This window comes from Cervus elaphus, chromosome 4, assembly GCF_910594005.1.
Source record: "Cervus elaphus chromosome 4, mCerEla1.1, whole genome shotgun sequence".
Taxonomy (NCBI): domain Eukaryota; kingdom Metazoa; phylum Chordata; class Mammalia; order Artiodactyla; family Cervidae; genus Cervus; species Cervus elaphus.
Window position 1 is genome coordinate 12,402,036 of NC_057818.1, and position 68,539 is coordinate 12,470,574.

Below are 68,539 nucleotides of genomic sequence, written 5' to 3' on the forward strand. Positions count from 1 at the left end.
TCATGAATAATTAAACAGCTGTCTTGTTCGATCCTTAGGGTATATTCCCAGGGACTCCCAGAGCATTTGGGGATGTCAGGATGGGGGTGGTCATTGCCAGGGGTCCCCAAGAGTGGGTCGTCTCTGCCGAGGGTCCCTGAGGAGGGCATTTGCTACAGGGAGCACCTGCGCCCTCTCCCCCCTGACCTGGAGCCCCTACCCCGGCATCCCCCACCCTCTCCTTTCAGCTTTGTTAAAGACTCTTTTGACTTCAGTACAAATAACTAGTGGAGCCATCAGGCTGATCTTTGGAGAAGCTGACATACAAACCATCTCAACCATCCCCAGCTTTTATGTCACAAAAGTCTCATCAACACAAGCTCTGAAAGGTTTCCCACATTCCTTCCAGCACAATGCTGAAACTTCAGGACAAAGACAGGAACCCCATCCACCAGGCGCCCACTGCGGCCCCGGCATCCTCCTAGGTGCTGGGAGGGTAGAAGGGAAGGAGCAGACAGTCCAGGCCTGGACCCCCTGGATGCCATGGAGCACCCCCCACCCTTCCAGCTGAGAGCATCAAAACTGTCTCCAGTCAACCATGTCCTAGAGGGCGAAGCTGCCAGTGGTTGAGAATCATGGGTCTGACCTCAATCAAGGACACCAAAATGAAGTGAAACAAGGTCACAATTCTAGCTATGTGGATAAGTAGCTTAGGGGGTTTAAAAGATGCCCTTTTTTGTGCAAGGGAGGGGGGGAAGGGGGGAGAGAGGGAGGGAGGAAAAGAGAAAGAGAGAGGGAAGGAAGGAGGGAGAGGGGGAGCAATGGAGAGAAAGATATAAGGATGGATTTTGGGCCAACAGACTTGGGTTCAAATGCCAGCCACACCATTTCCTAGCTCTGTGACCTTAGGCAAGTAGCTTACCCTCTCTGAGCCTCAGTTTCCACGTCTGTAAAATGGCTTAATAGTATTGCATCCTGCCTAGATGAGAAGGAGGGAGGCTTGTCACACAGCAGGCCCTCAATTAAAAGGGTCTTCCTTCAAGGGAGGGGTTCTTGCTCCCCACGCCAAATCTACCCTGCCAATTTCTCATCACACAGAGGTTTCAGGCAGTGGGCTCTGCAGGAAGCCGGAGCCAACGCCCTCTCATGTGGAAACGAAACCTGAGATCATAAGTGACAGCAGACCCTGGGGCCTAATGACTAATGTCAAGAAGAGCCTTCTTTTTTTTTTTGGCCATTCCACACAGGGCTTGTGGAATCTCGGTTCCCCAACCAGGAACTGAACCAGGCCCAGCAGGAAAAGTCCTGTATCCTAACCCCTGGGCCAGCAGGGCGCTCCCAATAAGAGCCTTTTAGAAAAACTTGCAAGCAGGAGCCAGGTTCTAAGGCCCCAGCCTAAGGCTGACTCTTAGAGCCAGCATTCCCTGCCCCCACCCCACCCCACCCCCGCTCCCTGACAGCTGGTGTGGCCCCAGCCTGCTCCCAAAGCCGGGGGCTGAGGTTTGCTTTCTTTCAGCCCAGTAACAGCCCCACCCCCAAGGCCATCTCAGCACAATTCAGCAGGCTGGGCAAGCCGGAGCCCTCCCACAGCATCTGCTCAGAAACCCACCCGTACATCCCCATCTGGCAGGCACCCCCTGTCACACGGGGTGGGGTACCTGCCCCGGGAAAGCCCGCTGCCCGCAGACGCTCTGCAGATACTTGGTACTGCTATGGAAACAGCCACAGTCGCAGGGGCAGCTGGAAAGAATGTTCCAGAATCCTTAAAGGGCCTGGCAGCAGGGAGATGAGCCTGGGGCGTCTGTCTGGGGCTTCTCAAGCCTTCCGCAACCTGGGACCGACTGTCCCCACACCCTCTTTTTGGCAGAGGAGTCGCCTGCAGGGTGAGATGGCTCCAGGCTCCCACCGCCCCTGCTTCTCCCAGGTTGTCCAGAACAAGGAGAACTTGCTCTCAGAATGAGACGCCAAGACTTCTTACATAAATATCCAGACCTGGGGCTTCTTTTGAAAAGTCAGAAGATCTGGGAACATGCAACCACACAGCGTGGGTGACGGTGTCCTCTTTACCAGGGCATGGCCTCAGCTGGCAGCCACAGTGCCCACCCCTCCCTGCCGCCTCCCTGGCGAGCCTCCTTTCCCGCCCTCAGCCCCCTGCCTCTGGGGGGCGGTCCAGGTCAGAGGAGGAACTGAAGTGGGCTGGGGGCGGGATAAGATGCAGGAGGCTTTCCCAGGTGGAATCAACAGAACTCAGACAAGGAAGAGAGAGGGACACGCAGGTCTCGAGCTGGGAGGTTGTTGAGGCTGAGATGGAGGTGGATGGAGACGGGGAGCCTGGGGGGGAAGAGGAGGGCAAGGATGTGTCCACTTGGTGTTTTTGAGCCCCGACTGAAACATACAAGCCTGAACTCAAAGAGGAGGCAGTGCGTCAGCCGGTCGTCAAAGCATTTTGAAATCAGCACCCCTATTTGCATATCCGATTGGAAAAAAAGTAAAAAGATTACTAATAAAACAGAAAGCAGTTTAGCGGCTGCCAGGGGGTGGGGGTGGAGATAGGGAACAACTGCTAAACTGGTATGAGGCGTCCTCCGGAGAGACAGAAAGTTCTGGAATGACATAGTGGTGATGGCTGCCCAGTGTTGTGAGTATAATGCCACTTGAATTGTTCACTTTCAAATGGTTAAAATGGTAGATTTTATGTTATGTGCATTTTACCATAATGGAAAAAAAGGCCTAATAGCCAATGATGGTGAGGGGTGTGGGGTCACAGGGCTTCAGGAGAACAGTGTGGTCGTTCATGTCATCATCTAAACGCTTGTACCCAAAAATCTTATAGAAACTCCTGTGACATCAATATACATGTGCGAAGAGGTTCAAGATGGAGCTGTTAACTCAGAACAAGCAGGGACCTCCCCAGTGGTCCAATGGCTCAGACTCTGTGCTCCCAATGCAGGAGGGCCAGGTTTGATCCCTGTTTGGGGAACTAGATCCCGCATGCTGCAACTAAAGATCCCGCATACCGCAACTAAGACTGGGCACAGCTAAAAATATATATATATATTTAATAAATAAATAATAAAAACAAATGAGCACACACCCTGCATTATTGGGCTGGGTTCTCTGATCAAGGTATCAAGGCCAAAATCAAGCTCTCAGCCTCACCTAGAGATCACGGTCCTCTTATAAGCATACTTAGGTTGGTGGCAGAGTTCATTTTCCCCGGGGTTTATAACTGACGCCCCCTTTTCTTGCTGACCGTTGTCCAGGAGTGGCTCTTTCACGTGCCCCCCACCAGAAAGAACCCACTCCTTTTGGGGGCTCACCTGACTAGGTCATGCCCACCAAAAAGAGCCTCCCTTTCCTGAAATCCACAGTACCAACTTCACACACTCTACTCACAGGAGCGACGCCCCATCGTATTTGTAGTTTCCTCCCACACTCACGAGGAGGGTGTGGCGGCCCACTCCAGTACTCTTGCCTGGAGAATCCCGTGGACACAGGAGCCTGGGGTGCTACAGTCCACGGGGTCACAGAGTCGGACACGACTGAGTAACCGCAGTAGCAGTAGCAGCAGACGCTCAAGGAGAGGGAGCCTTTTAAGGGTAGAATCACCGCAGGTCATCGGGGAATTCTGCCTGTCACAGTGTCCATCAGTAGGACACCATGTCAGTAAACCATTGTGACTTCATGATCTCAAAAACTGGAAAGAATTTAAACAAAATGAGAACTATTTATATGCACTCATGGGGAACACCTTCCTTGATGCCCTGTTAAGTGAAAACAGCACATTGAAAAACTATATATATATATTTTTTCTGTCTGTGTGTATATACAAAATTTCTTTTAGATGTGCAATTTTACACATACAGTTTCATTTGATCAAAAACAACTATGTACATCTGTACATATGTGTGTGTTTGTACATGTACAAAGAGAATTCTAGAAGAATACAGATAGTTGAGGGGCTCACCATTCATAGTTTGGTCTCTAAACTTTATTTCATACAGTGTGTATTATTTAGAATTAGTTGCAGTGAGTATCTATTATTTTTGTAGCTTAGAAAGATTAACACATTAATAAGAAAAAGCTCACAATTTAGTCACTAGTTGAATCACTACATTTTAAGGCACAGAAAGGAAAACTGGCCCATGCCTCCCCCTGCCCCCCAGGCTTTTATGATATGACCATGTTGGGAGTAATTTTCAAGCCAGACTCATTTTCTCATTATTTCTTGTTTTGAAATATTTCTTAGTGACTCTTGAAGTTACTCATTGCTAAAGGAGCGCTCCCAGCCATGAGAGTAGTGAGAATTCAGAACCACACCCCTGTACAACGCTGGGGGATGGGAGCAAACGCCTCAGGGCAGGCAGGTTGGAGTTTGAAGTGGGTTGTCTACACTGGAGGTAAGCAGCAGCCCATGAGATCTGAGTCAGGCTTAGAGGCTGCTGATGGAAGGGCGGGGCGGCCACACAGGCCAGGCAGTCAGCAGGATTGGGGTACCGGGAAGAGGGGTGCCGTGAGTCAGGCTCCATGCAGAAAGTAGAAACAATTTGAAGCCTTTCCGGCAGAGAACAGTTTCATAAGACGCGCTGCTGCTAAGTCGCTTCAGTCGTGTCCGACTCTGTGCGACCCCATAGACGGCAGCCCACCAGGCTCCCCCGTCCCTGGGATTCTCCAGGCAAGAACACTGGAGTGGGTTGCCATTTCCTTCTCCAATGCATGAAAGTGAAAAGTGAAAGTGAAGCCGCTCAGTCGTGTCCGACTCTTAGCGACCCCATGGACTGCAGCCTACCAGGCCCCTCCATCCATGGGATTCTCCAGGCAAGAGTACTGGAGTGGGGTGCCATTGCCTTCTCCAACACAACGCACTGGGTGCTTGCAAAGCCAACGGCGGGCTGGAGGAGCAGCCCCAGGCTCCGCTGCGGCCGTGACCCCTCGACACAGCAGAACAGGAGCTGCCACACTCAGGAGGGCTGAGTAGCACAAAGCTGCGAGGGCACTGTTGAGTCGGAAGCACACCTTTAGCACCGTAGTCCAGGAGTGAAAGCCCCCACTGCTGCCCTGCACCTGCGGCTAGACACCCCCAGAACTGGAGACTGGACGCCAGCATCCCCACGACCTTGCTGGTCAAGGGAAAACAGGCCACAGAGACAGCTCCCATCTTCCCATCTTCCACATCTCATGAGAATGCATCAAACTGGCAGGACCAAACTCACACCCAGAACCCGAGCTCCTAGAGAGTTTGGGAAATTCATTTTTAACTTTTCAAAAAGAGTTAGAATGAACACCAAGTACCCAGGGTCATAAAGAGGGAGACTACAGCACAGGAAGGCAAGGATCCTGATGAGGGCCTGGGAGACAGGGCAGAGTCCAGCTCCAGGGACCCACCACACCAGCAAGGCAGCGAGGAGAGCCCTGACACGGCCTCTAGCCATTGCCTGGATGACCCCTGTGGTCCTTAAACAAAGAAATAAGGATCAGGTCTCTCTGTTCTAACCTCAGTGTGGCTGCACAGACCAACTTGGAAGTAACCTACATGCGCATTGACAGATGAATGGATACAGAAATTGTGGTACACATATACAATGGAATATTACTCAGCTATGAAAAAGAATGCATTCGAGTCAGTCCTAATGAGGTAGATGAACATAGAACCTATTACGCAGAGTGAAGTAAGTCAGAAAGAAAAAGACAAATATTGTATATTAACGCATATGTATGGAATCTAGAAAGATGGTATTGATGAGCCAATTCGCAGGGCAACAATGGAAACACAGACATAGAGAACAGACCTGTGGACACAGTGGGGGAAGGAGAGGGTGGGATGAATTGAGACAATAGTATGGAAACATATACGTTACCACATGTAAAGTAGATAGCCAGTGGGGATTTGCTATATGACTCAGAGAACTCAAACTGGGGCTCTGCGACAACCTAGAGGGGTAGGATGGGGTGGGAGATGGGAGGGGGATTCAGGAGGGAGGGGATATATGTATACCTGTGGCTGATTCATGTTGATGTATGGCAGAAACCAATACATATTGTAAAGCAATTATCCTCCAATTAAAAAAAAAAAAAGGAAGCAAGAAGAGAAAAAAAAACTTAATGGCTATTCTGTATCAAGTGGCTGCCATTATTAGCTATGTACAGTGCAGAATGCTTCATGCATTGTCCTGTATCAGATATTTTGCAGCAACCTTGTAAGATGGAGACTGTTATTGCTATTGTTATTGTTAGTTAAGATTTTGTTTTTTATCTTTTTTTTTTTTTTGGCTGTGCTGAGTCTTCATCGGGCTTCCCTGGTGGCTCAGATGGTAAAGAATCTGCCTACAACGCAGGAGACCTGGATCTTCACTGCTGCATGGGGGCTCCTCTCCCGTTGCAGTGCACGGGCTTCTCACTGCAGTGGCTTCTCTTGTTGCAGAGCACAGGCTCTAGGCACATGGGCTTCAGTAGTTGAGGTACACAGGCTCACGTGTTGCGGTTCAAGTGCTCTCAAGCCCAGGCTTCATAGTTGTGCCACACAGGCTAAGTTGCTCTGGAGCCTGCAGGATCATCCCAGTTCGGGGATTGAACCCATGTCTTCTGCGTTGGCAGGCAGATCTTTATCACTGAGCCACCAGGGAAGCCCCTATTGATATTATTTAAAAGGTAATGAAACTGAGACTCAGAGGGGTTTTGTAACTTGGCCAAGGTCACACAGCAAGTGAATGACAGAGCCAGGATGAGAACCCATATATTTAACCACGATATTACATCGGCTACCATGATTCATCTTTGATTTTCTTTTTAAATAGGAAAACAAATCTGTACGTCCTAAGTGCTGTTTGTTTGGAAGAAAACTGTTCCCAAATATGGAATGCATGGGGATGTAAATAATAAAAGGAATCCTTCGTGGGGGAGGAGCTGGAATCTACAGGACTAAATGGTACCTGTGCTCCTTTCAGAGCTAACATTCCATTCTGCAAGCACACCTATTTCCCCCCGTTAAAAAGCCACTGAAACCACAGCCTTGCTGGAAGTGGCTCCCACCAGGTCAGGGTCTGGGGGAAGGAGGGATACTGCTTCTTGGAAGATGCTCTGTGATCATCCCTGAAGCAATCTATAGTACTGTCCCAGTGTTGCTATAGCAACTCCCCATCTGTGTTATTTCAATGAAACAGAAGAAGCATCTTCCATCTCTAGGCTATTGTGGCTTTAAAAAGTGATTCGTTCATTCAACAAGTATTTAAAAGTGTCATCCAGGGGTGGCAAATTCAAATGCTTATAGATCAGACCGATGACATAAAGGAGTTCTTTTAAAAGGCTGGCCAGGGGTTTAATCAGAGAGTAAGGGGCAGTAAAGCCCTGGAGAGCATGCACACATCCCCATCTGTAAGAGCAGCCATTTCAGTCCAGCCCCTCATCTCTCTGCTGGAATGTAATCCCAGTGTTATTGGATCTTCAGATTTGTTGAAAGTTGAGAGTTGGAGTTTTATGTGAAATCCTTCCATTTTGAAACACTGGCAACCAATTCAAGATTTGGAGTTGGGCTTCTGAGTATTGTTGTGCAGGTCCTACACTGCACAACTCTGGGCTCACTAGTCTTATGTAAATTCAGGACAAACTGTGCAGCTATATATATGTGTGATCCCATCACATCAAGGAGCCAAATCTAGCTTGTGGGTCACAGCTTGCCAATTCCAACTCTCTAACCCAGCCTTAGAGGTTTGGCTAAGTTAATGATTGTCCAACTATCCAATATAAGCCACAAAAAAATGATGATGTTAGTAGTATTCGGGAGCTTTCCAGGTGGCTCAGTGGTAAAGAATTCATCTGCCAATGCATGAGACGCAGGTTCGATCCCTGGGTCAGGATGATCCCCTGAAGGAGGAAATGGCAACCCCTTCCAGTATTCCTGCCTGGAGAATCCTAATGGACAGAGAAGCCTGGCAGGCTGCAGTCCACGGGGCTGCAAAGAGTCGGACACGACTGAGTGACTGAGCACACACAGACACATAGACAAGATGGCGAGTAACACTTACACAGTGAAAAAATTTAAGTTCATTTCAAAATTTGTTTTTAAATGGAATCAAAGCTTTTTTCCTAGCAAAAGGGTGGACAGTGGGGTTGTGGTCAAAAACAGGGGTTCCCACACTCAAACTTGTACCGGCATTGACCTAACGGCGTGTTTAAATACAGAGCCCACCCTGGGGGTACTAGGACTCAGTAGGCCAACGACTGGGCTGTGGAGTCCGCCCTTCACCAACTCCCAGGTGACGCTCAAGTTCACAAACTCACACAGGGCCTGGACCACACCCACCAAGAACCAGTGGGAAAGAGCAAGACTAGGCTTTTCTGAAAAGACCTTCTTATCAGGGGATCTAAGAATCCCTCCGTCAACCTGCTAAAAATGCGCATTCTGGGATGATCCTCAAAGACAGTGACTCCTGGGGGGACTGCATTGGGGCCTGGGAATCTGCATTCTAGCAAATATGCTAGATGGTTTTGCTGTGGGTGCCTGGGGACACCCTTGAGAAGCACTGCACCTCTTTGCATTGCCAGCTCATTTGGGTGACACCCATTTACTGGCATTCAGTGGATTCCTGCTGTGTGCCCAGCACTGTGGCAGGAACTGGACTGGACAGACCCGTATGCCACAGCCCTCCTTCCAGGGGCGGCCCTGGGGGCAGGAGGAACAAGCACCCAGTGGAAGGCTTCTAGGAGCTGGGGTGTGGGGAGACAGGAGGCAGGGCCCTGGGCAGGGGTGTCCTGGGTCTAGAGGGAGGCAGCCTGGAGGAGGGCGCTCGGAGCATGTGGGGACATTCTTTCTCATGATCTTTCAAACCAACAATTTGTTCTCGACAGCAACCAGCTTCAGTTAGTGTTTGATTGTCAAACTCAAAATATGTGCCGTTGGAGCACATGAAAAGGTGCTCAGCATTGCTAATTATTAATATTAGAGAAACACAAATAAAAACTACAAGATATCCCCTCACACCAGTCAGACTGGCCATCATCAAAAAGCCTACAAATAACCAATGCTGGAGAGGGTGTGGAGAAAAGGGAACCCTCCCACACTGTTGGCAGGAATGTAAACTAATCCAGCCACCATGGAGAACAGTACAGACGTTCCTCAAAAAACTAAAAATAAAACTACCATGTGATCCAGCAATCTCATTCCTGAGCATATATCTGGAGAAAACCATCTTTGAAAAGATACACGCACCCCTATGTTCATAGTAGCACTATTCGCAATAGCCAAGACATGGAAGCAACCTAAGTGTCCATCAACAGATAAAGAGATACAGAAGATGTGGTACCTGTATGCAATGGAATATTACTCAGCCATAAAAAAGAACAAAATAATGTCGTTTGCAGCGCCATGGGTACAACTAGAGACGATCAGGCTAAGTGAAGTACCTCAGAAGAAGGAAGACGAACACGCTATGATATCGCTTTCACATGGAATCTATAATATGACACAGATGAACTTATCTACAAAGCAGAAACAGACTCACAGACATAGAGAGCAGTCGGTTGCCGAGGGGGAGTGGGGGACGGAAGGAGTGGGAGCTTGGGCTTAGCAGATGCAGACTATTACATACAGAGCGGATAAACAAAGTCCTTCTGTTTGAGCACAGGGAACTATATTTAACACCTGTGTAAACCGTAATGGAAAAGAATATGAAAAAGAATGTATGTATGTGTATAACTAAGTCGCTCCGCTGTACAGAAGAAAAGAATTGTAAATTCTTTGCAAATCAACTATATTTCATTGTAAATTGTAAATCATTGTAAATGATTTATATTGTACATGTAAATTACACTGTAAATTTACAACATTGTAAATCAACTATATTTCAATTAAAAAAAAAAACAACAGATGCTGTTAGGCAGCAGCCTGGCTGTCCGTTCTGGGCAGGGCCTCTGAGAATCTGCTCACGGCTCTCCCCTCAGCTTCCACAGTCCTGTCCCTTCATCATACTTCAAAGCCCACCTGTCCAGGTGAGCCCTCTGCCCCTCCTCTCTGCCCCTGCTTCATGAATTCTTTTGTGTCTTTGTTTTTAAAATGTTTTGAAACTTCTGTACTCCAAACAGACAGGAGATCAGAGAAATCCACCTGATGAATCCCCACCTGCCCATGACACAGGTGCTCCCATTTCGTAATTTTCTTCAGCTCACCAAACAGACACAGTCGGAGCCTCGCTCTGACCCCCGGTTTCCCTGAGCCCCCCCACCCCCCATCCAGCTTACCCCTCATTCTCACAGCATTTGATGTATTTTTGCTCATGGGTGTGTATGCACAACCAACAGATCGTGTTATTTAGCCTGAAAATTTAGCTCTGATGTTAGCACTCTGTACCCTCATTGCTTTGCATGTTGCCTTTCGCACCCACCTTTATGTTTGGAGACTTATCGGAAGGACCAGTCTGTCTTGCCTGTGCATGCTGTCCACGGCTCTGTGTGTCCTCAGCGGTGATGTCAGACACAGGCCTGTGGGGGTGAGCCCAGGGCGTATTAACGTCTGTGCTACTTCTCTTGGCTTTACCAGACATAACCCACAGCAGGCTGTTAGCCCTCGGTTCCCCCCTCATCCCCCCGCTGCCGGGCAGCTCCCCCAAACCAGAGTTGGCTGACGCTGGGCTCCCCTTCCAGATCCCGGGCACACACAGGCAGAACCGCCCCCTCCCCGGGCTCGCAGCGTGGATTTTGAGGGACCTGCAAGTCTCGGAAGGCCGAGTCCTCACCAGAGCTCTGACTCTCTGCTGCAGCTCTCGGCCTTGGGGCCAACCTGCCAGCTCCTGCCCCATCCCAAGGGAGCCATGGGGTCCCCCAGCCGGCTCAGCCCGGGGGCATGCTCCAGCCTCTGTAGCAGCCTCCCAGGGATATCTTTAAAATCTTCCAGAGGCAATGATAAGGGAGAAGCAATCAGGATAAGGGCTTGAGCCCCCAGAGGTGGAGAAGCTGGACAGGTGGGAGGGACCGGTAGACAGGAAGATGAGGTACATACCTGCCCTTCGGCAGAGCCGGAGGTAGGAGCTGGAGGATGGGAGGAAGGCCTTGGGGCCCTTTGCCTGGTTGGGCGTGAGCCAAGTCTGACCCTACTCTGAGCGGGCTCGGGTTCTGTGTGGGGCTTGGAGAGCAGGCAGAGGCGCACTCGCCCCAGGCGAGCCCCACTCACGGATTATTTACTGAGCACCCCCTATGTGTGCAGCGCCAAGGACAGCTCCCTGCCCTTGAGAGCGTCACAGTGAGTGGGGGAGGGGAGGAGTAAATGAGAGCAGAGCTTCCTGAGCCTCCTGGAACAAACGATAACGACTGGGGCTTCAAACAACAGAAATCTAGGCTCTCGCCGTCTGGAGGCCGGAAGTCTGAAATGGAGGTGTCAGCAGGACCAGGCTCCCTCCAGATGTTAGCAGCTCTGGGGGAGTCCTTCCTGCCCCTTTCAGCTCCTGCGGCTCCAGGCGTCCTCGGCCTGTGACTGTCTCCCTCCAGTCTCTGCCTCCATCTTCTCACAGCCTCCCTCTGCTTTCTCTCCTAAGGGACACCTGGCCTTGGCTTCAAGGCCCACACTAAATCCAGGATGGTTCACCTGGAGATCCTTAACTAATTACAGCTCAGTTCAGTCGCTCAGTCATGTCCGACTCTTTGTGACCCCATGGACTGCAGCACGCTCAGGCTTTCCTGTCCATTACCAACTCCCAGAGCCTACTCAAACTCATGTCCATTGCGTCGATGATGCCATCCAACCATCTCATCCTCTGTCATCCCCTTCTCCTCCTGTCTTCAATCTTTCCCAGCATCAGGGTCTTTTCAAATGAGTCCATTCTTCACATCAGGTGGCCAAAGTATTGAGGTTTCAGCTTCAACATCAGTCTTTCCAATAAATATTCAGGACTGATTTCCTTTAGGATTGACTGGTTGAATCTCCTTGCAGTCCAAGAGACTCTCAAGGGTGTTCTCCAACACCATAGCTCAAAAGCATCAATTCTTCAGTGCTCAGCTTTCTTTAGAGTCCAACATTCACATCCATACATGACTACTGGAAAAACCATAGCTTTGACTAGATGGACCTTTGTTGGCAAAGTAATGTCTCTGCTTTTTTATATGCTGTCTAGGTTGGTCATAGCTACACCTTCAATGAGCCTATTTCCAAATAAGTTCCTGCACACAGGTTCTGGGGGCTTCCCAGGTGACTCGAGTGGTAAAGAACCTGCCTGTCACTGCAAGAGATGTAAGAGACACGGGTTCAATCCCTGGGTTGGGAAGATACCCCTGGAGGAGGGCATGACAACCCATTCCAGTATTCTTGCCTGGAGAATCCCAGGGACAGAGGAGCCTGGAGGGCTACAGTCTATGGGGTTGCAAAGAGTCAGACACGACTGAGCGACTTCACACACATGCACAGGTTCTGGGCACAGATGTATTAATATCTTCAGTGGACAACCACTCAACCAACCCCACAGGATATGGGGGACCTTCTTGAAGAAGCAGGTCAGAGCAGGAGCCAGTCTCTCTAGGTGGGGGGGGGGGGGGCGGGGGGGGGGTCGTTCAGACAGAGGAAGAAGGATGCTGGATAGGGATCGGGGCTCTGAGGAGGAAGTGGACAGAGTCCTGAGTGGAGGGACAAGCAGGACTCCTGGTCACCGCCCCCCTACCCCCACCCCGACCACTGGGAAATTTCCTCTGGATCCCAGAGCAGTGAGGCGCTGAGGGGCGGGGATTGGCAAAGGACTAGGGTATAGCTGTAACTGGTGAGTGAAATTCCCTTCTAAGTTTAGGGTGGACTTTTCCGATGGGCCAGACGAGCCATGAGAAGGAAGCTGAGGTGCAGCCCGCCTGGCGGGCCACCTCCGACCCCACTCAGCCTGAGGGCAGAGCTCCCTCCCATCCCGGTCTCTCGCGCGTCACGTCCTGGCAGCCGACCTCTTTTGGCTCTGTGGGCACCTCTCTTCTGTGACTCACTGATACACGGGGAACAGGAAGCAGCAGGGGGATGAGAGCAGGGACAGCCCATCCTGGGGGTGGGGGCGGCACCCGGGGCCTGGCAACCCTCTTGCCAGCCTCAGATAGCCCCCTGGAGAGGAAAGGTCCTTGGGGAGGCTGGCAAAGTTGAGAAGCAGAAGCCTCCCCCCAGGGATCAGTCAGCAAAGAGCAATAACACCCCCACCTCCCACCGCCTCACCACCTCCCTCCCCCCAACCCCCCTGACCCCGGAGGGCACAGCAGCTATCGGCTGGCTTCCACATAGACCTCCTCTGCCCTCCACCAGCCCTGTGCGAGTCCCTAGGGCACGAGGCATGGGCCTAGCACAGTGCCTGGTAACAGCAGACAAGGTGTTTTTTTCAGAAAAGGGGGCACGGGTCTTGGCACTCCTCTAACTGAGAGGTGCGGTCAAGTCCCCTTCTCTTGAATGTGAAGGGTGGTGGGTCAGTGGAAATGCTGCCATGTAACGCTGGAGACTTGGTCAGAAAAGGACACACAGCCTCACCCGGGTCCCCTGGGATGCTCGCTCTGCAGAGTACTGGCTGCCATGCAAGCCCACAGCCCTTAGTGAAGTTAAGGTCCACATGCACAATGAAACGCTACACAGCCATACCAAGGAATGAAATAATGCCATCTGCAGCAACACGGATGGGCCTAGAGGTTATCGTACTAAGTGAAGGGAGCCAGACGGAGAAAGACAACTATCATTACGTGGAATCTAGATTCTGACACCAAAGAACTTATCTATCAAAAAGAAACAGACTCACAGACACAGAGAACAGACTTGTGGTTGCCAAGGGCAGGGGAGGGAGGGATGGAGCGGGAGTCTGGGGTGAGCAGAGGCAAACTATTACTTATAGAATGGATTAAAAATGAGGTCCTGCTTATAGCACAGGGAACTAAATGCAATGTCTTATGTTAAACCATAATGGGAAAGAATATGAAAAAGAAGGTAAGTATATGTGTGACAATCATTTTGCTCTACAGTAGAAATTACCACAACATTGTAAATCTACTATACTTCAATAACATACATTTAAAACATTTTTTAAAAGGTCACAGCCTGATACATTATGGCAGGAGGACGCGCTGGGTGCACTAAGTCACAGGCCAGCCTTGGCTGCCGGCCAGTGGCCGTGTGAGACGGTCGGCTTGAGCATCCAGGCCAGTTGATCCGACCACAACCAAAGGAGAGACCCTGCTAGTGAAAATTACCCTGCTGAACCCCTCCTAAATTCCAGTTCTACAAATTCAAGGGCCAAACAACACAGCGGTTGGTTTCCACCATTCAGTTTGGGGTAACCCGGAACAGCTGCTGAATGTCGTGTGTCAAGTAATTAAGAGTCTGTAAGCAAGGAGGCGCAAGGACCCAGAGCTTCACCCCAGACCCTGAGGGAAGCCAGACTGGGGCGCCCACGCCCTGGGCAGCGTGGGGAGCAGCTGGATGGAATTAGCTCCAGGCAGCACTACCAGACACCTGCTGGATGCCGGTTATAGGGGGCAGGGCGGCAGGGCGGGGGCTTCTCTGGTGGCTCAGACGGCAAAGAATCTGCCTGGGCTGCAGGAAACCCAGTTTCGATCCCTGGATTGGGAAGATCCCCTGGAGAAGAGAATGGCAACCCACTCCAGCATTCTTATCTGGAGAATCCCAAGGACACAGGAGCCTGGTGGCTACACTCCATGGGGTCGCAAAGAGTCAGACACGCCTGAGTGACCAACACTTTCACTCTCAAAAACATAAAGGCAAGGTCTCTCTGCCCTTGAGGACATCAAGATCCCATCAGCCAAGTTCTGAAATCCCAGCAAAGGCCTGAACTGCAGCTGTCGACTAAAACCCCAGCTCCTTGACACATAAACTCAGCTCCACCCTCTCTGCCCTTCTTCTGGGCACACATCCCCCCAGAGCCTTTGTCCCTGGTCCCCTTTTCCCACACCCCTTAGCCGGCTTCCCTCCTCCCCTTCATGTCTCAGGTGTTCCCTCCTCAGAGAAGCCCTCCTTGATGCCCCTAACCAGCCCCAGTGCCTTTGTAATTTTCTTCCTGAGGGGGCTTATCTACATGTGTAATTATCCAAGCTCTCCAACCAGTGCTAAAAGCAAGGAAGCCAGAGACCTACTTTGGCTCCCTCTGTTCTAGGTTTAGGAAAAACTGGGGCACCCAGAGCTGTCAAGACCTAGTGGCAGGCCCGATGGGATGACAACCGAGCCCTGCCAGATATCCTCATAATCTCAGCGCTCCTTAAGGATTTCACAGATGAGGAAGCTGAGGCTCAGAGAAGTTAACTAACCTGCCCAGCCACGAGCAGAGGAGCCTGGCTGAGGACGGGCCCCGGGCCACCTCGGGCTGTGCCCACATCTTGCAGGATTCCTTCCTGGTCTCCCCGCACCCTCCCCGCCCCACTCACAGCTCCTCCAAAGCCAACTGTGCATCTGAAACTCCTCTGGCCTGATTCTGCACTCCCAGCAGGGCTGGCGTGCTGGAAATCTCGTTCTGAAGCTCAACCTCAGAAAGCATGTCATAGCCCAGCTGAGGGGGCGCCTTCTCGCGGTTCTTCCTGAATGCAGAGTGGAGGGGTCTGGCCACACGAGACATGTCACAATCCCGCAGCCTCATCACTCTTTCCGATCCTGGGCCTCCCCCGCTGTTCCTGAGCCACTGAACCAGGGCCACCCGGAGACTCAGGTTCAACTCCCAGCTCTCCCACCTGCCAGCCGGGAGGCCACGGGTGAATCGCTGAGTCTCTCTGAGCCTCGGTTTCCATAAAATGGGGATGCAAACAGCACCTTTTTTTTTTTTGGTCACACCACGTGTGGCACGTGGGGTCTTAGTTCCCCAACCGGAACTCAAACCCATGCCCCCTGCATGGGGAACTCAAGAGTCCTAACCAGTGGACTGCCACGGAAGTCCCAAACAGCACAAATTTCTTACGGTTATTGCTAAAATTAAACAAGCTATGGAATATGAAAAACAACCAGCCCCAAATGCCAATTAAAATCTGATACGACAACCACCTTCGTTTTTCCAGGAAAGAGAGAAGCTTTATAAGACCAATCAGACAGACTTGTTTTTTGAAAAACAAAAAAACTGTTTATTTCTGTAAACCATTTTGAGTGCGGATGCTCTTAACGACCCCAACGCAGCACAGACTTCCCCCAACGAAATGAGCAAGGAAAAGAGAAAAAGAACGCTACCAAACATGCTCATGAACAACCAAGCCAATCACATCTTTCTTTGAAAAAAAGGAAATCCTTTGGCCGCTGTTGTGCCACCAAGGATTAAACCCACAGACTCTCTGGTCCCGCGAGGGCGGGGCTCCCGCTGCACACGCTCTGTCCCCTGCTGTCCTTGCTGACTGGCTGGACCTCAGTTCCCATCCCGCACCCCGGGCCTCTCTCCCTAATGTCCTCATCACTTGGGGAGCCCGGGATGTGACCCCTGAAAGACTCCTCCTATTGAATCTGGACCTAGACCTTTGCCCCCACTCCACGCCATCATGAGATTTCTATCAAGAGGGTGGGAATGGGCCACTTCAGACCGACGGCAAAGCCAGGCAACTTTTAAGGCAAATTTTCTCTCTTCTCTTCTGGTCTGAGTCAGGCCTGCGGTTCTCTCCACCGAGCACCGTCTCGGATGGGCATGGAGCTTAGGCAACTTGGAATGGGGGGGTGGAGGGGGCTCTGGAGCGACTCTCAGGGGTGTGAGCCTGGCCAGCGGGATGTGTGTGTGCTTGTGAAGGCCGCTGTTGAGGGCACGGCTCCCGGCACAGCCGTCGCCTCAGCGGAAGCAGGCAGGCGCCAAGGAAAACCAAGATAGCAGCATGACCCAGGTGCCAGAAGTGACACGAGGTTGGTGGGTGAAGCCGGGCAGGCTGCTTGTGCGTCAGAGAAATATCAGGAAAGGGTCACCATAGGAGGCGCCTCTGATCTGATGATGTGCGTGACCTTGGCATCAAAATGATTTTTCTTTAGAATAAGAAAGAAGGGCAGGGAGAAAGAATAAAAGAGAAAAAAAAGATGTTCAATGAGCTTTGAGGGCTAGGACACGGCAGGTGCACAAGGGAAGTGGGGAGGGGAGCTGGATTTTGGACGGGGTGGTGGGCGTCGCCTCTCATCACGTTTCCTCTCCCTGGTGGGCTGGTGGGCTGGTAGCTGAGGCCGCGGTCCCCTCCCCTGGGGAGCAGGCAGATGACTTTGGCAAGGGGCGGGGTGCGCGGGGGGTTACTCCGTCTGGGCGTCGTAATTGGCTCCGCCCGCCTTCTTGAGCTCATTCTTGATGAAATCTTCCTCCAGCTCCTTCCGATCACTGATCACAAACTCTTTGGCGAAATTCTGCAGGAACAAAATAAAACACAGAGTTCCCGTTAAAAGAGAGGGGACGGGATGTGAGTGTTGCTCAGGCAACACACCAGGAAGTCTTGGCAACTAAAATACTAAGAAATGATCAAAACGAAAATCTGGGGGCAGAACGGTTCTGCAGGGGAAAAAAAAAACATGGCCAGAGATCCCGAGAGTACGCAGAAAGGCGAGGGTCAGGTCTGGGTTCAGATTCTGACTCTGTCATTTTCCAACTGTGCGGCCTTGAGCAAGTTCCTTCAATGCTCCGTGCCTCCATTTCCTCATATGAAAACCCATCTTGTTAGGAGAATAAGAGAAGAGGAGGTTGGAAAGGCAGGCTGGTCTGCTGGTCAATGTTTAAACCAGGCTCTCTCACAAAAGGGGTTAGGGGTGGATGGTAGCCTTCTACCCATTTCCATGGCTGGCATAAATCTCCCCACGTTGGCTGATTACAAACTATCAACAGGGGCTTGTAAGTGGAGCTGGGAAGAGATGCATGACTGGCTGTCATCAGCTAGTACAAGGTAGCTTCAGACACTCCTATGAAGTGGGGCCTCTGGTCCCAGGTCTGAGATCACTCAGCCCAGACACTGGATGCAGTGAAGGTTGTACAGGGCTCGCCAGCCACACTCAGTTACTTGAAGGCAAGGGAGCTGTTTGCATTCATTCAACAAACACGGTGTCAAGAGATGGGGCTGTAGTGATGAGCCAAACGGTTGTAGTTGCTGTGGTACACGTGTCCATCATAAAACCCCAGAGACCTAGCACACACGAGGCTCTCTGAAATGTGTGTGGCCTGAATGAGTGAAGCAGGTGATCTAAGCCGTGAAGAGTCAACAGGTATTTGAATACATGCGTCATAAAACCGCCATAAGGAAAATGTTAGGATGGTGACAGGTAAGAATATGGAGAAGTTACCAAAATGTGAATAACAAGTCTGAAGGTCAGAACATCATCCACTTTAAAAAAAAAGAGTCCACGAGGAAATAATGTAAACAATGACCACTGTATACAAAGGGCGTAAGTGACCAGGCAGTGCCACACATTAACAAACTTAATTCTTAAAACCTTTTAGCATGACTTAGCAATTCTACTCCCAGATAGCTACCCAACAGAAATGAAAGCATATGTCCACACAAAGACTGGTAATCACAAACATTCATGGCAACATTATTCATAACAGCCCAAAAGTGGAAACAACTCAAATGCCCAACACATGAAAGGGTAAACAAAACAGGGTCTATCTGTATAATGGAATATTACTCAGTCATAAAAAGGGAGTGAGGTACTGATTCAGGCTACAACAGGGGTGAACCTTAAAACCATTATGCTCAAAAAAAAAAAAAAAAAATTATGCTCAGTGAGAAGCCAGCCATGAAAGACCACATGTTGTATGATTCCGTTTATATGAAAGGTACAGAAAAGGCAAATCCAGAGAGACAAAAAGTAGATTCCTGGTTTCTAGGAGCTAGAGATTGGAACAGAAAATGATGGAAATGCTCTAAAGTTGAATTGCAATAATAGTTGCACAACTCTGTAAATTTACTAAAAACAATTGAACTTAGGGTGACTTAGGATGAGTTAATTTTGTGGTGTGTAAATTATACCATAATAAAGCTGCTTTTAAAAAATCCTGTAATATATTAATAATCAATATTATTTCCATTGTGAAGATGACAAAACAAAAGGCTAGAGATAATGAGAGCTGCCCAAAGTCATACGGCTAGCAGGCACAGCTGACTCTAAAGCTGGCCTTCTTCTTTTTATTTTTTTTTAATTTTATATATTTTTAAATTATTTTTATTTTTGGTTGCACTGGGTCCTTGTTGCTGTGCACGGGCTTCTCATTGCGGTGGCTTCTCTTGTTGCAAAGCACAGGCTCAGGAGTTGGGGCGCATGGACTGAGTTGTTTCACAGCATGTGGAATCTTCCTGAACCAGGGACCAAACCCATGTTCCCCGCACTGGCAAACGGATTCCTATCACCTGCACCATGACGGAAGTCCTAAAGCTGGCCTTCTTAAAAGTATCATCATCTCCTTTAGGAGTGATGAAAATATTTTGGAATTGGATAGAGGTAGTGTCTGTACAGAAGGCAATGGCACCCCACTCCAGTACTCTTGCCTGGAAAATCCCATGGACAGAGGAGCCTGGTAGGCTGCAGTCCATGGGGTCACTAAGAGTCGGACACGACTGAGCGACTTCACTTTCACTTTTCACTTTCATGCATTGGAGAAGGAAATGGCAACCCACTCCAGTGTTCTTGCCTGGAGAATCCCAGGGACAGGGGAGCCTGGTGGGCTGCCGTCTATGGGGTCACACAGAGTCGGACACGACTGAAGCGACTTAGCAGCAGCAGCAGTGTCTCTACAACACCGTGAAGGTACTAAATGCCACTGAATTGTATATTTTTTAATGGTGGCTAATTTTATGTTATTGAATTTCACCTCAATTTTAAGAAGAGGGAGAAAGAAACAAAAAAGAATGACTAAGCCAGAAGCAATCTCAAGGTCAAGTTTCACAATATTAAGACAAAACATGCCAAGCCACCAAGAATACTAACAGGAAGGAGGAAAGGGGAGGTTAATATTTATCAAGCAACTAATATGTGCCAGGTGCAGCCTCACACATTTTCCTCACTTATCCTCCTTCAGTATATTAGCTTTTTTTTTTTTTAAAGATAAGTTCCATGGGCTGGGCTTGGAGAGATTGTGCAATCAGCCCAGATGACTAAACATCCTTTTCTGCTCCCAGTCCGACATACTGTGCTGCTAAGGGCCTGTGTAAGTCATCAGCATAGAGCAGACACAGCAGAACGGCAGAGCCAGAAAGGGGAACCCAGAAATAACGTGTTTCTCAACCTGAGCCCCAGCGGCAGGGGGCGGGGTGAAGAGCAAAGCAGGAGGAGGAAGCCCCACAGCTCAAGATGCCTATAGAAGGAAGTCCAAAGTTCCTCTGCCCCGTCATAGCTATATATGGCTATCTAGAGAAACAAGAACACTTGCGCTTGTGTCTGTTAGCCATTAGACAATGTAGATCAAGAAGAGGTTTGACAAGGTCTAAGAAATCCACAGTGAAAGTGCAGACAGAGCACAGTCCCCCTTAAAACCACAAGTATATGGGAAATAGAATCAAAGCTAAAGAAGCAAACCAGGGTAGCAGAACCCAGTGAAACACAGCATAACAATAAATGTAAATGAACAAAATTACATTAAAAAAAACAGCTATGTCTCAAAAATTACATTAAAAAAAAAACAGCTATGTCTCAAACTGCAAAAATAAAACTCAAACCCTATACATTTGAGAATTTGAGACATGCTTAAAACCAAAATTTTTTGACACATTTGCCAAAACTGATTCTTTCAAACAAAAGTATGGAGACAAGCAGCCTCATCCATCCCTACTACTGGAATCAGCCCCCTCCCTCCAGAGGGCAGACAGGAAGTGGCCGGTCATATAGAGGTGGGCCTGGTGGGCCTGGAGGGGCTCCCCCACCACAGGATGTTGGGGTGGAGTTTGCGGGAGGGCAGAGGCTTCAAAAAGGTGAGATCCCCTCAGGGTGTGAACTCTGCAAAAAGTCCCCCAAAGGTCTGAGTCAACCTAAACCCAACCCAAAATGACTGTACAATTCTCCACCTCTGTTCCTTCTAGGGCCCTCACAGAACGGGCATTCAACGTGGCAAGGGAGGTGCCACCACCTCTGGGAAGTGGGCTTAAATGTGAGTTTTCAAAAACAGGCAGAAAGAGCAAAAATAATTCTGTGGACAGCCAGACCTCAATGTAGGAGCAAAGCCCACAACCTGAGGGTCCTGCAAGGACTCGCCTACGCTGAAAACCACAAAGAATACATCTACAGAAAGCAGGGCCACCTCCCCGCCATGCGCACACCCTGGGCTCTCAACCACAGTCCCTGGCACCCTCCAGGTACCAGCAACACCTCCTGGAGAAGAGGCAGGCCACACAGAGGCTGCAAGCTGCAGGGCGCCCAAGTCCTCGCCGGAAAGAAGACCCCCAGCACAGCCCAGAGCAACCCTAACACATAGGGAATCGTAAATTTGCTAGAAGCCGCACTGAAACAAGTAATTTTGTTTTCCATACTGAATCTCAGAAAGCCGGTGCACTCAGTACACAGCAGCGTGACAAGCCAGACTTTACATGCTCTGCGGCCACACATGGCCAGTGGCAGTCCAGGTCCAGAGAGAACAGGAAAGAGCCTGAAAGAACAACGTACTCAGGGACTTCCCTGGTGGTCCAGTGGCTAAGACTACATGCTCCCAAGTCAGGGGACCTGGGTTCGTTCCCTGGTCAGGAAACTAGATCCCACATGCCACGGCTAAGCGTTCGAATGTTGTGACTTAACATCTCGAGAGCTGCAACTAAGACCCAGGGCAGCCGAATGAGTAAATAATAAAATGTGTATGGCTGAGTCCCTTTGCCGTGCACCTGAAACTATCACAACATTGTTAATCGGCTATCCTTCAATATCAAATAAAAAGTTAAAAAAAATAAAAACAAAAAAGAATAATGTGCTCGGTCAAGCAGACACATTAATCATAAAAGATTAGAGCTGATCTCGGTCAGGGGAGGAGAGCCTTCTGGGGCAGGAGTGGGTGGGTGCTGGATCCATGTCTTGATCTGGGCAGTGGTTTCACGGGTGTGTACAAAATTTCCAAATGTTAGAATTCATAAATGTATCAAGCTGTACACCTAAGATATATGTGTTTTCCTCTATGTGTACCTTGGTTAACAAAAGAAAGTCAGGGTGAGGGGGTATTGATCTGAAAGAGCCTCTGAGACCCTGACAGTCACCCCCTCATTTGATAGAGAATAAGGAAGACCCAGAGAGGGGGAGCAATTCATCCCGGGGAACACAGCGGCGTCACACTGGGGCCCCAGGGACAGGCCCTCTCACCCCGACATGCCACCTGGTGGGCTGCATGCCCCTCCCACACCGGCAGCCATCACACCACTCAGGCTGCCAGGGGCACATGCCAAGGACTTCAAAGCAAAATGTGCTGGTCTGGGGGCACTGTCAGCTAGAGTTCTAGAAAGAACTTCGTCATGTCTGGGAACTTGGTGTCCCTGGCTGATGGCCTGCAGACAGGGTCTCTCCCTTTTCTGCCAGGGCAGGACTTCTCAAAGGAAGACACCTCATCCAGCTAACCAGGACTCCTAGATGACTTGGAGACACACACTGATCAAATTCAGGACACATTCTGTCCCCAGGACGTTTCTCTGGATCATTTAAGCTCATGCTTCAAATACGAAGATGAACATCGGTCTGCTTCCAAGGAGGGCAACTCCAGAGAAGGACAAGGATTAGGAAGTGGTGCTCTATACACGGTCAAGAATCTATTTGCAAGGCTGGTCTAAAAAGTGCATGAGTATTGTATTTTCCCATCCTTGGTTTCAAATCATCTCACTTTTATTACTTTTAAAATACTATTTATTTGACTGTGCTGGGTCTTACTTGCAGCAGTCGGGATCTTTACCTTCGTGGTAGCATGCAGCATGCGAGCTCTTAGTTGTATGTGGGATCTAGTTCCCCAACCAGGGATTGAATCCAGTCCCCCTGCATCGGGAGAGTGGAGTCTTAGCCACCGGACTGCCAGAGAAGTCCCCAAATCACCTCGGTTTTATATGGCCCCCAACTTCCTGGGTTTAAGCCCAGGTTTCGGTCCTAAAATGTACTGGGAGTGGCCTGGGCCACACACTGAGACGGCCGCCCATGTGCATTTCCAGCAGCCTGACCCTCCCCAGAAACTTACCCGCCTGATCCTCAGGTTTCTCGTTCAAGAGGGGACAGTAAGAGGACCTACATCCTGTAAGGATCTGATGAGTGTGCCTAGTGCAGAGCACATGCTCAAGAATGATAAGGTAATATTTCACAAAGTCATGGATTTTCTTCATTCTCAAGATTGTTAGGGAAGACTGTGAGCTCTAAAGAAGTTTTCTGAAATGCTCAGAGCAAATGTATAGGGTGTAGCTAAGTTCCCTTTCCCTCCCTCACCCACACTGACTTCTCCATCCTCACTGGTTACTTTTTAATGAAGGAAAGTCTGGGGAATTTCTCAGAATAAGCGAGACAGTGACACAGGCTCTTCTTGCCCTTGCAGAAAGAAGACAGCAAATCCAGCTGCTCACTCAAAAGCTGGGGACAGAATTAGCCATGGGAAGACAGAGAGGAGGCCTGTGGGGGCAGAAGTGTGTCTGGTCTTCTACCCAGAACATAAGGACCACGATGAGTTACTACCCTACATAGAGAACACAAGTGCTGGGAAGGTCTGGGGAGAAAAAGTGAGTTAAGTCTGTGATGCCAGCAATGCCCATTGCTACAAGGTGGTGCCAGGGAGGAGAGGTGACCTTCATCGTACCCTAAGATAACGAGAGCTAATGCAAATCACTCTTCCAATTAACACCTGCCTACCGAACATCTATTATATGCCAGACACTATCTGAGGCCCTGGGAAGTCAAAATCTGTCAGGTCCCTCTGACAGTCTCAGAGCAGAGAAGAAGAACCAAGAGGGCTCTAAAAGGCCCTGCAGGAAGCAGTCAATGGCTCCAGGCCCTGGTCTCCATCTCCATGAAAGAAGCGGTATGGATGGTGGGTCTGTCAGCTCTTTCCCCACCAGCCATCCTTGGATTTGCACCTGAGCCTCCAGAGACCATGGGACAAAGTTCTACCTTGGACACCAGAGTCCAAGGAGCAGTGAGAGAAACCAGCACATAAGTGTCAACTTTGGGATTTGAGTATGACTTTCGAAAAGAAGGCTGCGTGCTGGCTTCAGGCCCATCCCAAACTCTTGCAAAAATGGTGGGGATGGAGCCTCCCCTCCCACCTGTGTGAGGTGGGGCAGTGTGTGTGCGCAGTGAGATGGAGCAGTGGGTGGATGGGACACATGCTGGCCACAATAATGTATCTTTTCCCCAAGTGGGTGAAGATTAATTATAAACCAAAGGCCTTGGCATGCTGAAGAAAAGCAATTGGTCCCCAGCAGCCCGCATCTTGCTAAGAGAAAAGGCACCCTCCAAGGAACATGGGCCAGATGAAAACGCACAGCAAACCTGCCAACCCCTCCTGGGCCCCCTACACATTCCCTCCTACAACTATTCTACAGTCTCAGAGACCAAGGTTTTAAAAGTCCTTCCAGTGGGGTATATTTACTACAAAAAGAACAGGTTCCTATAACTGGCATGAGTCGTCATAGACAAGGGAAAAACAAGTAGGTCGAAATGGTATAGTCCAATGATTGACAGAATTTGGGAATGTAGGCACCTGCATCATTGTCACAGGTCAGAAATGGCACCAGCCTATTTCACTAAGGAGAGGACAGAGGATGAGAGCGGAGCAGGTGGTGGCATTCCGAGTGGACTCAAGGTAACTGCCCAATGTGGACGGGTGGTGGAAAGGCATGATGTCCTCCAGCATGCTGGGCTCGCTCTCAGTTCAAACCAGCTATGGGCAGCTGTCTCTGTGCCTTGAATCCTAACCCTGCAGGGCCATCCACCCCTTTAGCATTTGAGTAACTGCCTGGATTCTGACCCCTGCCTTCCTGGACCATGGATATTTATAAGAGCCCCGACTCCACTTTGCCTGGTTTCTGACAAGGCTCTGTCTAGATCAAGGATGGTAAGAATGTGGGAATTGGGGACTTCCCTGGTGGTCCAGTGGTTAAGAATCTGCTCTGTAGTTCAGGGGACACAAATTCAATCCCTGGCTGGGGAACTAAAATCCCACATGCCATGGGGCAACTAAACCCAAGCACTACGATGAAAGATCCTGCATGACACAACAAGAACCCAAGTGCAGCAAGTAAGAGCCGACACAGCCAGATAAATAAATATATATAAAAAAAAGAAGGCAGGAACAAACTCCACTCTCTCCTCCGGTACCCAGGGCAGACATCACAAATCAGTCATGGCACTTTCCCCACTGAGTCCAGACTTAACCTCAGAATCCTTCTTAATCCAGACCTCCAAATAGCCCCTGCTCTCAATCAACTGACAAGAGATATTAATCCAGTTTAGGACTTCAATTTCTGCCTGGTTGAAGCTGTGGCTAGCATTTCTTTCTTTTTTTAACTTGGAATATAACTGCTTGAGAAAACCATAGTTCAAAAAGACAAATGTACCCCAATGTTCATTGCAGCACTATTTACACAATAGCCAGGACATGGGAACAATCTAAATGTCCATTAACAGATGCATGCATAAAGAAGATGTGGTACATATATGCAATGGAATATTGCTTAGCCATAAAAAGTGGTTAGTATTTCTTGCTCCTCAGCAATACTCACTTTTGGGAATTTTTCCCAAAGGAAAAGTTCAACGGAATTTTTAAAAAATTACATGTATACTCACAGATGTTCACTGTCAGTAAATACCAGACTGCTTCCACTTTTCAACAAAAGTTGAGTAAATAAGTAAATAGCACCTACATTGAACAGGTCCTACATGGCAGGCACTTAGGATACACAGTATTTTATTTAATTTTTACAATTCTATGAGTTAGATATTATCATCCCCAATTTTCAGAGGAAGCTGAAGCTCAGGGAAGTGAAACAGCTGGCACAAGGTCACACACATCATGGGGTGGGGCTGAGACCCAAACCCATGTTTAACTCCACACCAAGGTCTTCATCAGGAGAATGAAAACCATGCGCACACACACACATAATCCCACATCCACTGAACAGAATAGGATTCAGCCACTAAAATTACGAAAACTGAAAACATCTATGAAATAAATGTTACATAAAAGGACATACCCAGCACCTCTGCAATGTTTTTTTTTTTTGCAATGTTTTGTAATAACACATATTATGCACCCAGGGCTCCAGAGGAATTAGCAGACTTAGCTGTGTGACGGACCATCACTTGTGAAGTAAAGTGAAGTCGCTCAGTCGTATCCGACTCTTTGCAACCCCATGGACTGTAGCCTACCATATTCCTCTGTCCGTGGGATTTTCCGGGCAAGATACCTGGAGTGGGTTGCCATTTCCTTCTCCAGGGGATCTTCCTGACCCAGGGATCGAAGCCGGGTCTCCCACATTGTAGACAGACGCTTTACCGTCTAAGCCACCAGGGAAGTCCTTAATTTTGTCCTAACCACTAGGTGGGATAAACCACCATAGGGGAAAGAACAGAGAGCCTGGAGCTTGTTCTAGGAGGGACTCTCAAAAGGCAGGGTGTCGGGGATAAACTACGACAAGAGAAGGACAGAGGTGGGGGATGGTCCCTGCAAGGCAAGAGACTGAGGGAGGGAAGATCTGAAAGATTCAGAGGTAGAGGGCACAGGCAGCCTTCTCAACAAGCACCACTGGGTGTGTGGGTCACACCTGGAGACCTGTCTGGACTCAGTGCTTGGGCTCCCTCAGTAAAGACCTGCACAGCTCTAATCTGACATCCCCAGTCCGTGGAAACTGTCTGCTGTGAGTGTCAGGAATCACTGTGTAGACATCAGGAGGCCGACCACTGCAGGGGTGGGGGGTGGGGGCAGGCAGGCACCACGCCAAGGCCGGCTGGCCCAGAGCTGGGACCCACCTGGGGTTTTAGTGACGGGCACCCAGCCACAACCTGCTGGCAGAGCTCTCAGCCTGTGAAAGCGACTTGCATGTACATGCCGGGCTCAGGGTGTGGGTATCCTCCTCTTTCTCCCACGAGCTTTTAACCTCTTGATAGCAGGAGCATAGAACCACGTTCCCCACTGCCCTCCCCACGACTAAAATGGTCTCTGAGCCCCATCATCTGGCTTCTGTCTTGACACTCACCCTTGGCTTGAGGCGGCACCCCTCCAAGCCTCAGTTTCCTCATCTGTACATTGGACGCATAATGGCACTTGCCCCTCCACACAGGATCCTGGCACCACCATTCACAGGCAGCTTGGGACCTTAGTGTGCGTGTGTCTGTCTGTGTGTTTATATATATATTTATCTGGTTGTGCCAGATCTCAGTTGTGGCATATAGGATCTAGTTTCCCAACCAAGGATCAAACCCACGCCCCTTGCATTGGGAACATGGAGTCTTAGCCACTGAACCACCAGGCAAGTCCCTATGTTTTCAGTATAGGATTCAATCACTGGAAAGCCCCCTTGCATGAGTCCAGGCCCAGGTGAAACACAGCACAAAAAGCCCTTTCTGGTTCTGAGAAGAATAAAGGGCCAAGCCACAGGCTTGAAGAAGCATAAAACTCCCCATAAAAACAGCCCTTTTAAAGAGGGATGAGGCATCTAAGCTGGTCCACTGAGTGGCGGGCAGCACTGATGCTCTACAAGCAGGAGCAGCAGCCCCGTAAATCTCCCGACACCAAGGTACACAAGTTCTCCCCGCTCCACCTCTGCTTTCCACTGAAACAAAAGAGGAGCCTGTGGAAATTCCAATCCACCCTCAAGCCCCTCCCTGAGTGTAAATAGCTTCCACAACTTAGTTCAGCCGGAAGAGCATTGTTGAACATTTACTAGCTTTTGTCCTGGAATAAGGCATAGACTAGAGCCTACATGAGGAGAAGGCAAAGGCAACCCACTCCAGTACTCTTGCCTGGAAAATCTCATGGACGGAGAAGCCTGGTAGGCTGCAGTCCATGGGGTCGTGAAGAGTCGGACACGACTGAGAGACTTCACTTTCACTTTTCACTTTCATGCATTGGAGAAGGAAATGGCAACCCACTCCAGTGTTCTTGCCTGGAGAATCCCAGGGACGGCAGAGCCTGGTGGGCTGCCGTCTATGGGGTTGCACAGAGTCGGACACGACTGAAGTGACTTAGCAGCAGCAGAGCCTACATGAACAGATCTATTTCTTCACATTTTAGCATGTTTTAGTACTTTTCTAGGTATGAGAAATGCAAATAAAGCAGCCATGGTCCCTGCCCTCGAGATTACTTTCTAGGGTCACTTAATTGTAATTCAAGGAATTTGGGCTACAGTCCAAACACAGGAGCAATTAATTCTGATTGAGGCTGGTAGGAGAATGGGATAAAAAATCAGGGTTGTGAAGGATGAATAGGAGTTCATCAGTCACTAAAAGGAGAAACCTTTTCACTTTCTTTGTTTTTCTTTCATCCTTCCAACAGCTCTGTGAGAATCTACATTCTCTTTAAGTGAGAACAGCTTCTAGAGATAAAGTTACTTGCCTGAGGTCCTAGGGCAAAAGGTTAATAAAGCTGGAATGTCAACTTGGATCTCACTACCCCTTAGGCCCATGATCTCTTCCATTTGACACAGTAGTATTTAAAAAAGAAAGAAACACTGGGCAATGATGTTCAGTTTCCAGTTTCAAAAAAAAAAGTTCTAACATCAAGGAAGATTGAGAACCAGGTCAGTAAATTTAAAAATAAATGTAAGACATTTGTTTCCTGCAGATCTTCTCAGAGCCTTTGTCATGCGAATCTATAAAAGTAGAGTTTCCAAAAGGTATGTTGGCCTCAGAACATTCTTGGTGCTAGAGGACTTTGGGAAACGTGTAGTGGGCTGAAGTGACAGAGTCAAGGTCCCTGGCCAGTCTGCAAGCACAGGGGACCTTGAGCAACTTCCCCAACTTCCCCTGGTCCCCAGATTCCTCATCTATAAAATGCAGATGATGGCAGAACTGGCCTTGTGAAGAAGAAATAATTTCAGTATGTGGAAAGTCCTTCAAAGTGCCAGGCATAAGGCAAGGACACAGTAAAACTCTTGTTATAACTACTGCACTTGTATATAAACAGGACCCCCCCGGAAGAGAGTTAGGACATCTGGTCCTAGCCCTGGCCCTGTGGGTGGACGGGTCTAGCACATAAACTGCCCCTGCTCCTGGGGTTCAGAAGCCTTCAGGATACACATTACACTGAGGGCTCCATGCAGTCACTGACAGGCCCATCCTTCCCACCTCCGCTTCCCCGTAGAGGAAACACTCCCTGCTGTTCTCTTCCCAGAGCTGAAAGCCGAGATGTACCTCCGGGTAATTGGTTCAGTGAGCATTCATATGATATTCAAAAATAAAAAAAGAGATAAAAGGACCACGTGAATACAGAGCTTCTGCAAGGCCAGCACAATGCTCCATCGACCGAGTCTGTTTCTAAATCGAGACAGCCTGGCCCGGCGCGGGCTGGTCTCTGACGGGGGCCACTGCATTGTCCCTCTCACCCCGCAGCGGCGCCAGGACAATGGGCTGGGTGTTGTGTCGCCGGCACCAGCCAGGCGTTTCTGTGCAGCAGACGACGGCTGTGACGAGGCAGCCACGCACCCTGTCCACTCAGCGCATTCCGGGCCCAAGTCTGGGTGCCATCATCACCCAGCCTGGCAGCCAGCTGCTGCCCCCAGCCTTGCTGGCCTCATCCTGTTCTCCACCAGCCTCAGAGGCAGCTCAGCATCTCAGCCTGGCTCTGAACACACACTAGAGACCCGCCATCAAACCTCCTGACTTTTGACTCCTCAGCCAGCCCCGGCCGGCTGCTTGCTGGCCATGGCTTGAGGCAAGTCTTATCATTGCTCAGGGCTACGCTTAGGGTTACTCTCCCAGCTGATGCACCTAGGCACAGGCCCCAGGTGAGGTTTGGATTGTTTTGAGGTCAGCACCAGCAAGGGTGAGTGAGGCTGGAACCTTTCAGTGTTGCTGATGGATGTGACTGTGATCCAAGCCGTATGTAAGACAGTTAGGCAGGATGGTTCAAAAACAAGATTCATGCCCCAGGTCAGGGACTCAGCATGTGGACCTGTCAGTCCCCAGGGAAACTAGAAAGCTGTGTATCACAGTGGTGTCGAACCAGGAAAGCTGGGAGTATTCTCAACTACACTCCCAGGATGCTACCAGACACTGTTCTAAGCTTCCTGACAGTCACTCATTCAATCCCCACAACAACCCCAGGAGGCAGATGCTATACCAGCCCTGCTTCAGACAAGAGGCCCAGAGGAGAGGAACTTGCCTGGGGCTGCACGCTGACTGGCAGGACTGAAACCTGAGCTCACTCCATCTGGCTCCAAAGGCTATAGCCCCAGACCACGGCCCTGCACGCTGTCTCTTCTACTGACAAAGTAAAAAGTTCCTTTAAAAGTAATACGCTGTGATAAACAAAGTGCCCCCCAAACAAATGAAACTGTTTCAGAATATATACAAACAGAGTATGACACAGCAGTTCAACTCATCCAATTCATTTTTTTTTTTTAAGAAAAAATTTTTTTGCTGTGGACCATTTTTAAAGTCTTTATTGAATTTGTTACAAGATTGTTTCTGCTTTCTGTTTCGGTGTTTTGGCCAGGAGGCACATGGGATCTTAGCTCCTCAACCCAGGACTGAACTCATACCTTCTGCACTGGAAGGCAAGGTCAACCGCCAGGGAAGTCCCACTCCAACTTATTTTTAAATGAGGAAATTGAGGCCCAGGAAAGGAGAGAGACTTGCCCACGGGCAGGGAGGTGGCATAAAGATCCACGCTTCTTGATTTCAGTGGCTCTACATTCATTGATGGCCTTCCCTGGTGGTGCAGTGGTAAAGAATTCGTCTGCCAATGCAGGAGATAGAGGTTCAATCCCTGTGTCGGGAAGGTTCTCTGGAGAAGGAAATGGCAACCCACTCCAGTATTCTTGCCTGGAGAGTTCCATGGACAGAGGAGCCGGGTGGGCTATGTTCATGGGGTTGCAAAGAGTCGGACTCGACTTATCAACTGAACAACAACATTCATTTACATTCTCTACAGACAGGGAAGCCTGGCATGCTGCAGTCTCAAAGGGTCTCAAAGAGTCGGACATGACTGAGCGACCGAATTGAACTGAACTGAATGTTTCATACAAAGCATAAGGATGTGGGTATTTTTATTATTACAAAAAAAAGGTTAGGAATAATCTGAAATTAAAACTCAATCCATTTATTCTTCACATGAAAATGGTGGTAAAAGGCAGCTGGGGATGTGATCCTGTCCCCAAGACAAGGAATCCAGAATGACCATCTGGAGACCCCTTAAAGAACATCTGCTCTGAGTCCCCGCTAAGCAGAGGGGGAAACTGACCTGCCAGCATCAGCATGATTTTAATAACTGTTGGAAGATACCATTACACCAGTAAAATCAACCCTTTGTAACATAAATGGCTGTATTTACAACTGTAGTATAAATGTGAAGTCTTGTAACAGCTTCAGGTAATAACCTTTTTTAAATGCAGAGGAGGGAAATGCAAAAGGTAATGGTCAGAATATCACATTGCACCTGCAGTTCAAGATCAAGCAAACATCCACTATGCTCTTCATATACCAGCATCCTTTTCTTTTAACAACTGGAATCAGTTTGGAGCTGCCTCTCATGAGGCCCCATACCTCCCGGCCCCGTGCATGTGACCTAAGCTGGGCCAATTGGATCATTTTAAGAGAATGATTGACACTAAGGGAGGAGGACTCTCTCTTCCCTTGGGATCAAGACCCAGAACAGCCACTAGGCCTGGACCATTTCTCCTGCTGCACAGGGGCCACTTGGGGCCAAACACAGAGGAAAGAGAAAAGAGAAAAGAAAAGAAGCTATGGCTTCAACTCTGGATCCAGCCACACCAGGAGCTGGCGACCCCTGCACTTCCTAGTTCAGAGAGCCAAGCAATTCCCCTTTTGCTGCAATATGTTAGAGTTTACAAACAAGTGAATTATAACCAATACGCCCAACTGAAGTCTTTCCACCAGAGAATCATTTCCCCAAACCACCCTCTAACCACTTCACCAAACTGAGAAGAGTTTTAGATGTAACAGGAACTTTGCAGACTGCTACCAGGGACAGAGTTTCCTTCAGGGGTGATTTTAAAAGCTCCGGAATTTTTGGACAATGGCGGTGACTGCCCAACACTAAATGTACGTCACACCACTGAACTGCACACTAAAGGGCTAACATTTTATGTTATTGCATTTTACCACAGTCTTAAAAATGGAAAAACAGGGGCTCTCCAAGATTCAAAAGACCGCCCCCACTGGACATGCCCCAGCAAACACCCTCTCCCAGTGTGTGCTGTTCTTACGGCCACGCCGGGCTGGCTGAGAGGGCTAAGTGTGGATGGTGGAGTCCAGCAGGAGACCTCTGGTCGTAGACATGCATTCTTCTGCATTTTCCATTCTATTGCCACAATGGAGACCCTTGAAGGCTGGTTAACCATTAAAGCCTCCAATTGTCCGGGAGAAAAACAGCCCGAGGGGTTGAGTAGGCGGCTGCCCAAAGAAAGGGTGCCACTGCTGGAGAGGGTTCCAGCCGCAGTATTCGCTGGTAATGCTGATTAGGCTAGGAAGTGAGTGACGTTTATGGAACATTTACCACATCCCAGGCACAGTGCTAGCCCTTTAGGAGGTAATTTGACAGCCTATACCTTTTTTTTTTTAGGTGCAAGATAAATACATATATATATTTTAATTTTGGGCTCAAATATTTTAAAATTTCATTTTATTTATTTTTGGCCACACCAGCACATGTGGGAACTTACTTCTCTGGCCAGGAATTGAACCTGCGCCCCCCCTGCATTGGAAGTGAAGAGTCTTAACCACTGGGCAACCAGGGAAGTCCTAGCCTATTTCTTTTTAAAGCGATTCTCACCCCTGTTAACTCTGGAATGCTCCCCCTCCTGAAAAGGCTCTCTAAGGAAACAATTCAGTGTAGGATGGGAAGGAGCTGCACGTATTAAAATGTTGGTTAGAACATTTAATTTATAACAATAAAAATGGGAAGCAACTCAAGAGGCCAACACCAGGGGGATTTTCATTCCATCACAGTACACTTGTGAAACTGGACGGTTGGCAGCCAGAAAAATGTTCATCACAAAGGCTCTGCAGACACATAATTTATGTAATTACGTTATGTTAGGAAAAAAGAAGCTGATTAGGTGTGATTCATAGGCTGTGACTGTAGCAATGCAGAGGGGAGTGAGCTCACCCACAGGACTGGTAGGAGAGATGGAAAAATCGGCCGTAATAATGGAATGATAGGAGTTCTCTCCTGTTATTATTTTTTAATAGAAGTTTTATTGGGGGATAGTTTTGGATTTAGAGGAAAGTTGCAAGAGACAGCACCAAGAGTTCCTACGTACCCCACGGCCATTTTGACAACTATGAACATCTTCAGTTACCATGGTATGTTTGTCATAGCCAGGAAGCCAACACTGGAACAGGACTACTAACTAAACCCCAGACTTCATTCCGATTTCACCAGTTTTTCTATCTGAGGATCCAATCCAGGACATCACACTGCACTCAAGATTTTTTGTGTGTGTGCGTTTCTTGTTTTTTAGGATGCAATGGCTTTTTGTATATTCTCAGAGATGAGCAACCAACACCACAGATTTTAGAACAGTTTAGAATATTTTCATCACCTCTAAGGAAGCCCTGTTGGAGAAGGCAATGGCACCCCACTCCAGTACTCTTGCCTGGAAAATCCCATGGACGGAGGAGCCTGGTGGGCTCCAGTCCATGGGGTTGCTAAGAGGCGGACACAATTGAGCGACTTCACTTTCACTTCTCACTTTCATGCACTGGAGAAGGAAATGGCAACCCACTCCAGTGTTCTTGTCTGGAGAATCCCAGGGACGGGGGAGCCTGGTGGGCTGCCATCTATGGGGTTGCACAGAGTTGGACATGACTGAAGCGACTTAGCAGCTGCAAGGGAAGCCCTGTACCAGTTAGCCATCCACTCCCTATCATGGGTTTTGGGAAATCCTTCTGCAACATGGAGATCCCTTTGGTAGTAGAAACCCTCTCCCCTCTACCTCCTTTCCCCAGTTTATCGTTCTGGAATTTGGATTTTTTTTTTTTTATAATTTTACTGATTTGCTTTTTAAGACAATGCTGGGTCTTCACCGCTGCATGGGCTTTTCTCTAGTTGTGGGGAGTTGGGGCTACTCTCTAGTTGTGGTGCGAGGGCTTCTCATTGTGATGGCTTCTCTTATTGAGGAGCGTGGGCTCCAGCACGCACAGGCTTCAGTGGTTGCGGCTCCCTGGCTCTAGAGCCCAGGGTCAATAGTTTTGGTGCACAGGCTGAGTTGCTCCACAACATGTGAGATCTTCCCGGACCAGGGATAGAATTCATATCTCCTGTACTGGCAGGCAGATTCTTTACCACTGAACCACCAAGGAAGCCCTAGAATTTATTTTTTTTCCTCAGCATGACCCCATGCCCTAGCTTCAAATGAACTGCTTTGGAAGTTTCCAATAGTGTCAATTTTTGTTATGTTCAAAATGCAAAAAAAAAAAACACTTCAAAATGGGAAGCTCTACAAGTAGAGCTGTTTAGAAGTCCAGGGACAAAACCAAGGGTACACCATTTTCCCCTCTTCCTCTCAGTCTAATAGGGACACAGGAGTAAATCAGCCATCACCAGCTACCCAGTCTAAGGATCTGTGCCATTGCTGATGCAGCCTTTGTCATTCTAGGGTCATTAAAGTCATCTTTAAACTTCTGCTGGTGCCCGTGTGATTGACATTTATTCATTCATCAAGTGTCACTGCACTCCTACTGTGTGCTAGACACCATTCAGCGGGCACTCGTGAACTTTCCCATTGCCACTTTTTCATGGCCATGGCTGGAAGCCCTCCATCACCCACAGGAAGTGGTGCCATTTTGGTCATTCCTCTAGCCCCCTTCTCCATGAGCTGCCTGCCCCACCCAGAAAGGTAGACACCGGCCACCATGTTTCTAGTCGGGATCACAAATGCAGCCACCATACTCAAAAAGTAATTCGGGGTATCTCTCACCAGCGTCGTTAGTGGTCCAGGAACTTAGCATGACACGTTCAAAGTCACGGACCAAGGAGCCAAGCCAGCCCCTTGTGTCCCTACCGGATGGTGACCCTTTGTGGAATGTGACCCCACCCCCCAGACCCTAAGAGAACACAAAGACGGTTACCTGCACCACCTCCTTCACCAGGGTCTTGTCGGTGCCGGTCTTAGCGCGCTGCAGCCCGCTGACATTCTCGCCGATCCATGTGATGAGGGCGAACTTGGACCTCTTGCTCATCGCATCCCCAGTGGTGAAGCGCACGAAAGCAAACAGTCGGACGTCATCTGCACCAACAGCAAAAGGAGGGCAAGGTGCTCAGTTAGAACACCCAGATCCACACCCCCAGGTGGGGCTGTGAACCTCAAGGGTGCCCAGTGCGACACAGAAGGAGCCACCATTCCCTCCTTTGGTCCCAACAACAGTGCTGCAGGCGGAGATGCCCACTTCATAGACGGGAGGCGGAGGCGCACAAGGGCCCCGGGACGCTCTGCACAGAGAGGGAGCCTCTCTGACTGCCACACCTGCCACCCTGCCCTCCCCTCAAACAGTCACACCTCAAACTCTGAATCTGATTTAGGGAGCAAAAGGTTGTCAACTGTTTTTATCCCAAATCTTTGAGGCCCTATTTGGAACAGGAAAGACACACAGTAGAGAGATAGGAACTGAGCTGGGGTCAGGGGGCAGGGAACAAAGAAAGACAGTGGCCCTCCTTCTGGCCTGGGATTCAGCTTGGGGCCCCCTGGGCATTCTTAGATTGTGGCCAATTAGGCCAATAAAGAATTCTGAGCATTTTTCCACTAGGTGTGTTATGCTTGTTATATGGTGTGTATGTGTGTGTGTGTGTGTGTGTGTGTGCGTGCGCGCGTGTGCATGTGCACATGTTTGTGTCCACTTCGGCACTCCAGTCATTTGAGGCTGGGTGGTTCTTCCTGGTGGGGTTGTCTCGTGCATTGGAGGACACTGAACTGAAACCCTGGCCTCCGCCTACTCCATGCCAGTATCACACCCCTCACCCCAGGATGACAACCAACAATGTCTCCAGCCACTACCCAATGTCCCCTGGGGAACGGAACCACCCCCAGCCGCTGCCAGATGAGCACAAATTTCTAGACATACTTTATGTCCCCATTTAATCAGGACCCCTTTGAGTTTTGCACCAAAATCCAGCACTTTTCATTGAGGGCATCACATATCCTTACTCAGATTAATCCCTAAACAGTTCACATGTCAACTGCAGTTATCAGTGAAGTCTCGATTCAGCCCCTCCCTGGTGATGGCCGGGACGCGGGTAGCTGCTCACTCTGTTAGTCGCTCACTTGTGTCCGAAACTCTTTGCAACCCCATGGACTGCTGCACGCCAGGCTTCCCTGTCCATCACTAACTCCTTAAGCTTGCTCAAACTCAAGTCCATCGAGTCGGTGCTGCTGGTTTGGGGTTATTCATCCTGTACCTGCCGCTTGACTCAGCTCATGCTCTCAAACAGCTTTTTCTTGCTGGCTTTAGGATTTCTCAGGGACCCAATGACTCATAGAGCTGTGTTTCCCAAGCACTGTGTGCATCTGAATCACCTGACATCTCACTTAAATGCAGATTCCAATTCCTCAGGTCTAGGATGGGACCCTGGGGTCTGCATTCCTAACTAGTTCTGAGGTGATACTGATGCTGTCAGTCAAAGGATCACGCTTTGAGGTTTCATGACTTTACTTTAAAACCAGGCATCTTGGGCTTCCCTGGTGGTCCAGTGGTTAAGAATCCACCTGTCAATGCAGGGGACACAGGTTTGATCCTGCTCTGGGAAGATTCCACATGCCAAGATGCAACTAAGCCTCTTCACCACAACTACTGAGCTTGCACTCTGGAGCCCATGAGATGCAACTACTGAGCCCATGTGCCACAATTACTGAAGCCCTCACAGCCTAGAACCTGTTCTACAACAAGAGAAGCCACCGCAATGAGAAGCCCGAGCACTGCAACTAGAGAGTAGCCCCCGCTCTCTGAAACTAGAGAAAGCCCTCAAGCAGCAAAAAAGACCCAGCGCAGCCAATAAATAAATAAATAAACAAACAAAAACCAAGGTGTCTTGATCCTAGAATCATTCCAGGTGCCTCCATGTGGCATCCCACACAAAGACCCAAGACCACCAGCCCTCTGAGTGTGATGGAGACAATCCACACAGGCTGGTTATTACCTGAAAGCCCAAGTTCACCCTAGACAACAAGCCAGCCAGTCTACCAGGGAACCATCTGCCCTGGGGGAGCTAAGACACAGCCCTGGACAGGGCACGGACTCCAGATTCAAACTCTACATCCAGGAATTTCTTAAAGGAAACAGATCACAATCGCCATTCACACTGACACAGCACTCTTCAGTTTATGGGTTAGTATTCATCGGGTCTTCATAAGGATGTGGGGAGGCGGGCCATGGGCTGCATCATGGTCACCATCATCTACATCCAAACCACCATTTGGGAGATGAAGCCAGGAGGTCGTGTGACATGCCCAAGGTAGCGCACCAAGGACAAGCCAGCCTGGAGTCAAGGTGTGTCTCGGGTGTGTCTGCCCAGCCCTCCTCCTTGAGGGAACCGCCCCCACCCGGCCACAGGAGCCTGATCACAGGGGTCAGTGGGGGACAAAGTGGTGAAGACAGAGAAGAAAGACGGGTCTCAGGGTCACTTCATGGGCCAAATTAACATGGCTTAGTGACTGACATACATCTCACATGTATGGATGTGAGAGCTGGACTGTAAAGAAGGCTGAGTGCTGTAGAATTGACACTTTCAAACTGTAGTGCTGTGAGAGTCCCTTGGACAGCAAGGTGATCAAACCCGTCAATCCTAATGGAAATCAATTCTGAATATGCACTAGAAGGACAGATGCTGAAGCTGAAGCTCCAATCTTTGCCACCCGATGCGAAGAGCTGACTCACTGGGAAAGACCCTGATGCTGGGAAAAACTGAGGGCAAGAGGAGAAGGGGGTGACGGAGCATGAGATGGTTGGATGGCATCACTGACTCAATGGACATGAATTTGAGCAAACTCAGGGAGATGGTGAAAGACAGGGAAGCCTGGCGTACTGCAGTCCATGGGGTCCCAAAGAGTCAGATATGACTTAGCAACCGAACAAGTGACCAACTGGCTATGGGAAATGAGGAAGGAGAAGTCTGGGAACAGGAGACCACATGAGTGCCATCTCTAACTCCTTGAGGAACCTGACTTAACCCCCAAACACCTGAGCCTCAGTTGGCCTCATCTGAAAAATGGGGTGATTTTATGGTCCTCCTCATTTTTTTTAAGGAGGTAAACATCACACCACAAAAAATCCACCATTTTAACTGTTTTAAAGCATACAAGTCATTGGCACTTAGGACATCCACAATATGGTGCCATCATCACCACAGTCTAATTCCAGAACATCTGCATCATCCCCCAAAATAACCCCCTACTCAAAAAAAAAAACCAAAAACAAACCCCTACTCACCAGTTGTCACTCCTCACCCATCCCTATTCCCCTAGACCCCTACCCACCAGCCATCACTCCTCACCCTTCCCCCATCCCCCCAGTCCTAAGCAACCACTCAGCTAATTTCTGTCCCTGGATTTGCCTTTTCTGGACATTTTACAGATGGAAGGGATCCTACACTATGCGGTCTTTTGTGTCTGCCTTCTTTCAGCTCAGCATGTTGGCAAAGTTCATCCACGTGGTAGCATGATCGGCACTTCATTCTTTTTTTTTTTTTATTAATAGCTTGAAGCTTTTATTTATTTATTGGCTCCACTGGGTCTTCATTGCTTTGCAAGGGCTTTCTCCAGTTACGGCAAGCAGGGGCTGCTCTTTGTTGCGGTGTGCAGGTTTCTCATCACGGTGGGTTCGCCTGTTGTGGAGCAGAGTCTAGGTGCACGGAATTCAGCAGTTGCGGTGTGCTGATTCTCGGGCTCGCAGGCTTCAGTAGTTGCAGCTCACAGGTTCTAGAGCTCCGGCTCAGTATTTGTGGCACATGGCATGTCAGTCCGCAGCATGTGGGATCTTCCTAGACCAGGGATTGAACTCATGGCCCCTGCATTGGCAGGCAGATTCCTATCCACTGCACCACCAGGGAATTCTGGTACTTCATTCCTTTCATGGCTGAATAATACTCCATTGTATGGATGGACCACATTCTGTTCTATTCATCCATGCACCCACTGATGGACTTTTGGGATATTTCCAAATCAGGTGATTTTATACCTCTCTTCTATATCAGCCATGAGGATAAAATGGGATGCTGTGAAAGCTGTCTGGCCCGACCTGGTAGAACCTTCTCCCTGGAGTGGAGCTGCGGGTGAGGTGCAAGCACAGGAAATGAGGCTGGTGGGGCTGAGGAACTGAAACTCACACAGCCACGCATGGCTGGTACAGGAGCCCTTTCGTTCCCCAGTATTTCCCGGCACTGGAGGCTGAGTTTGGGAAGCCAGCACACTCTTCTGAGTAGTGTTACTGGAGGAACAGGAGAAGCAGTTCCAAAGTGTTTAATTAAATTGCAGCGTTGACTTGAGGGGTAGGCGGACCACACATCTGATGCCTCCTGACTTACTAATGCCAAGACAACACCAGCAAAGAACTCGCAGCCTGTTTCCACAGCAACCACTCTATTTCTCTTTACCTCATTGGTCAGTCTGGATGTTTGGGATCCCGTGACCACACTTGGATCCCAACTGCTCTGTCACTGGCCAAAGCCACTGAGAAAGTTACAAACTGTGTGTCCCAAGTATCTGCCTAGGACCTGTCACAGGACAGACGCCCCATAAGTCAGCCTCACCCCCACCCCCATGGACACGGCCATAAGAACTTTCAGAACTGCAGGCCAATGTCATTTAAATTGTCACAGCAGGAGAGACCACTTTCCCGGGTGGCTGTTGGGCGCTTATCTGACAATGGTCTGGCTGAGAAGATTGCTGATGTCTTTGAAAATCCGTGGGTCACATTTTGCTTACAATTGTCCACTGCGCGGGACGTGATATGACACTGAAAAGTCAGCAGAAAGTCCAACGTGAAAAACCTGTTGGTCGGGGAGACCTTTGCACAGCTGCCCACACAGACCTCCAGCCCCCACACCTCCTGAAGGAGGTTCTAAGCCTGTCTGGCCTCCAACTAGTCAATGAAGGAGGAAGTTCTCATTTAGCCACTAACTTCCCTCCTCTGAACAAACCGGGCAGGTCAAACACGGATGTGCACACGGGTGTATCACCTCGAAGGGAGAGCTTGACCTCATCACACACGTGTATGTGAAGCGTATCTGTGTGCGCCCGTCTGTGTGTGTGTCCATGCTCATGCATGAGTGTGAATGTATGTGCGAGCACCTACACACTAGGATAGCAAACTTGGCTGGAAGATTGGTACCGAGGTTACTGCCACCCCCGGGGTGGCACTCGGGACTCAGTGGCCCATCTTCCCAGTATGGGGTTGAGGGGGTAGAGCAGTCGAGGTGCAGCTCTGGATAACCCCAATGGGGGGACCCGGGCCCCGAATTCACACCAGGGGACACACCTTGAGCCCCCTCTGAGAGAGGTCCCAGAACAGCTGTCTATACTGCTTGCCCCCTGAACCATTCAGTCTCAACATTCTGGTCTACAGCATCCGGGTTGAGTCCAAGTTTTGGAATCCACTGGAAACTCATCCCCACTCTGTCCCAGCTCTGTAATGAGACCAGATTCCTGAATGCCTCTGAGCCTGTTTCCTCATCTGCAAAACGGGTCACATATATTTCATCAGGTATAGTGAGGATTAAATGAAAAAGAAAGAGCCGTGAAAGGCTTGGCTGATGGGGCTGGTGACTAAATTTCTCTCCCCACCTGTCTGTGAAATGAGGTCCACAGTGGCCTCCACTGCCAAACCCTAGGGGATAGCCTCTTTGCTTTCCAGCCTCTTGGCTGGCTTTCTGCATCCACCAACTTAATGGTCACTCTGCTGGGTATCAAAGTAGGGGCCCTCCTAGGCACACGGTCATGGAACCACTCGTCTCATGAAGATTTCTTGAGGACCTACTGTGTGCCAAACACAGTGCCAAGCATTAGAGGGCACAGATAAGACCAACAAGGGTCCTGAAGATAACAGAAGCTGTTCACTGCACACTTGCTATGTGGGAGGCGCCATCCTAAGCACTTATGTGTGACTGCACATTTTCTCATCCCAACCTCTCCATCTGGTCAGGACTGCCCACAATCCCATTTCACAGATAGAGAAACTGAGGCTCAGAGAGGTGAAGTGACAAGAAACCAGACATCTCTTTTCCCTGGTTCCATCTAGAGCAGCAGCTCTCAAAGTGTGTTCCTCGGACCAGCAGCAACGTCATTTCCCAGGAACTCATTAGATCGTGAATTCAGAAACTCTAGGAACAGGGCCACTTTTAAACAGAAGTGAGTTTTTTTTAAAAGAGACCCTGGGGGGGAATTCTTATGCCTCCATAGCCTGAGAACTACTGAGCTAGAGGAAGAGGTGAGGAGAGGAGAAGATGGGGTTTTCAACTCGGAGGACCTGTTCTCCCCTGGCTGGGAAAGAGGGTGAGACAAGGGTCTTGTGGGCAGAAAAGCTGAAGTGCCCAGAGGTCAGCCCCACCCCCATCCTCCTCACCCGCACCCTTTCATTTTAAGGAAGTGATCGTATAAAGGAGCTTCCTGTATTGTCTGTCTTCTGGATGTTGTAACTTATAGAATTCGAGGCATGGTTCCTTGAGCATCTCACCTTCAAAAACCACCGGGACTGTCCCCCAAAGATTCTCCCTCCCCCCGAATCCCACATCCCAAGACAAAGAAGAGTGGTCTCTAGAAAAAGGGATGCTGAATCATGGCACTAGTAAGAGTTTTTCTGTGACCTCTGCATGTCTACTAACATAAGCCGTCACTAACAAGGATTCCCAAATGCATCACAAAACCACACAGAGCCCCATCTCAGGGGAGCCATCAACCAATGACAAAACAAGGTTGGGAGCACTGTCCCGGAGGACTGTAAATGCCAGCCACACACTGCCTTTGGGCCCTCACTGTGGTGGCCTCAGTTCAGGGCTGTGAACACCCTTCCCTTCCCGCCCAGGGAGAGTCTTGTTCATGAAGAGATGGTCCTTATAGGGTGTTAACAAAAGTCCCCTCTCAAAAGAACCCAATCCTTTCACTGGTCTATGTAGCCTCATCACAGGTCAAGGATGGATTATCAGTGTGAAACATCTCCTGCACCAGCCAATCCCACAGCCCTAAGGATCCCCAGGACCTAGAGACCCCAGACAGGGCCCACTTGGTTCAAAGTCCTGTTCTTTTCAAGGGTCCTCGCTGTCACATATTAAGTGCGTTAATATGCAGCATAAAGTCACCACATATAAAGTTCTTGGGACGCTGCCTGGCAGAACTGTGCTCAGCAACGCTGGCAGCAGTCACTAGGCAGTCTCGCCTCTGCAGCCCCTTCCTCCCCCTGCCCTCCTCTATTCCCCTCCTCAATCCTGCAAGGGGATACGAAGGATATAGAATGATACAAAAAGAGAGACATGACCACAGAGGGCATGGGAAGGGGAGTGAAGAAAAAAGGGGGGTCAGATTTCTCTGGAATCATCAAGGCCTCAGGGATGAGCTGCTCTAAAAATCTTCCCCAAAACTATGAGTGGCACATAATCCCCACCAAGCTCTTGAGGACTCCCTGCCCTCCTCCACACCTCCCAGCCACACGGGAAATCTCCTGAGGTTCGAAATCACTGAGAGGCAGAGTCTGACCCGTCACACTCAGTATTCTCACAATGGCGACCCTGACACAGGATTCACATTGATCCAGGGCCCTCATCTTCCCCCCAGAAAGACCCGTCTTCCGCTTTGCCTTTTCCCACAGCTGGCACTGGCCAGAGGACAAAACCCAAAGGAGACTGAGACTCTGCCATGAGCCAGGCATTGTGACTCACACTTTTGCAAATACTTTGAACAATTTTTTTCATTACACACAAAACATATATGAGGTGTAGAATAACTAGAAATACAAACAAGTCAAAAAAAAAAAAAAAAAAGGCCTCACCAGCAAAATAGCCTAGTAAACTCCCTATGGAACCTAAGCAAATCTTTGGGGGCACGTCCTTTGATCTTTTTAGCTGCTTCCATACCTGCCCAATTCATGTCACATCTCCAGTGCCAAGCACATAGCAGGCACCCAACAAAACATCTACCGGTCAACAGAAAGAAAAAAGAGAGAGAGAAGTAACCATTTCATAATTTCCGCCCAACACTGAAGTTCAGAGCAAGACAAAAGAAAGGGGGAAGGAGACAGCAGGAAATTGCCCCAGAGTCGGGCTGAAGCTGCCCTTACCTTATATAGACTCCCTAAGAAGTTATGAAAACAAGGTTCAGTAAGGAAGAAAACAACCCACACACCAAAAAAGCTGAGCTGTCAGCTTCCACCGAGCAAGCTCCCCAGAGTGGGCATGAAAGGAAACAGGAAAGAATTCAAACATCCTGCCGCCTGGGGCAGAGGGACAGCTGGACAGAAGCCACAGCTGCATCATTTCCAGCGGGCTGCTGACAGGGGAGCCCAGGCGGCCACAGACGAGGACCTAGAAGCGGGGAAAACGGTCCCTCTCTCTCTGACACAGAGGACAATGGCTCCATGGATGTGTACACAGTCCTGGCATATGAGCTCTCACAGCCCATGCACATTGATTCTTTGTCCCACCCTTCCTCAAAGCAGGAGACTTCTCAAATGATTCCTTTCCCACTGAATTTTTGTGAAATGAATGACCCCACTTTCCTAGTCTGACACGGAACACGAGAAAATGGAGTACAGGACAGCCAGAGGAAAAGAAAGATGATTACTTCAGTAGAACCCACAGCGAAGGACCCAATCTGGAGACTGAAACGATCAGGACAGCTACAGGTTTTCCCCCAGTGACAAAGCACCGAACTTTTTTTTTTTAAATGATTACTTTTACTTCCTTAAATGGAAGTTGGTGTGCTACACCCAACTGCATCTCCTGACTTAGAGAACCAGTGGTTGCAACCAGTTCCTGGAGGCTATGAGTACGCGATGGCCTCGTTGACAAGGAGACTCTCTGGAGACACTGAAGGATTCAGCGTCTGATTGTCTGAGCACTAAAGGCCCTGGGGTACACGTTCTGCATTCTCACATAGTTTTGCTGTTTCTTCCATTGCTGTTAGTCATTTGACAAACACTTGTTGACAATTTGTGGTTCGAAGACTGCTGAATAAGATACAATCCGAACCCTTCAATAATATACAATCTAGCAGGGCAAAAAAAAAAAAAAAGGAAAAACTAAGCATGTGAACGCAGTGAAGTTAGCACCATGACCACAGGCATCACAGGGCAGACGGGAACATCAAAAAATAAAGAAATTAACTCTGCCTGGGGGACAGTGATCAGGGCAGGCTTCACAGAAGCGGCGATGTTTGATCTGGGTCTTGAAGGATGACCTAGAATTCATCTAGCTAACAGGATAAAGAGGAAGAAGGGGGCTATGTTAACAACTTAAGGGCTAAATTATAACAGAACTCCAAAGACAAAAGCACCAGCTTCAGTGGGCAAGTTCAAAACACCTTCCTCTACCAGCCGCTGTTTCTGACTGGCCACAGGCTAGACCGGCATATAATTAGCTTATTATTACTGTGCGTAAAACAAGAGTTGAACGTCTCAGAATGATATCACTTGGGGCTCCTGCAGTCTGCTCACCCCTACACCAGGAGGACAGGCATTTTGTCCCCTAGGAGGACATCTCCAGTACCCAGGACGGTGCCTGACACACGACCCACACTCAATAAATATTTCTTGAGTAAATGAGGAGCCTCTGCCCATCTATCTTAGCAGCTTAGAACCATTTTGGTCCCCAGTCCTCAGCTGGGTCACTTCAGTGGGAGATTCTGTCTTATAAGAATAAAACCAATCCCCTCCCCAGATTTAAAGGTGTGCCTTCTAACGAAGAGACCGGCAAAAATAATCAGATGTGAACAGACAGGTAGCAATTGATTGATCTGGACAAAGGTGCCCTGTAAATAAAAGCGCAGGGGAAGGGCAGCCCAACACCACGGTGTTGCTAGGATCAGCAATGCCTGCATCACTGGGCCTTCTTCTCTCCCTTCCCTGCTCACATCACCAAGCACGGGGCCCCAGAAAAGCAAAGCAGACATCAGCCCTCAGCAGCTCAGAGAGCCAGGAGGCACAGCTTCAAGCCCTGGCTCTGCCTCTCTCTGCTGTGTGACCAGGGACCCATGGCATCCCCTCTCTGATCCTCAATGTTCTAAGCTGGGGGTGGGAGGGGTAGCTTCTCGGTCCCTGTCTCAGAGCCCCCTGCGTGGTGGGGACAAACACACAAGTAGGTTTCACCCCGCTGTGGCTGTTGACACTTGCAGCCCTCGAGTTCGCCCACACATTTACAGCTGACTCATCCCACTCTTTTATTGATTCACACAGCTACTAACCCACATGAATATCCAAGACAGACTTTCCTGCTTTAAGGACCCACTTCTGAGGAAAGGTCGCAGGCAACGTAATAGCTCAGTGCCAGGCGCTGGGCTGGAAGATGAAAACCCACCCATGGGGACTGGTGCTGGGGCTCCTTATCAATCCTCATGAGACTCGTGGAAAGGAAAGCGCAGAACTGAACCTGGCACAGAGCCAGAGGCACTAAAAATGGCACAGGGTGACGACAAGGATGTGGACGACAATGGCGGAGCGCAGGAGGCGGGAAATGAGAGCGCGCGAGATCAAGTTCGCGCGCGAGACCGCGAGATCAAGTTCACGCAGGCGCATGTGGCGGGGCTGAGCGCATCTGGGGCACGTGGACCTGCACAGCCGCCCTGGGGAAAGACAAGTCTGACATGAAGGGGAAAATGGCAGAACCAGAGGTGCTGACCTGGGAATGAACCACAGGAAGGCCAAGGGCTAAATTCCACAAGGTCGTGGACAAAAGTCATGGGGATAAAATGCAGGCTGTTCATGCAAAATCAGAGTCATGGCCATGGCCCTGAGCCCCACCCCTGACCCCATTCCCTGCACACCGCGAGGCCATCACCCTGCTGGATTTCTGCACTCCTCCTACCCCTTTTCTTCTTTACGTTTTAAAAACTGAGAGGTTTACATACCATAAAATTCACCCCTTTTAAGTGTAAAGCTCACTGGTTTTTAGTATATCCACGAGGTTGTGCAACCATCACCATTGTCTATCTTAGAACATTTTTATCTCCCCATAAGGAGACCTGGTGCCCATGAATAGTCACACTTTGTCCCTCATCCTCACTACTGGCAACCACTAAATCTGCTTTATATCTCCATGGATTTGCTTGTTCTGGAAACTTGAAATAAATGGAATCACACGACATGTGACCTTTCACGTCTGACTTTTCAGCATAATGTTTCACTCAGCAACATGTTTTCAAGGTTCACCCATGTTGTCTCATGAATCAGTACTCCATTCCTTTATATGGGTGATTAATATTCCATTCATGGATGGACCACATTTTGTGTATCCCTTCATCAGCTGATGAACATTGGGTGGTTTCCACTTTGGGGCAACTGTGGATCATGCTGCTCTGAACATTCATGCACAAGTTTTTGTGTGTTTTCATCTCTCTCGGGCAGACACTAAGGCGTGAAACAGCTAGGCTTAGCCTTTCAGGAACTGCCAAACTGTTTCCCACGGTGCCTGCACCAGCTCTCTTTCCCCCCAGCATTGCACGAAGGTTCTGACTCGCGACACCTTACAACACCTGTTATCACAGCCCCCTAGTGTGTGTGAAGTCACATCTCATTGTGGTTTGATTTCCACTTCCCAAATGACTACTAATGCTGAGCATCTTTGCATGTGTTTACTGGCCATGTGTATGTCTCCTTTGGAGAAATGTCCATTCAAATCTCTTGCCCATTTTCCACTTGGGTTACCCATCTTGTTGAGTTGTATGAGTTCTTTACAGACTCTGGAAGCTGGACCATTACAGGATGCATGGTCTGAGGCCCTCCCCTTTTGCTGGAGTCACTCCTCACCCAGGTATCCACACGCCTGGTTCCTTTTCATTCAGGTCTTGCCTTCATGTCCCCTCCCCTTTAGGCCTCCCCTGACCCCCCTGGCTAACAGCGGCCTCCCCACAATGTGTCTGTGGCCCACCGCTTCATTTCATTTTCTTAACACTCATCTCATTCTGAAAAGATCACATTTGCTAGCTTGCCTATTAGCTGCCCGTGCATTTTCTGTGAATGTAAGCTCTGTGATCTGGATCACTCAACTTCCCTAGTGTCCAGAGTCCCTGGCACATAGTAGGCCCTCAATGTACATTTGTTGGATAATGAGTGTAACAAAGTGCCAAAGAAGAAAAGTTACTTTCCCCAAATCAAACACATGGCAGTTAGATTTTGCCAAATCAAGAACAGAGCAAGTGATGTAAATCAACTATATTTATATATATATATATATATATATATATATATATAAATGGGCTTCCCTGGTTGTCCAGATAAGACAGATAAGAATGGATAAGAAGAAAAAAAAAAAAGAATGGATAAGAATTCACCTGCCAATGTAGTGGGCATGGGTTCAATCTCTGGCTCGGGAAGATCCCACATACCACAGAGCAGTTAAGCCCATGTGCCACAGCGACTGAGCCCACATGCTGTAACTACTGACCCCACGCACCTAGAGCCCATGCTTCACAACAAGAGAAGCCATCACAATGAGAAGCCCTCGCACCGCAGCTAGAGAGTAGCCCCTCCTCGCCGCAGCTAGAGAAAGCCTGTGCGCAGCTGCAGCAACCAAGACCCAGCGCAGCCAAACATAAATAAATAAATAAAGTTTAAAAGCCAGTGCAAGTGGCATTCCAGTTCAGGGCTACAGGAGCTCACCAGAGTGAACACAGGTCCTCTTTGATCAGGCAGGGGCCTCACAGGGGCTGCACAAAGTCTGACTCTTTTTCCTCCTCCCCAGAAGCCCCAGCATGTGACCCAGAGGGGCCCCTGGCCAGCCCCTGGCTAGCAGCTTCCTTGATTTTCAAATTCTGAACAATACACTCCATTCTAGAGTCAGGGTAGAATTATAGCCCAAGAAAGGGAAAAAAACTACTTCCGGGTCAGATCAGATGACCTCCAAGGGCCATCCTTTCAGTCAAAAGCAGCAGAGTCAGAAATCTTTCCTAGGAAAAATGGAGGCGTTTGAATTAAGGAGTGTTGCTCCCCAGAGACCATCACAGGTTTTCCACTTGAACAAAGGCAGAAAAATTACCTCTGAGCTATGTATTCTTAGAAATGTGCCTCCAGCCAGAGGCACAGGCCTCCGGTCTGCCCCTTGGCTTTCAGAAAAAGAGCTTGTGGAAAACTGTTCAGAGAATAGCTCCTAAGAGTTCTTTTTACAAGGAGGAAAAAAATATTTTTTCTGTTCTTTTTATTGTATCTATATCAGAGGATGAATGTTAACTAAGCCTATTAAAGTCATCATTTCATGATACATGGAAACCAAACCATCATGCTGTACCCTTTAAGCTCATACAGTGGTGCATGCCAATTATTTCTCAACAAAACTGGGGGAGGAAGGAGCAGGGAAAAAAAGAAAAGAGCTCGCCCGTGGTCTTCCCTCCTTGTTTCAAAAGAATTTCAGCTGCACATGTTGAGAAGCAGCAGGGTGTCAGGAGTGGTGGCCAGAAGGGCAGACACTGGGTAAGGAACATGGTTCCACCTCCACGCAACCCGGGGTCGGTGCTTTCTCGGCTCTGAGCCTCAATTTTCCTGTCTGTGAAACGGGAGTGACAATAGGACCTTGGTACCACATGGGGCCATGGTGTCATGAAATAAAGTGAGGATTAAATGACTCTGGCTGGCAAGACAGTGGCCCCCGAAGATGTCCATACACTAATTCCCAGAACCTGTGACTCTGTGACTGGACAAGGCAAAGGGGACTTTACAGGTGTGATTAAATTGAGGGTCTCAAAAAATAAATAAATAAATAAAAATAAAATAAATTGAGGGTCTCAGCATGGGGAGATTGTCCTGGATGACTAGAGTGGGCCCAATGTCATCGCAAGGGTCCTCAAATATCGAAGTGAGGAAGGGAGAAGAATCAAAGAGATGGCTTCATAAGAAGGACTCATCCAGATACTGCTGGCCTTGAAGATGGAGGAAGGGGCCACAAGCCAAGGGATGCAGAACCTGTAGAAGCAGAAAAAGGCAAAGAAACAGATTCTCCTTTCAAGCCTCTGGAAGGAATACAGTCCTGCCCACACCTTTATGCTAGTTCAGTGAGGTTGATTTTGGACTTCTGCCCTCCAGACTCTAAGATGAGAAATTATGTTGTTTTAAACCACTGAGCCTGTGGTCATTGGTTACAGCAGACACAGGAAACTGATACAATGACCTCAGCACAATTCCTGGCACAATAAAAGCCCAGTGTTCATCATTATTTTTAAGGATTATGATAACTTATGATTGGCAAGGACGGTTATAGAAATGCAGATGATTAAAAAAAAGAATAAGTGCATGAGGAAAAATGAGACAGATGACCAGAAATTAAGTCCAGAACTAAAACAGGATGTCAGGCAAGTTAATTTCAAATGAAACTGATGAAACAAAACACAAAATGCTGAGGTTAACAGCCCTGCCTTACATACAAGCCTCTGGGGACTTGGCCCTGCTGAGGCCACTGAGCAGAATCCCAAAAGCCAAGGCATCAAACTCAGCTGGAGAGGAAGACACCTAGGGGCTCCAGGGCAGGAATGTGGGCCAGAGAGGGACAAGGGTTTCAGAGCCTCAGCACCTAAAGACTCTCCATACAGGCCACTGGGCTGTTAACGTTGGCAGAGGGCACAGTGGGCTGTCCAGGGGTGAGCTCGGCTCTCAAACATCTCAGGGGACCGTGTTCATTCATCTATTCAACACACACTTGGGGAGATCAGGTATTGTTCCAGGTGCTGATGACACAGCAGAGAACCAGGCCAACCAGGCTTCTGCCCCCAGGAGCTCAGATTCTATCCAGCAGGAGAGTCAAACACCAGATACCGAAACGCTCCTGTTTTAGATATAGTTTGCGGAGTTGCTAAGGGCTTGCTACCCATGACTTGGGTCCACACAAGAGAGTGACATAACCACTGGGGAAAAAGAGATTAGGACCGGGTAACCGTGAGGGGTGAGGATGCTCCACTGAGGTTACCATCACCAGAGAGAAAAAAGTCCTTCTTTCCAGGATCTCACCGTGGAATTGAAGAAACAGATGCACACGTAATCACCACAGAATGGGATGAACATCACAAAGGCAAGGAGGCCATCTGAGTGGAGGGGATATTTACACTGGGCCTTGAAAGATGTATAGAAGTCCTCCAGCAAAGCAAGACCAATGAGGACAGGCCAAAAGAAGGAAAACTGTGCACAAGTCCAAGGAAGGGGGAAGGCAGGGCAGTGCAGCATAGGGGAAAGGCTGGGAGCCTCGGACACAGATCTGGATTCAAAGTCCAATTTCTCTACCTACTGCACTATCTCAAGCAAGTGATTTTTTATTATTTTATTATTGAATGAAAGATTATTTAAGTTCTGTAGTGCTTTACAATCTTCAAAAGTTTCCCACATGATATCATAAAATCCCATAATAATCCTTTTTCTCCCATTACCCCTATCTTCCCCAGTGGCTCAGTGGTAAAGAATCTGCCTGCAATGCAGGAGACCTGGGTTCGATCCCTGGGTTGGGAAGATTCCCTGGAGGAGGAAATAGCAACCTATTCCAGTATTCTTGCTTGGAGAATGCCATGGACAGAGGAGCCTGGCGGGCTACAGTCCATGGGGCCGCAAAGAGTCGGACACGACTGGAGCGACTTAGGACAAACCCCTCACTGGCCGGTCCTCCGTCCCCTCTTCCCACTGGTGACCACTACTTCTTTCTCTGTCATCTGTGAGTCTACCAAACAAGTGACTTTGGACTCTGAGAAAACAATCAGATTCCTTATCAGTAAAATGGAGATGACCCCTACTCTGGTGTCATTGTTCTTATTACATACACACCCCTCACGGGTAAGCAAAATTAGATGAGCTAATACAGGCCAAGTGCCTACCTAGTGCAGGGCAGTTGGCATCCATGGGGTCAGAATCATGCATTGGGATGTGCATGAGAGGGGGCGAGCTGCTGAGCATCCCATCCTAACGGGCATTCCGGGCCATTTCTAAGCATTTTGACCTTGTGGGCAAAAGCAACAAAAAGTTAAGGGGAGAGAAAAGCTCTCCCCACCGCTACCTGGACTACAAGCTCACCAAGTTCAGAAGGGGTCAACTCAGACCTGGGCAAAGGGCTGGCACTCAAGAAATGCTCCGGAGAAGGAAAAGACAGGGTCAAGGGTGGAGCCCGGGAAACACCCACACTTCTGGGGCACGAAAGGGAAGCAGAACCGGCAGACAGAAGTGAGAGCAGAAGATGAGAAACAGGAAAGGAGAAGTAAGTGAGCTTTGCAGTGCAAAAGCAGGCGGAAGGGAAAAACCATGTCTTTAGTAACTAGCGGTCGCTGCCGAAGGCTAGAAGGAGGGAAAGTGAAACAAGTACAAAGAAACATCCACTCCATTTGGCCACCAGGAGGTGACCAAAGACCTGGGCACGGGGTGCCAGGCTCCAGATGTGGGGCGGTGGGATGCCAGGATGTAACAAGGTGAAAAAATGGTGGGAGATGACGACATGGATGTAACATCTACATGATTCATCAGCAATAATTTCCAAAAGTTTGCATTAACGTCTAAAGACTTTCAAAGAGGGAAACTCAATTCATTTCAACTAACTGTATACTTTTGCTGAAGCAGAGACACCCTACTTAGCAGGAAAAGGGACATCTAGCAACCTTCTCCATGGAGGTGTGGCCACAAACTCCACACAAGTGGAAATATCACCCAGAAGAGCTGTTACAAAGCCCACGCATCTTATGACACAAAGAAGCCACAAAACGCGGCTCAGGATCCCCCAACAACACATGCATGAGCCAAGAAGGCAGTAGGAGACTGAATTTTGCAGAAAACTGTGAAGATAATGTTTCCAGAGCACTTCAGGTACCACTGAAGAATCACCACCTAGCATTGTTTCTGGAGCAACAGAAATGATGCGTCAATCAATCCCCATTTGTTGATTGTATGACAGACAGACTGTTTAGCACTTTACAAGGTCCAAAGCCCTGTCACAGATTACAGCTTCCTTCTGACCTCATATTTCCTTTGACTCACTAGTTAATTTCTCTCCTTCCTTTCTCACTCAAATTTCTAAATTTGAGTAAAGCTAGAGGGGGAAAAAAATGCATATGTGCAGCTTGGGGGAAAAAATGCCAGTGTGCAGAAGAGTAAAATAGACCGCCACACATATGTGTGCTGCACCGTTGCACACGCAGAGGCCGTGGACAGTGAGCGAATTTGTCTCTGTCCCAACCTGTCCCTCTTGCAGTAATAGTAAAGAGTCTCTCTTTGACCAAACTCTAACCATGCTCTTCCGAGCTCTTTCTCATCTGGGTCTCAACTTCTCGATTTCTGTGTTGTCTCGGCCTTCGCTGATTTTAGCAAGGATCCCGCCAAGTCAACTGAGCCGGAATTCCCAGTCCGCCATTATCTGATCACCCCTCGATATCTAATCAGGCTCCTTGTCCTCACCCTTTCCCGGTGATGTCAGATCCCTGGCATGCCTTCAGCAAGAATCCTGTTAAGTCAGTTTAACCAGCTTCTCCCTTCACCCCAGACCCTTCCTCTTGGTAACTTTCCAGCCATTGATCCCTACCTTGCTCCTTGACTCCAAATTCCCACTCTTCCTTGTAGTATTCAGAGTTGAGTTTGATCTCTCTCTCTTGCAGTGGTCCCTACACCTATCACAACAGTCCTCTGAATAAAGTTGCCTTACTGTTCTTTTTTTTTTTTTTTTGGCTGCACTATGCGCCATGTGGGATCTTAATTCCCTAACAAGGGATCTAACCCATGCCTTCTGAACTGGAAGGTGGGAGTCTTAACCACTGGACCATCAGGGAAGTCCCTGCCTTACTGTTCTTTGACAAGTGTTAGAATGAATGTTTTTGCCTTTAACAGTAAAGACACCCCCGTTTGCCTTAACCATCCCGCTGCCAAACTCAGTCCCTGAGAAGCAGTTGCAAGGTGCTATGTTACTGATAACCACATTGATTGAGCACCCATTGTATAGCTGGCACTGCCTATAAGCTTTACGTGTATCATGTCAATTTATCCTCAATTTTAGCAACCCTGTTCCCTGTGTGCAATCACTAACGTAATCTTACAGATGAAGAAACAGAGAATCTGGGAGACTTGCTCAAGGTCACACAGTGCAGCAAGGCTCCAAGTCAAAGCAAGACACCCTGGCTCTACCATCGATGCTCGTAACTGATTGGCTCTAAAATCTGTACCAACAGAAAACTGGATTCATTCCCAGATGCCTAGATTCTTTCTAAAATAAAAACGCTTGCAACAGAGTATTTTGGGGTCAGTTTACCAATAAAAGATCTGTTAAACAATGTTACATTTATACAACAGATAGATTAGGAGCCACTTTAAGGGCTGGATGATGACAATAAAACATCAGCGCCATGAGAACAGGAGCTTTCTCTGCTTTTAGATTTACCCTCAGTGCCTAGAATAGTAACCTACAGAGGAGTTGACTGAAGGAAGGAAGGAGGAAATGAATGAATGAACAAATTTCTGAGTGTTAAACTATATTTGAATTATATCTGGTTTTTATTCTCTTCCTTTTGCTTAATCTTGCTTTCTGAATATTCTGCAACGGACCTGTATTACTTGTAAGGTGAAGGAAAAAAACATTTCACAGACACCCTGAGCCACTGACCCAACACATACACATGATCTGTAAGCCCTTCCTACAGAGATCAGAGAGATCACACCACCAGTCAGTCTGGCAAATGACTCCTTTCTCCTTTGCCAGCTTAGCCCTGGCTCCTCCCCACTCCCCATGGCTCTGTCACGGCAATCAGAGACCCTCCAGACAGCTCAGTACCCATTCCCCATCATCTCTTCCCTCCCCCCATCTCTCTGATCACATATTTTACTTCCATATCAATTAAATTCCACCAATGAGATGACAATCACAGTGACTACCATTTCTGGAGAACGGACTGCATCCTTGGCACCATGAACTTGCTTCCTTAATCCTCCTAATAATCACATTATAGCAAAAGGATGAGCAGGTGAATAATTCAGGTCACATGATTGGCAAGCATTTGAACCCAGACCATCCAAAGCAGCCTAGACCTTTAACCACTGTGCTAACCACCTCTTACCCTGTACTGACCACCTACTGCATGCAGACCTGGGCCAAAGGTCTCAAGCATGCCCACATGGCGCCTACTGCGTGCCAGTCTGGGGTTGAGCACCTCTACTAAGTGAACTCAGACTTGAGTGCTTACTGGGTGCTGAGCTAGGGCATGCACAAGAAACTTCAGAGCAGCAAGCACACTGTCATCCTAAATGCTAGGAGAATAGAAATAATGATATAAAAAGTAATAGTAACAACAACCAATGTGACGCTAGGAGAGTTTAAAAAAAAAATAACAGTGACAACAGCCAACAGCATCACCATGTCTGGACTCTCCATTTAGACATACAACTTCAGCGAACCTTCTCAGTCAGCATGAGAGGCGGGCGCCATCAGAACCACCAGAAAACTGTGGTACAGGTAAAGAAATGCCTGAGGTCACATGGCAGGGGGCAGAGTTGGGATGCAAATTTATAATTTCTCTGATTCCAAAGGTCCTGGCTGTTGAAATGCAGAAGGGATTGCACTAGGCGGGTTTGCTGGCTCAGTCTCAGATGGACAGATACAGGGGAGAGGAATTCCACCTAGAGAGAATAGCTGGCCTGCAGGCTGAGAGAGTTACACAGGGTCAGGCTGCAGGTGCACAAAGGAGGGTGTGGGAGCTATTGCACAGGAGATGTGGGTGGGGACAAACAGACTGGAAGGCCAAGGAGATAGCCTGTACTTAGTAGGCAGATGGGAGCTATAGGTGGTTAATGAGCAGAGAAGGAACTTGAGGAGACCCACGCTTTAGGAAGAGTTACTTTGCAGGCTTCCCTGGTGGCTCAGTGGTAAAAGAGTCTACCTGCCCATTCAAAAGACACAGGTTCAATCCCTGGATTGGGAAGATCCCCTGGAGAAGGAAAAGGCAACCCACTCCAGTACCCTTGCCTGGAAAGTCCCATGGACAGAGGAGCCTGGTAGGCTCATCCATGGGGTTGTAAAGAGTCAGACATGACTGAGCAACTTCACTTTCACTTTCACTCCCATTTGGGGGAGTTGAGGGGGATAGAATGAATTTAAGACAAGAAAGACCGTGGGCTGAGAGACTGTTGCAATAAAGGGTGGCTATGGACCTCTTCTGGGTCTGCCCCTCTTCTGGAAGCAGCATGCCCTCGCCTTCACTCTTCCCTTAGGAACCCACCATCCCCAACTCTACCAGCTGGTTTGGTGGGGCTGCCCCTCCCCCACTGACTCCTGGTTTGGTGGGGCTGCACCTCCCCCAGTCCAGGCATGGGCACTGATCCAGGTATAGTCAGCCAGAATCACAGGGATTAGTTCACATGCGCACATGAACCCAGTCAGACCAAAGACAGTCTGTCAGTCTGGAGACTTCTGCTGAAATCAGTGGCAGTCAGTCTCTCCCTCCTCCCCAAAGCCTGGAAGCCGGGTGGTTAGAGGTTATCACCTCACCGCTCAGGGAGAACCTACCCTCCTGCTCCCAAGGCAGGTGATCAAGGAGGAAAACAGGGCCAGGGGAGGGGCGTGAGTTCCGACAGCCTTATCTGCAGCTAGTACTTTACCTGGACTTTCCAACCACAGAAGCTAAGACTGATTTCTTTTCTTTGGGGGTGGGAGAGTGGGTAAGTTACCTGCACTGAGCTCCTCTCACTGCACCGACAGATCTGCCACCATCCCACATGGACTGAAGTTTGGGGTAAGAAGCCAGAGCAGAGGCAGTGATGGAGCGGTCAGTACAGAAGGAAGGGGCCAGGTGAGGCCGGTGCCAGAAGAGCCAGTGCGGGGGCCCAGAGGGCTCCAGATCCTGGCAGCAAGAAACAGAGGACAAGGGCGGCCCAGCGACCTTCCAGTCCATGACCTTCAGGAACCAGGGCCTGGGGACAAGGACAGGCCAGCCTGGGGGGGCGGAGGAGGGCTGACAGGGAGAGGCTTACTGGGCAGATTCCATTTCTAAGAACCCCGGGGAAGGACAGAAGGAAGACAGTAGCCAGAGGGCAGAGGAGGGGTGAAAGAGAGTATTTCTGAGCAAGGATGGGGGGGCAGGGTGAAGATGTCAAGGAGAGAAAGCCCACAGTGGGGGCGGGGGGCTTCCACCCACCTCGTTCCCCCAGGGCAGATGGAGGAGCGACCAGGTACTGGTTTTAGGCTCCCAGGTCCCCTGTGACCTTGTGAGAGGTTTGGAAATAGGAAGGCTATGCCAGACCAGGAGCACTAGACCCTCCGGCTTGTCAGAACACCTGGCCAGAGATGAGGGCCATGGAGAGGCCTCCCCACGTCACAGGAGTAGGCGAACGTGCCTTCCGTAACTGCCAACAATCCCACCAGCCCCGACCAGAACATGCTGTACAGTGAAGATGCTCCACGACTCAGAAATGAGCCTCTAAACTACTTCCTTAGTGAGAAGAGGCCAAGAGCACAGGCCTCAAAGCCACCCTGCCCGGGTTCAAGGCCCGGGCCTGCCACGACCTTGCCGTGACTTGCAGGCAAATCACTTAACCTCTCTGGGTCTCCGTTTCCCCACCGACGGAAGGGAAGCAAGCTCAGAAACGGAGACAAGGTGTGCCCAGTGCAGTGACTTGCATGTAGAAAGTTACTAGTCAGCGTTCCGAATCCTTGGTCACTGGGTTAGGAGGACACGGTGGCTGTATGGAACAGGCTTTTCTAAGACAAACAGGAGCAGACACGGCAACCATAGCTCGCCTATACATTTGTCCAACAGATGGCTGGGGAAGGAAGGCGGACTTCCAGCCAGAGCAGACGGAGCCTTCAGATCCCACGGCCCATTCATAAGCTCAACAAGCAGCAGGGAAAGCATTTTTAGTTCTCCCACCAGGCCCTCCCCACTGCCATCCCTATCATTGGGGGAAGGGCTGGACTAGCAAACCACAAAGCCCCAGGGAGGGAGGAAGTGTTCTCTGACCACAGCCTCCCCAATTCAGAATCCACTCACAGGATGCTCTTTATTCCTGGGGTCACCTTCTACTCAATAGACAGAAGTATAGCTTCAGAAGCTGGGGGGTGGGTGGGAGAAGACCCCAGTCTGACGGCAGGGGGTGGGGATGACGGATGGCTAGCAGGAGGAAACTGCTACTTTACTGTCCAGAGAGGAAGGAAGCTGGCTTGAGAGAAAATCTCAGAGCCGGCAAGGCAAAAAATACTGCTGAACCTCCTAGTTACACACCAAACCCCAGGAGTCTGCACTTACCCGACTTGTGAAAGCAGGCATCACAGTGGTGAAAGGACACAGGTGGCTGAGAGGCAGGGTTCCTGAGTCAGGGGCCCGGCTTTCAATCCTGGCCCCGTTCACCTCAACAGATGTGAGTTGTGATAGTACTTTACACATCTGCTTTTAAACAAAGGGTTCCTCAGATGGCTCAGTGGTACAGAATCTGCCTGCCAATGCAGGAGACTTGGGTTCCATCCCTGGGTCGGGAAGATCCCCTAGAGAAGGAAATGGCAACCCATTCCAGTATTCTTGCCTGGGAAATGGCACAGAGGAGCCTGGCAGGCTACAGTCCATGGGGTCACAAAAGAGTTGGACACGACTGAACTCAACAACAACATTTTAAACAATCCTGTCCAAAAGCAGTGAATGAAGGTCTAGAGGTAGCTCTGGGAGGTGTTTTAGTTGGGAGACTTTTTTTTTTTTTTTGGGTGGTAAATCTCAGTGCCACCCAGCCCACAGCAGACACTTTATAGATATTCTTTGAATTAGAATAAATTCAAAATAATCATTTGAATAAAGGAAAGGGGCCGTTGCGCGATCTTGAGCACAGTGGTGTATTTCTTATTTATTTCACAAATGGCCGTGTTATCTGTACAAGCACTGACTCACCCATCCTCTTGACAGCCCTCTAAGATTACAGGCGAGGAAACCGAGGCCCCGAGAGGTTAAGTAACTTGCCCCAAACCACACGACTAGAAAGTGGCCACAAGGGGAGTCAAACCCACCTTGCTGACTCTAGGTCCCCACCCTAACTTTCAGGCCGCATTGCCTTTGTCTGAAAGTATCTATTTCCAAGCTAGAGACCAGAGCCAAGAAAAAGAACTCATCCTCCAATCTTAGCTTTAAAGGGTCCTATTACCAGTAATGCTGGGCCTTTTGCTTCAGTGGTGTGGGGGGTGGGGGTGGGGGGACAGGGATTGGAGGTTGTGGTTGTACATGCATGTGTTTTTTCCACTTAATGGTTTAAGACAACCCAGGGAAAGGCACAAAATTTACAGATCCTAAAGATTTTGCTTGAAAGATTTCTTATATGTACACACCTGTGTAACTGCCTCCCAAATCAAAATACAGAATATTCCCAACTCCTTGAGACCCCACCCCACCTTCCGTGTGCCTCCCCCAGTCAGGGGCTAGCCACCCACAAGTGGGACCACTCTTCTGACTTTTCACACTACAGATTAGCTTTGCCTTTTGTAAAATTTCACATAAATGGGATCATATGGTATGTATGCTTTCATGTCCTGCTCTATATTCTACAAACAAAAACACATCACCAGCACATGGACAATGATTGCAGGAGAAAGGAGGGGGCTGCCGCTAACCATTTCTTTCTCCTTCAATAAGCACCAGGATTGTTTTTATTTTGGCTCTGACCGATGAAAGGGGAAACCCGGAGGGCTGGACCCTGGAGTTTGGAACCCCCTGAGTTAACGGTGGAAAGCTAGAGACCATGGGGGCAAAGGAGCTGTCCCGCCTGAAAAGGTTACTGTGAGAGGGAGGAGGCTGGCGGTCACCTCTGGTTGTTCTGGATGTCCAGAGGAGAGAAGGCTTGTGGAGGCTTTAGAACGCTCCAATCTGGTTCCTCCAGCGCTGGGGGTGCCCAGGGTGGCCTCAGGCTCCTCCCTAGCATTGACCATGTTCCAAAAGACCGGGAGTCCCCCCAGAAGGCGTGTCTCCCTACCTGTGCACTGTTGGATGAAGTCCTGATATTCTGCTCCCTGCTCGCCGGGGACGATGGTGGAGCCGTCATATTTAAAAGTCACCCTTTGGATTGGGAGAAGAGAAAAACACACATACACATCAGCGTTGGTGGCTGAACGGTGCCGAGCTTCCACAGAACAATCTAAAAGATGCTCTGGCTAGCGAAAAGCCAGCTCTGGCTTTCCACGCTGTCCCGGGTTAAGGCTGCGGGGAGACCGCACGGGGATGACCCTTAATCCGTCCCGTCTGGAAGACGGCTCAGCGCACCAGGCCCCTTGCGAGCTCGGGCAGCGGGGCTCGGAGAGCAATGGAAAGTTCCTCACCAGATGACGGCCGAGCTGTCGTCGCGCACCAGGTTGTACGCCGTCCGGCAAGCCTCTTTGTCGATCTTGGTGGCCATCGCCCCGGGGTCTCAGTGGGAATACAGTGCTCGCAGCGATAGATGAGCGCGCTTGGGGCCGGGTGCAGGAATCGGAGCGGAGCGGGGCGGGGACGCGTGGAAGGCGGGCTGGCAAGCGGGCGGGCGGGCGGCTGCGGCTACTGCAGCGAGAGGAGAGCTCGGAGCTCTGAGAGCGGCGGTGGCTCCGAGTGCGCGAGGAGCGCGAGCTAGACCCAGGCCACGCAGTCCCGCCCCCCCCCGCCCATTGGCCTTCCAGGACGCATTACGCCCCGCCCCCTATCGCTATTGGTCGTAGCGCGAGTCAGGGGCGTGGCGTCTTTACTCGCCAGCGGCCAATCCCAGCCCGAGTGGGTTGCGCAACCCTGCGAAGGGGGCTGGGGAGGGGGGCCTTTTCTCCCTCCTCCCCCCCTCCTCCCACCTCTCCCCTCTTCTTCTCCCTCCCCTTCTCCTCCTCCCCCCTCCTCTTCTCTTCTCCATCCCCCAACCCTTTTGTTGTTCTCCCACTCCTCTAACTCCTCCCCCACTTCCTCCTCCCCAAGCCCTTTTTCTCCTTTCCCTCTTTCTACTCCCTCTCCCTCCTCCCTCCTTGAGTCTCCCTCCTCATTCACTACCCGCTCCTCGCCTCACCTCCTCCCCTTGCCCTTCCCACTTCCCTAACCCCTTCTTCCTCCTGTCTCCCTATTCCCACCTCCCCTCCCTTCCCCCACCTCCTACCCCAGCCTCCCCTAGTCCTCCTTATCCCCCCCAAACAACAACTCCGTTTACCTCCTCCCTATTCCTTGTCTTCAAGCTCTCCTCCTCTCTCCTCTCTCTCTCACTTTGCATCCCCCCTCCTCCCTACCCCTTCCTCTACCTCCCTCCTCCCCACCAGGGCTCCTGGGCTGCAGAGCTCCACAAGGAACCTCCACATGGGTGACTTACTGCATCAAACTGCCCTGCCCCGGTGTTGGGCTCCGTGGTTTCTAGGTAGGGAGAAATTGGAAAGAAGTAAGATTGTTAAGTAGGAGGGGATAGACTGCTTCCACCGGTGGGATCACTGTTTACTTTGCGCTCTGGTTATTTCCATTCACATCTTATCTCCCTGTTTGGGTTCCACTAAGGGCAGGAGATGACTCATTCTGTCTTCTTACTTCCCTCACTGACTCACTCATTCATTCCCTCCTGCAGTCATTCCACAAAGACCAGTTATAGGGTAGAGGCAAGTAAAAAGGCTGGACCCTCAAGACTTGGCTCTTGAATTGCATCCAACGTTGCCTCTTTTTAACTGTGGGCTTTTGGACAAGCCTCAAAAACTCTCCGATTACTTTCCTCCAATGGAATAACAATAGTACCGACAACGTAAGAGTCGAACATAGTGACTAAACTACAACTGACATCAAAGGTTTGCTTTATGATTTAATGAAACTTGTAAACAAATATGTTAGACATTCAACAAAAGGTCATAGTTGTTGGTTATCAACTAAAATAAATCGTAAAAAGAAACCCCAAAGGTCAGGGACAATGTTCAATTAGTAATAAAATTCTCAATGGTAAACAAATAAAAATCAATCAAGCATTGAACAGGCAAATGGGGTAGGGTGAATGGGAAAAATAGGAGCTGGTACTGCTATAAATTAAAAGGCAAAAACAAAGAAATTCAAATTGGATACAGCTCAAAGCAGCTCCGATCTTACTCCCTGATGAAGGTAATGGGATAATTAGCCATTAGAAAGCGAACCAAAGATGGATCCATACCTTACACCGCAGATCAAGGTAAATTCCAAAAGGATGGAAGATTTGCCTGTAAATAAAGGAAACCACAAGAGTGCCAGAAGAACACATGGGAAACTTCCTTTATAAGACTGGAAAGGGAAACCAAACTAACCATGACTCAAAATCCAAAAGCCATAACAAAAGATAGATACATTCAGATATGTAAAAAGTCTTCTTCGAGGGGGAAAAAAAAAGAAAAGAAAACAAGGCAGTAGAAAGTATTTGCAACTCAAATCAGGAAGAATTTATCTCACTGACATATAGAGAAACCAACTTAGAAAAGAGAAAAGAGGGAATTCCCTGGCAGTCCAGTGGTTAGGACTCCATGCTTCCAGTCCTGGAGAGGTGAGGAGGGTTGGGTTTGGGGAACTAAGATCTTGCAAGCCCTGTGGAACAGCCAGAAAGAAGGGAGAGAAAATAAAAGTGAGCACAAGATATGACCAGACAGATCAGAAGGCTCTTAAACAACGAGAAGATGCTCAATCTCAAGCCCTAATAAGAGAAATGCAAATTGAAGCAAAACTGAGATAACTTTAAAGAAAAAAAAAAAAAAAAAACTAACAGTTTAGCAAAAAGCAAAATTTGACAAGCATGCTTTGTTGGTGAAGCCATGAAGACCCAAGCCATCTCATACAAGCTGGTGGGAGTGCAAGTTGGCACAACCAAGCATGGAAGCCACTTGTCAATATCTAGCAAAGTTGCAAATCTATGTGCTCTTGGACAGTTTCCCCTAGAAACGTCAACAGGACATAGGGCGCCCTGTGAGCCTTGGTCCCACACTCAGAGATTCTGATGTAGTTGATCTGAGGTGTGGCTTAAGGGGTGGGATTTTTTAAATCCCCTCTCATCATTTTCATGTGCAACTGGGGCTGACGGCCGCTGCTATAGACACATTCAAGTAACCATTGAGTAATCATCATTCAAGTAATCACTGACTCGATGGACAAGTTTGAGCAAGCTCCAGGGAGTTGGTGATGGACAAGGAAGCCTGGAGTGCTGCAGTCCGTGGGGTCAGACACGACTGAGCGACTGAACTGAACTGAATCATTGAGCTTTATTGCTAGTAGCAGAAGCCCCCCATTGATGGGGGGCTGGATGAAGAGATAATGATACAGGTGTGCCATGGAGAAATCTGAAGCTGGAAAAACAAAGAGAGTAGGAGGCTTCTCTCTATGCACTGTTACTGATAGATCTACAGTCTTCATTAATGATAGATCCACAGTCTACATCATGATGGAACGAAGCAAAATACAGAACAGTGTGCTCAAAACACCTTCTTGTGCCTTTTGGGTAAAGCTTGTATACCTTTTGGGTAAAGTTGGGGGAGGGTGTACAGAGATATTTGTGTTCATTCATATGTGCATAAACACCTGTGGAAGGGCACACAAGGGAAAAATAAAGAGTTGTTCCTGAGATGGAGATGAGGAAGGAAGCCAGGTACATAGGGAAGAGGAGAAGGAGAGAGATTTTACCATATACCATTTTATCTATTCTGTTCAGTTTTTGAACATATGAATGCACTATCTATTAAGAATGTTAAACAACAACAACAAAGTGGTTTCTAGCCTGAATTTGATTCCAGAGTTCAGGGACCCTGCCTGGGTGCCTTGACTATATTATTCCACCTTTAATTGTGTTTCTCCTATTCGTAGTTGCTGCCGCCCTCTACTGGACTGAAAGTGTATGGTGGGTTTTGAAACAAAACCTGATTTTGAGCATTCTGAAGTCAACATGCCCAGATAAGGCAGAACAATAAACTGCACACGAGTAATGAATGTGTGAATATTTGTTTAAATCTGAGATCCACACAATATAAAAATCAATCTAATCAAGCTCACGTTTCTTTAGGAAAAAATCAAATAAAAATATTTGACATATATTATGTGCTATGACAAACCTAGACAGTGTAATAAAAAGCAGAGACATCATTTTGCCAAACCATCACAAAGGTCCATGTAGTCAAAGCTATGGTATTTCCAGTAGTCATGTAAAAATGTGAGAGTCGGACCATAATGAAGGCTGAGTGCCCAAGAATTGATGCTTTCGAACTCTGGTGCTGGAGAAGAGTCTTGAGAGTCCCTTGGACAGCAAGGAGATCAAATCAGTCAATCCTAAAGGAAATCAACCTTGAATATTCATTGGAAGGGCTGATGCTGAAGCTGAAGCTCCAATACTTGGTCAGTTGATTCGAAGAAAGCCAACTCATTGGAAAAGACTCAGATGCTGGGAAAGATAGAGGGCAGCCAGAGAAGAGGGTGACAGAAGATGAGATGGTTGGATGACATCACTGATTTAATGGACATGCGTCTGAGCAAACTCTGGGAGATAGTGAAGGACAGGAAAGCTTAGCAGTCCAGTCTATGGGGTCACAAAGAACTGGACACGACTTACCCACTGAACAGCAACAACAATGTGCTAGCTACTATGTCAGGGATTGCGGGAGGGACTTCCCTGGTGATCCAGTGGATCTGCACTTCCAATGCAGGGGTCTTGGATTTGATCCCTGGTCAGGGAAATAAAATCCCATTTGCCACATGGTGGGACCAAAAAAAAAAAAATTGAGAGCAGGTATACATTCATGCATTTATTCATTCATTTAACTATCCATCCATTCATTCATTTATTCCTGGCACTGGGCCCATTGTGTGTCTAAAGGGATCACAAACACACTTGCCTGTAGGGGGCAGGCACGTAATGTGAATGAGCCAAGTACACAGTCTAAGAACATTTTTTCCTGAAGGTCATTCTCCTCTGGGTGTCAGTTTCATCTTCAGAACTGCCCTTTAAAGGGGATCTCAGATCTGTCCCAGTTGCTGTGCAGGAATCTTAGCATGATGAGGCCAAGGCTTCCAGTAAAAATCTGAATCTTTTTGTGAAAACTCATCTCTAATTCTTAAACTTGGGCAGTAACAATGTTACATGTAAGAGCTGCCTGCATGCATATTTGAACTAGACGAAGGTGCTCCATGCCCTCATGGGAATTACGTCTTGGAGGGAGACAAGCCACTTTGGTATGGGTAGTTTTTTTGCTTGTTAACACTGGAGTGTCAGTCACTCAGTCATGTCTGATTCTTTGTGACTCCACAGACTCTAACCCACCAGGTTCCTCTGTCCATGGGATTCTCCAGGCAGGAATACTGGAGTGGGTAGCCATTCCCTTTTCCGGGGGATCTTCCTGACCCAGGTATGGGACCCAGGTCTCCTGTATGCGTTTTCTGCATTACAGAGGGATTCTTTACCATCTGAGCCACCAGGGAAGCCCAAATGAAAACTTAGTTCAAATAGGCCTGGACAGTGGAGAGAAAGCAATGACTCCGTGATGGGAAAGCCCAGAGTTAGTAGAATTCAGGCATGTTTTAATAAAAAATAAAAGACAGGTAACCAAATTTTAAAATATTGAAAGGGGACTTCCCTGGTGGCCCAGTGGTAGAGAATCCGCCTGCCAGTATAGGAGGCACAGGTTCGATCCCTGATCCCAGAAGATTCCCACATGACACAGCGAAACTGAGCCTGTGGGCCACAGCTGTGAGCCTGTGCTCTGGAATCCAGGAGCCATGGCTACTGAGCCCTTATGCCCCAGAGCCTGTGCTCCGCAACAAGAGAAGCCACCGCAGTGAGCAGCCCGCCCACCACAACTAGAGAAAAACTCACACGGCAACAAAGACCCAGCACAACCAAAAATAAACAAATAAAATTAATTTTTAAAATTTTTAAATAATAAAAATACACAAAAGATGGGGACCTCCCTGGTGATCCAGTGGCTAACACTCTGCACTCCAAAAGCAAGGGGTCTGGATTTGATCCCTGGTTGGGGAGTTAGATCCTACATGCCACAGCTAAAGATCCCACATGTGTCAACTAAGACCCAAAGCAGCCAAGTAAATAAATAAAAATATATATATTTTTTATGGGACAAGCTAGGACCCATCCCTGTGATATTAGGCAGGGGAGAAAAAGGGGATAGCAAGTGGTGAGGGGCAATGAGACAGTAGACAAGTAAATTTTTAAGTCTGTTAATGACCCAGAAAATGGACAATGGACAGAGACCAGTGCAAGTGGGTTCCCCAGCAATTCACTGGTACTGCCTCTTTTGAGCCCCACGGTTAAGCCAGATGGGCAACTTATATAATCCATATTGATATATTATTAATACAGCCCCTATATATCCTATTCATGATATAGTAACTATATTATGCTGTGTTAGGGATAGTAATTGGGGGGCTTCCCAGGTGGCTCAGTGGCAAAGAAACTGCCTGCCAGCGCAGGAGACATGAGAGACACGGGTTCGATCCTTGGGTCAGGAAGATCCCCTGGAGGAGGGCATAGCAACCCACTCCAGCATTCTTGCCTGGAGAATCCCATGGACAGAAGAGCCAGGTGGGCTACCATCCATGGGGTTGCAAAGAGTCAGACACGATTGAAGAGACTCAGCACTCACGCGGGGTGAGTAATAGCTTCCTATGTGTTCTCTGCGCTAAGTGCTATACAACTATCTTCTCAAGTAATTCTCACATCAGCCGAAGAAGACAGCGTCACTAACCGCCTCAACATAGAGGAGGGAACCGAAGCAGGGAGAGCTGCGCCATCTCCCCAAGGTCACACAGCGAGGACCTTGCAGAGACAGTTAGAACCCAGGCAGTGTGACCCCCGGGGTCTGAGCCTCCCCGGAAAGAAGCAGAGCTTGGACACAGTGAAACTGACCCAGAGGAGCTCAGCTATGTGTGCTCCATACTAGGAACATCGTGCTGACTTTTTAAGACCATCATTTCTGCATGAGCTCTGTTTCTGTCATTGCAAATAATAATAATAACCTACAGAATTTTGAAGGTCAGTGTCCTGGTTCCCACATTTTCCTCGGGGCTCTACATTAAAAGAAGGAAAGGAAGGAAGAAATCCCATCTCAGCTGTAATTAGAGGTGGAAATAAAACATAACCCCGAGATTTGCTGTTCTCAGCAAGGTGGTTGTCATTCTGAAGCAGGTGCCTTACATGGAATGGATATTTATAGAAAATGGTATTTATGGAATCCGTGCTGAGCTCACTCATTGTCAGATCTCTGAAAAGAGGGTCCCTGGAGGTTTTGGGAAGTGAAGGTGCTGAACTATTGACAGAGGGAACGTAATACCTACCTCCTCCCAAATGGTCTTTCTCAGGAACTGTGAGTCACTCGGAGAGAACTCCGCTTGGACTCCAGAAATCCAGCAAGAAGACACTAGAAGGGCAATGTGACCTGGGATTGTGAGTAAGGGCAGGGTGGGTCCAAGCCTCTGAGTGGGGCAGTGTGGTCTAATGGCTGCAGGTTCAGAAAACTTCTCTCCCAAATGCTGGCTCTGCCATTCCCTTCCTGAGCCTCAGTCTCCTCTTCCATGAAGTGAGGACCACATGTGGAAAATCATATCAAAGGCAATAAAAGCAACTACTTTTAAAAAATATTTTTTTGGTCACACCTGTGCAGCATGAGAATCTTAGTTCCCTGACCAGGGATCAAACCCACGCCCCCTACATCGGGAGCAAAGAGTCTAAACCACTGGACCACCAGGCAAGTCCCAAAAAGCAGCTGGTATTTTAAGTACCAGTCACCTCCCCGCCCCAATCAGTATGAAACTTTAAATTGCCTTACTAGAAGTAGCACACAAAACTCCACTGGGAAATAGAAACTGTATATATAGAGATCATTCAGCAAGTGGAGAAGTATATAAGCAGGAAGAGTTGAATGCAGGATATTGACTACAGCAGGGATGGGAGAGCAGAGAAGTCCAGCAGGTTGGTGAAGCACCCCCAGAAATCAGCCACAGCCCAGAGATGGGTGACCAGCCCTGGGTCAGAGAGATGAGGTGAGGGGACACTGGAGTAGAGCTGAGATCACCCAAGGGATGCTGCAGCTACTGGAGATTTGCTCCAGAGAGGGGTAGAAGTGCCCCTGGTGTTCCTTCCCTCCCGCCCTCCACTCTCTCACCAGTCTCCCACTATCAGACCCAGCAACCTGCAAGGGGGACCCCCTTCTCCCACTCTACCACCATCCCCCTAGCCTTTCAGGGTCAAGGAGGGTAGTTAGGAGGAGGCGGTCTAACGTCCAGAACCAGGGAAGAAGACGCGGTTGAGCTGGTCAGACCACGCCTTGAGAATTGTGTTCTGATGTGGGGATTGTGCTTACAAGAGGACCGCAGCGGACACTGGCAGGGATGAGAAGCCACAGACGTGGTTTATCCTTCAGGAGAGCGGTTTTGTGGAGGACAGGGGAACTGCCCCTTCACTCGGGAGGAAGTCCCTCTTACAGCAGATAATAGTCTTCTTTAAAAAAAAGAAAAGAAAGACGGCTGCATTGGGGCTCTGTTGCTGCGCAGGCTTTGTCTAGTTGCGGCGAGCAGGGGTTACTCTGTCTACTTGCGGTGCATGGGCTTCTCACTGTGGTGACTTCTCTTGTTGTGGCTCGCAGGCTCCAGAGGTCAGGCTCAGTAATTGTGGCACATGGACCTAATTGCTCTGTGGCATGTGGGATCTTCCCTGATCAGGGATCAAACCCACATTCCTTGCATTGGCAAGCAGATTCTTGACCGCTGAACCACCAGGGAAGTCCTGAAGCTAGTCTCATACGACCGTCCTGGAAGCAGATCTAACCCAGTTACAGGAAGACAGAGTTGGAGCCAATATAAAGAAGCTCTTTCTCTTTCGTAGAAATTAACACAACATTGTAAAATCAACTACACTTCAATTTTCAAAATATATTGATGAGAAGAAGAAAACTCTTTTCTGATGGAACTGAATTTGGCTTTCCTGGGAGGTAGTGAGCTCCCCGTCACAGCAAAGGATTTGTGAGAGTTAATTCTTGGTCTAGTGACCATTGCTATTTTGAACTAGCTTCTACTTTTGACATGACAAAGAAGTTTCAGTAACCCAGGGGATCTGGTATTATCAGTTAAACTTTTAAACTTGCTTTGTAAAAACCTGTTTCATTTCCCTTTGGTGTGGTGTGTTCAGTCGTTCACAGGCTGTAAGTTCCTCACAGACAGGAACATGTGTATAGATCTGCCTGACTTTAAGCAGACATAATATGTGAAAATTTTGGTTCTTGGTTCCACTAAAAACAAACAAACAAACAAAAAACTATCAATGAATTCCTTTAGACAATAATTGCCACTAGGACATTTAAAATATACTTTCAGCGTCAAATAAAATTTTTCCTGAAGTGTTTATTTTATGCTGGCTAAGGGAAACTATTATCCAGAGGAGGTCTATAGAGAGGAATAAATTAATGTGAACAATATG

At 48.8% G+C, this 68,539-nt stretch overlaps 1 protein-coding gene across 1 annotated transcript; it reads right to left on the minus strand.

Moving 5' to 3' along the window:
• Positions 1–16,008: 16,008 nt before the first annotated feature.
• Positions 16,009–59,729, minus strand: COTL1 (coactosin like F-actin binding protein 1). Its single transcript, XM_043898193.1, has 4 exons — positions 59,445–59,729; positions 59,102–59,184; positions 35,105–35,262; positions 16,009–17,272 (listed from the first exon to the last, which is right to left on the minus strand). Exons 1-4 carry the CDS (start codon positions 59,519–59,521, stop codon positions 17,162–17,164), a joined length of 429 nt encoding a protein of 142 aa, XP_043754128.1. The 5' UTR covers positions 59,522–59,729; the 3' UTR covers positions 16,009–17,161.
• Positions 59,730–68,539: the final 8,810 nt, after the last annotated feature.

What these genes read in the sequence shown, in the direction of transcription:
- COTL1 (XM_043898193.1), bottom strand. Translation starts at nt 59,521, where the DNA reads ATGGCCACCAAGATCGACAAAGAGGCTTGCCGGACGGCGTACAACCTG. An exon ending in CTTCATCCAACAGTGCACAG is followed by an intron (nt 35,263 to 59,101) that starts GTAGGGAGACAC and finishes CTGTTGGTGCAG; the next exon opens with ATGACGTCCGACTGTTTGCT. An exon ending in TGGTGAAGGAGGTGGTGCAG is followed by an intron (nt 17,273 to 35,104) that starts GTAACCGTCTTT and finishes TTGTTCCTGCAG; the next exon opens with AATTTCGCCAAAGAGTTTGT.